The sequence below is a fragment of the Ammodytes marinus genome (assembly GCF_949987685.1).
Source record: "Ammodytes marinus genome assembly, chromosome: 6".
Lineage (NCBI taxonomy): Eukaryota > Metazoa > Chordata > Actinopteri > Uranoscopiformes > Ammodytidae > Ammodytes > Ammodytes marinus.
The window spans coordinates 6,876,640-6,947,004 of record NC_137235.1 but is presented as its reverse complement, the minus strand read 5'-3'; the positions used below and the strand labels follow the sequence as shown (position 1 = coordinate 6,947,004).

At 40.9% G+C, this 70,365-nt stretch overlaps 8 protein-coding genes across 8 annotated transcripts in view; 2 read left to right on the top strand and 6 right to left on the bottom strand.

The window, feature by feature from the left end:
* Positions 1–9,888: 9,888 nt before the first annotated feature.
* Positions 9,889–25,045, bottom strand: cpe (carboxypeptidase E). Its single transcript, XM_080030022.1, has 9 exons — positions 24,648–25,045; positions 15,590–15,786; positions 14,754–14,921; positions 14,070–14,187; positions 13,523–13,705; positions 12,996–13,135; positions 12,576–12,675; positions 12,191–12,309; positions 9,889–11,144 (listed from the first exon to the last, which is right to left on the bottom strand). Exons 1-9 carry the CDS (start codon positions 24,886–24,888, stop codon positions 11,046–11,048), a joined length of 1,365 nt encoding a protein of 454 aa, XP_079886148.1. The 5' UTR covers positions 24,889–25,045; the 3' UTR covers positions 9,889–11,045.
* Positions 25,046–26,703: 1,658 nt separating this feature from the next.
* Positions 26,704–31,289, bottom strand: msmo1 (methylsterol monooxygenase 1). The gene is made up of 6 exons (XM_080030025.1): positions 31,247–31,289; positions 29,712–30,020; positions 29,432–29,580; positions 28,878–29,004; positions 28,422–28,576; positions 26,704–27,612 (listed from the first exon to the last, which is right to left on the bottom strand). The coding sequence occupies exons 2-6, from the start codon at positions 29,964–29,966 to the stop codon at positions 27,423–27,425; spliced, it is 876 nt and encodes a 291-aa protein (XP_079886151.1). The 5' UTR covers positions 29,967–30,020; positions 31,247–31,289; the 3' UTR covers positions 26,704–27,422.
* A 2,085-nt stretch (positions 31,290–33,374) lies between these two features.
* Positions 33,375–42,835, bottom strand: klhl2 (kelch-like family member 2). The gene is made up of 15 exons (XM_080030018.1): positions 42,730–42,835; positions 40,207–40,326; positions 39,974–40,080; positions 39,347–39,468; positions 38,554–38,716; positions 38,238–38,347; positions 38,016–38,132; positions 36,974–37,123; positions 36,440–36,557; positions 35,701–35,898; positions 35,454–35,555; positions 34,743–34,871; positions 34,473–34,613; positions 34,231–34,374; positions 33,375–33,484 (listed from the first exon to the last, which is right to left on the bottom strand). The coding sequence occupies exons 1-15, from the start codon at positions 42,795–42,797 to the stop codon at positions 33,456–33,458; spliced, it is 1,818 nt and encodes a 605-aa protein (XP_079886144.1). The 5' UTR covers positions 42,798–42,835; the 3' UTR covers positions 33,375–33,455.
* Positions 42,836–44,516: 1,681 nt separating this feature from the next.
* Positions 44,517–46,339, bottom strand: med28 (mediator complex subunit 28; the record flags this gene model as incomplete). Its single annotated transcript, XM_080030033.1, has 4 exons — positions 44,517–44,914; positions 45,239–45,351; positions 45,441–45,507; positions 46,181–46,339. 4 exons carry the CDS (start codon positions 46,337–46,339, stop codon positions 44,711–44,713), a joined length of 543 nt encoding a protein of 180 aa, XP_079886159.1. The 3' UTR covers positions 44,517–44,710.
* A 649-nt stretch (positions 46,340–46,988) lies between these two features.
* lap3 (leucine aminopeptidase 3) lies at positions 46,989–51,737 on the bottom strand. The gene is made up of 13 exons (XM_080030021.1): positions 51,563–51,737; positions 51,084–51,199; positions 50,870–50,924; positions 50,677–50,782; positions 50,285–50,444; positions 50,014–50,178; positions 49,542–49,700; positions 49,313–49,437; positions 49,028–49,116; positions 48,819–48,921; positions 48,498–48,577; positions 48,274–48,386; positions 46,989–47,568 (listed from the first exon to the last, which is right to left on the bottom strand). Exons 1-13 carry the CDS (start codon positions 51,656–51,658, stop codon positions 47,382–47,384), a joined length of 1,554 nt encoding a protein of 517 aa, XP_079886147.1. The 5' UTR covers positions 51,659–51,737; the 3' UTR covers positions 46,989–47,381.
* A 1,278-nt stretch (positions 51,738–53,015) lies between these two features.
* On the bottom strand, positions 53,016–54,730 carry clrn2 (clarin 2; the record flags this gene model as incomplete). The annotated part of the gene is made up of 3 exons (XM_080030027.1): positions 53,016–53,284; positions 53,737–53,916; positions 54,478–54,730. The coding sequence occupies 3 exons, from the start codon at positions 54,728–54,730 to the stop codon at positions 53,016–53,018; spliced, it is 702 nt and encodes a 233-aa protein (XP_079886153.1).
* A 2,591-nt stretch (positions 54,731–57,321) lies between these two features.
* tapt1b (transmembrane anterior posterior transformation 1b) lies at positions 57,322–66,720 on the top strand. Its single transcript, XM_080030019.1, has 14 exons — positions 57,322–57,507; positions 59,653–59,783; positions 59,882–60,000; positions 60,470–60,632; positions 60,734–60,869; positions 61,306–61,403; positions 61,493–61,562; positions 61,749–61,829; positions 62,032–62,141; positions 62,961–63,020; positions 63,423–63,491; positions 63,605–63,681; positions 63,804–63,976; positions 64,360–66,720. Exons 1-14 carry the CDS (start codon positions 57,327–57,329, stop codon positions 64,611–64,613), a joined length of 1,722 nt encoding a protein of 573 aa, XP_079886145.1. The 5' UTR covers positions 57,322–57,326; the 3' UTR covers positions 64,614–66,720.
* Positions 66,721–68,429: 1,709 nt separating this feature from the next.
* Positions 68,430–70,365, top strand: part of prom1b (prominin 1 b) — a gene marked incomplete at both ends in the record, with an annotated part of 23,441 nt that continues 21,505 nt past the window's right edge. Inside the window, one exon of the mRNA XM_080030017.1 lies at positions 68,430–68,700. Coding sequence (XP_079886143.1) covers positions 68,430–68,700 — 271 coding nt within the window. The remainder of the gene's footprint in view (positions 68,701–70,365) is intronic.

Below are 70,365 nucleotides of genomic sequence, written 5' to 3'. Positions count from 1 at the left end.
CTCCACTATGTTCAAAACAAGGTTGATGTGAGTGGCAATAGTTTTACACTACAAGTAACCCCTTTCACATAAAATGATGTCTTTTAAGAGCCAGATATTTGTCTCAGGAGTTGATGGAGACCAAAGCTGAGCTACAAAGAGAAAACATTTCAGACTTACTGTATGTTCACCGGGTGGCACAAATCCAAATTTATGTTGCTCCCTGTCTGATTTATAAGGAAATTGAGCTGGTTTAGCCATTTTTGCTAAATGCCATGATGAAAAAAGTTTCTGGATGGTGTGTGAGCCCACGGTAACAACAGTGTTGTGTGCTAAAACACATCCAACCACACCCAGCATCACTGATGGGTGTGGTGCAACTGAAGTGGAACTTTAACGACAGTCGTCAGTGAACCTACAGGGTGACAGTGGTTGATGGTCAACATTGTATTAGGGGCTTTTTAAAAGGTCCTCAAAAAGCATTGTGGGATAGACGGTGACATAAACAAGGAGGAGTTCAACGTTTAATTTGAACTTAAACTTAAAGGGGACATATCATGAAAACTATTTCAGTGTTTTTGCAGTGTTTTTGTTGAGTGTGATGCAAATTTTGGCAGTTCATTAGCATATCACACCCCTCCCCCATAGGTATCCCCCTTTATTATACTATCTATGGTATCCCCCCCTTAAACTCCAGAGGTAACTTGCCAAGGCAGGCAGTGAACAATCCCACATGGATCTGGCCAATCAGGGCAGATTGGATTTTTTGGAGGGGGGGGGCGATTGCTAAAATGGAGCATTTCAGGGCAGTGTGATGACAATGTTTTCTCTTTTGACCATTAACCAGGAAAACTGCTTCTATTAGACACCAAAAATACACTTTTTACTAGCACAAAATGTCCCATTTGATGCACATGTGCCTGAAGTTCAACTTTTAATTCTGTTGTGAATTAACGAAAAACAGACAAAGAAAAAGCAATGCTGTTTGGGTCCAGAAAATCTTGTCTTCGACGTGTGTCGATAAATATCAGGAAGAGGACCAAGATATGTTTAGTTTTTGTGATCCCTCATTCATATACGCCTGTGAGACAATCTAAAACAAAGCCCTGCTTGGCTCAAATGTTTTTTGTGTTCAGAATAAAGCTTTTAAGAAGTCACACCTTCACTGTGATGAGCGAGAAGTGGCGTAAACAATGTCTGGTGATTGTTCACTTCCACTCTGACTTTACTGTAAGTTAACTGCTGGAACCCATCTGTACTCAGTGCACTGAAGCCCCATCTTGCAGAGGGAAAACTGAAACACGTGTTTTTGTGTTGTTGCCATGTTCCTAACGTCCGTCCTTACTTCTTATCTTGTGTTTGTTTTTAATGCCGCTGTGTTACTGCGCCAAGGAAAATTCTCCACAAGCAGCAAACTAAGACAGAAGAAGGGCAGAAGTGATAAGAGTACCAAAGGTAAGAAAATAAGAAAATATTATGTTTTCTCCCAGGCCTGCTGACTCTGATAATGTCTTAAGTGTTTTATGAAATTCCTCCTGAGGGAGCAAAGGGGTGGCCACACACATCCATCACCTTGTGGCAAAAATGTCACAGGAAGACAGTGTGCTGAAACCATAGCACAGTACAACAGAGGATCATAATGCTCAGATATTGTTTAGTAGCTCCAAAAATGTCTAAGCTTTATTCATTTTATTTCTTACATTTGATGATTGCCAAAGAAATACAAAAAAGGTATTACAGTAAGGCAAAAAAAACTTAAGGGAAGGTTTTAAAACTTCCCTTAAATGACTTGATTTTCGTGAATCAAGTAATAGATTGATACCTCAACTAAACTCATGTAGATAAACGTTTTGTTTAATCTTTAATAGTAAAGAGCGAGCGCACACACAAACACACACACACACACACACACACACACACACACACACACACACACATACACACACACACACACACACACACACAAACACACAAATACACTTATGGGCCCTTGTATGAGCTATGTGGCGTAGTGTTTCCTTATGTAAACAGAAAAAGAGCGGAGGGAAGACGAGGTACAGAGAGGAAATCCTCTGTTTAAATGCCAAGCTGTGCGTGCCATTCTCTCTCTCCTGTTCTTATTTCCTCTTTTCTGCACCTCTCATGGCTCAGACTCTCCACCTTCATCTCTCCTCCGCTGCCTCTTGTGTGTGTGTGTGTGTGTGTGTGTGTGTGTGTGTGTGTGTGTGTGTGTGTGTGTGTGTGTGTGTGTGTGTGTGTGTGTGTGTGTTTAGTGCACATGGGCGTGACTGTGAAGGTGTGCACGTGCCAGCTTGCGGCTCACACTTTTGATCCTGGTCGTGCGCTTGTAAAGATGACACGGACCGCTTTTTGTCTCTGTGCCATCAGAGTGAACCAGCAGGGGAGAAGAAATATGAACGCAGGATGCATGTCGGAGTAATAAAAAAAAAAAAAAAAATCTGCAGCTGTAAAAGCTGGGAAACAGAAATGAATCCTGGAAATGGGGGACAGTGAAGATAGAACAAAGGCTTTCCCAGATTCCATTATAAAGCAGAATGACCTCTTGATAAACACCTGTTTGTAAAATGATGAAGCACTCGTCCAGGATCATTGACTTAATTTCACATATTCAGGTTCAATTTTGGACAACACTCTTTATTTATTTATTTATTTATTTATTTTAGAATGTTTAAAGGAATAGTTCAACATTTTATGGAAATATGCTATTTACTTTCCAAGAGTAAGATACAAAACTAACTGACCCCACTTTCATATATACAGTATGTGCTGGTACCCAGACGGTGCTTGGAGGTGATAGCCTATAGCTTAGTATTGAAGACAAGGGGAAAGAGTTACATTGGATATGTCTTAAGTTCAGCAATTACCCCCTTCACCCGGATCTAAAGCTTACTTATTATTAACATGATTCAGCTTGTTGTGAGGATGGCAGTTGGATAAAAGAGCAACAATTCTGAGTTAGATTGGTGAATTGGGACCCGATAAGCCTTTGGCTTCTCCTGCTTCCCTTCGGACGATAACACAAAGTAATATGTATGAATATGCAATGAGAAAATGATGTATTATGTGTAATTGTCCGGAAGAATAATAATAAAAAAAAATTGAACAGTGAAAGAGAGGAAGGAAGTGTACTGAGTGAGCAATAACTAAATCCTCCTTTTCACATCGCCAATGCCAAAGATGCTGTGTGTGTGTGTGTGTGTGTGTGTGTGTGTGTGTGTGTGTGTGTGTGTGTGTGTGTGTGTGTGTGTGTGTGTGTGTGTGTGTGTGTGTGTGTGTGTGTGTGTGTGTGTGTGTGTGTGTGTGTGTAAATGTAAACAGTAGTCCCTTGCTGACACGGCACTTCTTCAGGAACTTGGGATCGTGTATGTGCGTGTGTAAGTGTGTGTGAGCCTTGGCCTCTGCTCCCTGCAGATATGCTTCCTTTCAGAGAGAAATAAGTAGCGGAGCATGCATGTGTGTGTGTGTGTGTGTGTGTGTGTGTGTGTGTGTGTGTGTGTGTGTTGGGCGGGGGGAGTTGAATTTCTGAAGACTTTTCTGCCCCAACAAGCAACTTCAGTACACTGTAAAAATGCCTACGTCTTCCTCCGGCTAGTACATTTTTCATGTGAAATCACCTCTTGTAAAGGATTCTTAAACTCACCAACTCACTCACTGTTTAGCAGATTCCTCCCAGGAGGGGGGATCTGTTTCACATCTCTCGACCTGAAAGAAAGGTGTCATCAGCAACAGCCTGGACCCTACAGTGCGTTCAGGTTTACAGATACAAAGAGACAAACTCTGAAGGGGCTTCTTCCACAAGGAACATTTAGTCCATTTAAATCAAACACTGGTGCGGTTCGGTTTGGCAGTTGTGAACTCAGCAATCATACTGTGGTGCAGACCCAAACAACCGGTCCAAAACCGCTGTTGCAGAGGTGGTCTCGGACCGTTTCCAAGGGAACCCAACCAATAGCAGGAAGTGAACCAAACAAAACAAGGTGGATTATGGGCCGTCTGCACGGCTATGTTGAGATGTTCACAGGTCACGACAGGTGGAACATGAGTGGGAGAGGACTGACTGTTTGCTGAATGTTTGCTTGACATCTGGCCTGAAAAGAACAAACCCAATATCCTGGATAAAGTTCACAAAAGTAATGAGCTTTAGAAAGTAATTCCAGATAATCTGAAAGAGAAGGGATTTGTAGACACAGTGAATCAAGTCAAAGTTTTAAAAAAAGTTGAAGATTTCCTGCAAGTGTCTTTTTGTGTTTTTGTATTTTCCAATGCCAACAGTCTGATCAATAAGAAAGACTTCTGCCAGTACTTGTCCTGCTTTTTCACACACGCCTCTCAGCATATTCATTTGTCCACCTAAATGTGTGCGCTTTAAAAACAGAACCAGCCTTAACTGAAAATCAACCAAAAGTAACAATTTCAGATTCAGACTATGGACTATAGTTTTGAAAGAACCCTTACACCAGGGGTGTCCAAACTACGGCCCGCGGGCCAACTGCGGCCCGCGGCCCGCTTTTTATTGGCCCGCGGCCGATTTTAAGAATATAATGTAATATGGCCCTTTAAAAAAAAAAAAAAAAATTTTTTTTTTTTTTTTTTTTTTGCATTTCTTAGTTAACCCACTAGTGCAGGGGTGTCAAACACTGATTGATTGGCCTGTGGCACATTTTAAAAATATAATGTAATATGGCGCTTTTAATTTTTAAATAATTTAAATGCACTCATTATTTTACAGAGAAATATGTCCCATAAAAGAAAAAGAGCCCATCCCAGAGGACCCTGCATAATATTTTATTTTAAATTAATATTATTATGGAAAATCTATGTCCTTCTCCAATAGCTTCTAATTCATCTGACACAGTGTCTCCATTTTTTTTTCATACAAAATTAATACTTAAAACTTAATTTCCCTCTCAAAGTGCACCAGATTCATGCATTTCACTTTAAAAACGTAAAAAAAATCTCCCGGGGGGGCATACCCCCGGACCCCCCTAGGAGGGTCGAGACCTCGGCTGGATACTATTTTCACCCTGCTGGATATTGGACGCAAAGGCAGAAAACACTGGATGTATCATTGGCATATAAGCAAGAGGGGAAATGTGTCTGTTTAATGTGCAAGGAAAGTGTTACCGTGAAGAAGGATTACAATTTACGAAGACACTATGAAACTAAACATCAGAGCAGCTACATGTCCTGATAAATGTGTTATTTTTGCAAAGTGGCCCGGCCCTTCGTAGATTTTTCTGTATGTGGCCCTCAGTGAAAAAAGTTTGGACACCCCTGCCTTACACGCTCTCTATACCTACAAGGTGCCTAACAATGCAATTGACAGTTTCCTTAGTGTCGTGTTTCCAAGCAATGTTTTCCGTTTTCAAGCCCCAGTAGCTTTACCGTAGGACTGAGCAAAATCGTCAAAAATCACTATTACGATTAATTACTAGAAAACATATGGTGTAAACACATTTTAATTTCAATACTCACCACAATAATCATCTTCATTTACAGACGCTACAAAATGCTTTATTCAAAATAAACTCAGTATTTAAAAAAATAAAATTCGAACATTATCTGAGTGTAGGGAGAGTAAAGCAAACCTAGTAAGGATCTACCAGATATCAAGATTTTAATGTTTTTTAGTTTTTGTTTTACTTTTGAACTTTTCCCCTTTGCTTTAATGACTTAATGTTTTTTTAGTGTTGCATTGTTTCGCTGTTTGTTAGTGGTTTGCTGCTCCACTGAGCCTTACTCGTAACCGAAAGTTAATTAATCAAGCAAATACTCAAGAGACGCACACACACCAAAGATGAAAGGTTGCACTGTTTTCCATTCTTGATAGTTTTCTTAATGTTCTAAAGCTCATTAATTCCACTTGAACATGTTTTTTTTTACAATACAGATGAAAAAGAGTTGAGTAAGTGAACTTTCTTGCACAAATAGGTGCAATCTTCCAGTGAACTGAGATTGTTATGAAATGATAACCCTGCCAGCAGACACTTCAAACGTTGGTGGGTTCTGAAGGGGAAACCACTTTCTAATGAGCAACATTCACCACAACTAACAACAGCCACGTACTACATGAAAAAGCTCTTTAATCCACATAAAAGTAATGATTCGTGACCAGGCGGTGGATCCTTACTACAGGGCTGCAGAGACTGATTTGGCACTTACTGAACTATACATGTACAGTCAAACTCCTCTCAGTGATTGTCAGGCCGTCAGCACACTACTGTCATCTGCAGGTTCAACACAGTAATGGCAAATGAAGATGGACTGCAAATTATAAATGATGGAACAGAACAACAAATTCTAAACTTTTTCCAATAATCAATGGCCAAAGTTACAGATGGCTTAAATGTTGTATAAGGTCTCTTTTGTGAATGCTAAAGAAAAACAATGATGTCAACTAGGGCAGATTTTTTCAATTCACGTTTTTTTCTATACATGTCTGTGAAAAAAAACATATACAGATTTCTTACTTTTTCCGAACTCATTCTTTTGAATTTCCCAATACTATAAAACAGAGAAATATTTGCAAATCAAAGCTGCCTGGAACCAACAAATCTTTGTCATTTTTGTTTGGAAGAATGACACAAATTATGATTAAAACTGTGAATCTTCTGTCAACCAACTCATCATTTCAGATTTCAGGTTGAAACGTTTTACATTTAAGAAACTGTATTTAAAAAAAGAAAGAATATTCTTGTCAGACTAGATTCCCATGATGCACTCTTCTGTAGTGTTCATAAATTGTTGTCCAACATAACATTTGAATATTGTTGACTGACTAAATATCGTACTGAATTCTCTCTCTCTGTCGGTCTCCTCTGTGTCCCTCTCTGTCCTGGAGCCACAGCAGCTTGATCAATGGTATTGATGAGGTGATGCTAATAGCAGATGCTAATAGGGCCGGTATGACTAATAGAACAAGGGGGCTATTGATCTGCAGAGTTAGCATCTAGTGCTAAAACCGCTGATTCAACTGCATAGTTGGACTAAAAGTGCCACCTTGGCTTTGTGCGTGAGTGTGTGTGTGTGTGTGTGTGTGTGTGTGTGTGTGTGTGTGTGTGTGTGTGTGTGTGTGTGTGTGTGTGTGTGTGTGTGTGTGTGTGTGTGTGTGTGTGTGTGTGCGTGTGTGTGTGTGTGTGTGTTTGTTTGTGTGTAAACTCCTGCAATGCAAACAATGCATTCCTGCTTTAAAGTGACGAATATAAATACAGTATATACGACACAGACTATGCAGAAGAACACAGTAAAACACACAGTATATAAAATCAAATATAAACTCACAGTCACTCAGATGTGTGTCTGTGTGTGTCTGTAACACACTACAATTACACTAATGAATATGTTAACACAGTCTCAGGCATATACTTTTTTTTGTGATTCACAAATCAAAAATATCTCAATACTTGTAATTCGTATTACATGCCACAATGACACTGATCAATCTGGAATTTACAGTACACCGCAAATATTTCAAAAACACCTTCTCCCTCTCATCACTTTTTCCTTATTGCTAGTTTCTATTCAAGTCTGTTGAAAGGCCTTGTGGCTTGCCTTCTAGACTCGTGCGACTACCTTCACCGGACTCTGTTTACTTATTAGTGGGATAAAGCTATAATAAGATAACAAAGCAAACAGAACAATCAAATAGTGTGTCCACACCCACACAGAGTGAAGAAAGAAGAAATCTAATCAACCAAAGTTATTTATACTGTATCATTGGTAACCACAGGTGTGCAGGGCCTTTCCTTTTCTTGTAATTGCTACTTTTTTTTTAGTGATGGGACTATTATATTCTAAAAAGTTTGTAGTTTGCTTGAATTAAACACTGTCATCAAGTCAGAAGCTTAGCCATATTGACTTAATAAAACGTGTGGTTTTGTGATAGCTGTGTACAGTGTCGCCAGTGTCAACTCTTGAATTGAGTCAGACTCACACACTCACTCCACCACACATACCTTTGCTTTTCTCATGCTAAGTTTTAGTCTTGGCTTCCTCCCATGTAAATACACCAGTGAGCGAACGGCAGGGAAGTTATTTTTTAGTCGGATATTCAACAGACATTCATTAGTGATGATTAGTGTCATCTTACTTTAAGTTACACCATGACCTACAAGCTGTAGTTTGGTCTGGCTGTGCCCAACCTGTAGCATGTGGATGGCTGGTCTAGTCCAGAAAGGAGGGAAACATTTTGAGGATCTAACAGGCTCCACCCAAAACTGAATGAGGCCTTCAGGCTATCTTCACTTGTGTGTTTTCCATTTGGTTTTATTTAATGTTCCTGCTGGCCGGGGCAATACTACTTTCCGTCCTTTTCCATATAGGCCTAGGCTACTTGTCCAACAAAAGGCCTATGGGGGAGAACAGGGTATGTCACACGGGTTGGTTGTCACAATCGGTATATCTCGGAACCAGAAGGCGCTGTCTGTGAAATTTGGGTATGTAAATATCCAGAATTGGGATCAGAGGTCACCTACATAGTCTTCCTTGGAGTTAGACTGCTGAATTTGAGGTGAGAAATTCAAGTTGGGGTTGGTCATCACATTTTATGGGGGGTTGGTTGTCACATGTTATCCAAAGGCTGCAGCCAGAAAAGGAACCCAATAACGAAATAAATTGTCAAGCTGTATCCTCACTGACACCCCAGAGAAGGAAAGAATAGAGCAGGAAAAGGCAGCTAGCATGCAAAAGAAAAAAGGGCAACAAAATCAAAACAACCCAGTGCATCCCAAACTAGACCAGCTTCCAAGGCTACAGTAAGTTATGTAGGCCTATTTGTCAACTTGACAATGCAATTCAACTTTCAGATTTAGTTCTACTTTCTTGCCTTTTTTAAAGATTATTCCAATTAAGATAACATTGTGACAAACAACCCCATAGTGTGTGACAACCGACCCCTTGATGGGGTCGGTTGTCACAATGTGTAAGGGTGTCTTTGATGATTAATTTCTTCTTTATTACAATAATATAGAAAAAGTGAGGGTTACACATATCAAGCCAACACCTTAAGCTTCAATTTAATGTAGGAATGACTATTGAAAGATGTTTAGGTGATGAGCAATTCTCACTAGAGTAAAAAGTGGGCGGCAGTGGCGAAGTGGGTAGGGAGTTTGCCTCTGGTGTGCAGGGTCGGAGGTTCGATCCCCCGTCTCCCCGCCACATGTCGAAGTGTCCCTGGGCAAGACACTGAACCCCGAATTGCTCCCGATAGTTAGCTTAGTTAGCTTAGCACCCTAGTGCACCCTAGTGCTAAGCCTACCCTGCGTGGTAGCTGCTGCTATCGGTGTATGAATGTGTGTGTGACTGGGTGAATGTGTACAAAAACAATGTAAAGCGCTTTGGGTCTGTGATAAACGGAGATATAGCGCTATACAAGTCCATTTACCAAAGTGTGCCTACTTACCCCGTTCTCCCCTACCTTCATGCTTTTTTTTTTTTTTTTTTACAGAAATCAGACCAAAAACCTTAAAACTTGCTCTAACTCTTCTGCCAGTCATAGTGACATGATCACAGGAGCAAACATTCCTATTTTAATCTGTGAGCCTCTAAGAGAGAGCAAGTCCTAGCGACTGGCCTAAAGACTCTCATATTATTGAGACCAGACATTTCTGGAAGAACACAGACAATATCACTTTTCAGCATTATTTCTGACCCTGCAGAAACAATTATACACTACAAGCTTCGTAAGGGCCTCCATGTTTGTTTGTTTTCAATGAAAGGGGAGGTCTGAGGTCTTCAGCAAATGTGTGTTTGTAACAACAGCACCTCCTCCACCCTCTCGCCATATGCAATACTGAGATTCCTGCAGGATGTTCTAAAGAAGTACATTACACCGGACACTTTCTTCTACCTTTCTTTTAATGAGCTGAAACAAAGGCGACAAGACGGCGGTTTGACAACATAACGAGGGGAGTTTTATTGATCAGTTCATTCTTAACATTTGTAACTGTTTCTATAACTGCTATACATTCAATATATTCTTTGCTGTGGTCTGAAACCAGTTGTGCTGCATCCACACAGTCCACTCACCATAATAGTGTTGATTCATCCTTTGAAAAAACAACTTCTTACGAGTACCACGCTTCCTTGTGTACCATTGTTTTCCCTGTGTAGTGCACGTACAAAGGATTGGCTTTGGGTATAGACTGAGGAGGACAGATTTATAGGTGTCATGGCCTTGTTTTCTTTTTAGTTACAAAAATTACACATTTCTTGCTACACCTAGTTCATAAATACAGTGTATATATATTATAACCATTCATCTTGTGCTAAAATCAAAGCTGTGCTGCAGTCAGTTTTAAAAAAAGAAGAAGAAAAAAAGAAATGTCAACATCAATAACATACAGAGAAATGAGCTTGCCTGCGTCTATATTGTTTACAGTACAATGTTTACAGTGTTTTGAATGTCCCTGGATATCTCAAAACTATATTGTTTTCATTTGAGAGGGAAATAGAGTGTGTGCGCTTAACAGTTTCTAGGAATTGTGTGTTTATGGTATGCACTATGGGTTGTGTGTCTGTATTTGTACTAAAGCCTGGAAAGAGATGGAGGGACATTTAAAACAGTACAAAACTTTGCAAATTCTTATGGACTGACCCATGTGGTAATGACGTAAACAGCTCTTTAACATACATAATAATTCAGTCACTCATTGGTTATATAGATGGGTGCCATGGATACCAATCACGTGTACGATAAAGAACACAATACCACAGAAATGAACACCGATCTCACTGCCCACCAAAACGACCCTCAACCCCCTCCTGTGTCAGTCAGTGTGGTATGACGGTTGTGCGTCTGCAGGATATTCTGACAATCTACAGGAGTATATGAGGCAAACCAGTACGTGTGTATTAAACAACATAGTCGATTGAAATAATGATTGAAAGAGAACAAAACATGTAAGAGACATTATATCCTTTTTTTTAAAGAGGTGACAGGGCACACAGAATGTTGAATATATTACATCGATGTGCGGAGACGGCCCGATCGACAGACAGACAGTCAGTCAGTCTGTCAGTCAGCCGGACTGACAGACTGAAACGCTTTAGAAGTTGAGAGTCTCTGACATCATCTTCCACCAGTCCATCAGCTCCTCCCTCTCCTCCTCCTTCCTCTCCATCAGGGACTCCAGCTCAAAGTCCACCTGGGCAAGAAGAATGTGACAGATTCCATTTATAGACGTCCCACCAAAGACTAGATTTCTTTGATTTTGTTGGAGTTATTAACTGACAAGCTGAGCCTCTTCCTGGAGGGCTTGAAAGGCTACTGCCGTTTTTTGATCTTTATTTTTCCTTTCATTAGAAAAAACTCCATATTAAAAAGTCCAAAACCACAAATGCCTTATTCTGTCTCTCAATACTTTCCAATGTCCTACAGTATATGTGGCTCTTAACTCCAAACCACAGTTCTTCCTAAGACATAAATCTCTTCTTTTTGGTCTTCTAAAAGCTCATTAATGTACGATAATGACTGGGCTTTGTAGTTTTTCTACAACATTACTCAAACAGGAGTTCATAGTGTATATAAGGACTGTTTAAAGCCATGGAATATTTTGATTATTTCCAGCAGCAGGATAGGAAAAACTCATTTGGATTTAATAGTTTTTTTTGGGGGGGGGGGGGGGGGGGGAACAGTGAATGAGGAATAAGCTACATAACTTTTTGTGAGGGCTATTAAATAAAGCGCTCTTAAATAGGCAATGATCTAAATTTAATTAATTACCAAAATGTTGCATTTACACATAGACTACCCTTTTTAAGGGGATCAACCCTTTCCAGATACAAACTGTTTATAACGATGAACCATTTGTTAATGAGGCATCGGATCCTAACTGGACACTTACTTGTATATCTTTAAAGGCAGACACTTTTTTATGGCATTTTTCAAGGGTTAAATCAATAAAATATGCAGCATATTCTCTGCTCAAGGTGCCTGATTAGAGTGATTACAATTGTGATTAGGTATTTTCCAAATATTGCTGAATTTGTTACACTTTATTAATCTTATAAATATGCTTTTATTTTAAAATATCTACAATACATTTGCAGACATTAGAGATGATTGCATCTATAGCGCTAAAATATCTCAACACTAGTATCAGGTCTTCTGAAAGCTTTTGTTATCATAAAGGGAGCTCAGCACACAGTGAATGTGAGGCGACTGGTTGGTTCATTTGTCAGTGAGTCTTACCCTGGTTGCAGGGCTGAAGGGAACAGCCACCTTCTTGATGACGGTCAGGTATCCCGGGGCAGTGGCTTCCACTTTGTAGTTTCCTGGAGCCAGTAGGCGCCAGTAGTCTCCATCTTTGGCTATACAAATACAGATTATCTCATTAATACATGCAAGTTAACACATATTTTGAGACATTATATCAGTGATAGTACATGTTACTATCACTGCAACATGATGAGTAAGTGCAAATTAAAATTTGCTGCTGAAAAGTGCTGCAGTATTGTGTCTGTCCACCAGATGGCACTATAACTTCATACCATTACATTTCTCACATCACACCTCAAGTTGTAATGTAATGTATTTGCTGGATTGATTGTATTTTTGCGCTGGGTGCAGAAGTTACCTGTGGTGATGTCATGGTCAATGCCCTCCACAGAGATGGAAGCATTAGAGATGGCGTTGCCCTGCAGGTCACGCACAAAGCCTTTTACGCCACGGTGAACCTAGAGACACACACAGAGGCATAGTCAAGGCTCAGTCAAGGAATTAAGGGAACTCATTTAGTGTGGTTTGATGTTAATGAATATGTGCTCTTTGGAGGAAAAAATATGGTAACAAAAGAAAGTTAATTCTCAAAAATAATGGACCACAGACATAAAAAAATATCAAATTGTATGGGATGAAAGGAACCAAACTTTTTTCTTGTTAAGGCAAGGATGTCCCATTAAAGATTTATTGAGACCAGTTTTTAAACTATATCCCATTCACTATTGAAACTACATAGGGGCTCAGGACATGCGTATTGTCCTGGTGTGCTGCCTACCTGCTCAATGTAGTTGACCAGTGAGTTGCGGTTCTGCTCCCAGTAGCCCTTGAGTGTTTCCTCATTGGGGAACTTGTCACAGCTGAGCTCCAGAGTGATCTCAAAACAGTTGCTGCTGAGGTAGTTGAAATCCTGCATTCCTGTAATGGGTCGGTTAAAAGAGAGCAACATTAATGACAATAAATAAAAACGATTATTATTACTATTAACTATATTTTTCAACTGTACAATATTCCCAAAGTATATCTAGGTCGCAGCTCTTTAATATCCAAACACACAATGGATATTTATCAAAATCTTTATGTGTTTAAGTCAAAAAAGAATAATAAAGAATGTCAATTTATATACAAGTATTTTTTGCATTTTCTGTACTTATCGAATATAAAGTACAGCAGAGAGTTAACCGGGAATTAAGAAAATATAATTGCATGAGCAGGGTGTCAAATCCATAATCTAGCCAATATAAGGCCAGGTGTTTCTTGACCTGAATCATAGAGTCAAAGCCAGACACATAGTGAGTCTCTTACCTCCTGGAACACTGTACCAGGCCCCTCCATTAGTGATGCCGTCCTTGAAGCTGGAGTCATCATCGTTCTTACGGCAGGGGGGGCGCTGGGGGTCTGACATGACTGGGTTGTACATGGAGTAGGCCTTTGCCAGAGACTTGAAGGTCACATCATCTGGACTGGCACTGTACTCATGGGTGGAGCCTGAGGGGAGGAATGAGACAAACAATTGCACCAATTGTTTAGACAGCGGCTGTGATAAAGCATGAACTGAACACCTGCATCTGCTACACATTACGTAGGCCTGCGCAAACACATTCTGTTTACTTAAGTGATAACGCACAGGAAGCCATAGAAGGAAACACTTTCCATCTGATTAAAATTAGAGTTACGAAATTCTGTAGAAAAAAAGCTAACAAAGGGTTTTGCTGCTTTCCCTTAAAAGACAAATATTTTGCTCATTAAATCTGTGGAAACATTCTCATTCTCATATAGAGCCCGGGGACAGTTTACTCAGTTTAACGACCCAATCAGAGGTGTTTTTGGGTCCAAATATGTGTTTATGTACCAGTGCGGGTCTCATCGTATGGGTAGTTGGCGACCACATCTCCTCCGTGCAGGTTAGCTGAGAGGACGAAGGGGATATCCATGATCCAGTGGATCACTGCCTTGGTCTCTGGAGCAAGCTGAAGCAAAATAAACTCATACATTACTAATGTTTAAAAATACATACTGCATCTGCACACAAGACCAATAGGCTTTTATGTACCTGACATATTGCCACCTCCAACCTACATACACACCAGATGTCCTACAAAGTATTAAAGCATACGAGTGGCTGTGTTCTTATTTATTTTATTGTCAACAAATCCTATGAAACAACCAAAACCAAAAAAAGTAAAAAAGTAAAAAAGTAAAAAAGTAAAGCCTGCTCTATTGTTGCCAAAAAAACTACTTTAACAAACAGTTGTTCTGTGTGACAAGTACACATATCTGTCATCATGATGAACATAGGCTCTGTCATTTATTGTAAACCTGCAATGACTGATTATTTTGACCACATGAGGGCAGCAGAAACAAGACAGCACATTACAGCATCACAGTAAACATGGTGAACTTTTTCCTCAGGTTTTGGTCCCCATGCTCGGCTGAGGGACAAATCTTGGTCTTTAGAAATGACAGTGACCAGATGTTTAAGTTTTTAATGGGTCTCATCCTTTAGACCACTTTAATCTTCAATCTGTTTGCTTACCTTGCTGTTTTCGTCCACGGCTTTCTTCATGTTCTGCAGCAGGTGGTTGTTGGCTCCGCCCTCTCGCTCGTTGAGGTAAATGATGCGATCCAGATCGGGGAAGTTGCGGTTCAGATCCACTCCCTGTGCGTTACTGCGGCCCACAAACCAGTCCTTGATCTCCCCAGGCTGAGCGGGGACACAGGAGATCATATTAAGAAGAAAGAATGTGTCTGGAATGGATCTTTATAAAATGCCGCCATTCCTGTACTGCATGTGGGAGTTGTATGCTTACAAAAGGTACAGTGTGTAATAAAGTGCATTTTTGCATCATCTAGTGGTGAAAGTTCTAAATTGTAACACTTTAACTCTCCCGTTCGGAGAATTTACAGAAGCTACGGTGGCCTTCAAGGACAAGAACCTAGTTACTAAAGATGGCATCATACATCACTGCCTCAAGTCTTTCAAGTGATTAGGTGAAGATGTATTTAGTTATTTATTCTATAGTGTTTATTATTTGCTAACAACAGGTGCAAAAAAAAACTATATATAGTAGAAACGCATAAGGCCATTAAGTATGTCCGTTCAGTGCTGTAGAAACATGGCGGCGCTACATGGCGGGACGCCCGCTGCTATATAAACACTCATTCTAAGGTAGTAAAATAAATGTATTAAAACTTTAATTTTCAAGTAATTATGCACTAAGAAAAACAGCCTTTTACATTTTATATTCCAGTTCTACCCCAGTCTGCCTATACCTTTAGAAACAGCATCTTTAAGTTAATGTGTGTGTTGTATTTCATTTGAATCTGTCTTTTGGTAAAAGTGGATCACTTTTTGCTGTGCTGCGTCATCACCTGTGAGGCGGCCTTCTCGAAGCCGTCTGGGTTCATGGAGGGCATGAAGTGGATGCGTGTGTTGTGGATGAGGTCGATGATAGTCTCGTTGCCCTGCTGGTACTGGTTACACAGGTACTGAGCCAGGTAGATGAGCAGCTCCCTGCCAACGGCCTCGTTACCATGCATGTTGGCGATGTACTTAAACTCAGGCTCACCTGCAAGAGGGGAACAAATAAGGTACTGCGTCAAAGACTGAGCCACATTATGTATTCAAGCTTCATCCTGGACAGTGTGTCTATGGCTTAAATAGAGACCCTGAACAACTGGCCACGTAATCACAAAGGGAAAATGACACAAACACGTCTGAATCTTTGAGACAGAAGGTCATTGATAACGCATTTTCATTTGTTAGGGAGCTTACCCTGGACAGACAGACACACACACACACACACACACACACACACACCTTTAGACCATAACACTGGATCTACACACCCAGGCAGTGACAAACACAGTGACTCATCACTTAAAAGGTTAAACAAGATTGAACGTTGCGGTCCAAGACTCCATTTGGACAGTAATGACTACGAGACAGTGAATTACTGAATGACGCTGTCACAATTTGTCCTGCCTGAATCTTGATGGAGAGCAGCCTTCAGGAACAGGTCTGGGATCAGATTACAGATTACGTCACAGAGAATTTGACTTGAGGACATGATGGTTCAAAATGAGGGATTTCTTGCAACATATAAACCTCACGCTGTTTGTATTGTAGCCTGCCAACAGTGAGTTCTTTAGTTATTTATCTTCCAATAAATATTTCTTTTTCTGTGTGAAACCATTGCAAGCAAGAGGATTTCAATTGCTAGAGTATGTTCAGATACTTGGCCAATAAAACTGATTCTGATTTTGGACCTTTGCAGTTAATCTCTCTAATTTCACAGCTAGTCTATATTTTTTGTGAATCCAGATACTGTCAAATGAGTCAAACAATTCAATTATGTTTACTGTCGATTGCCTAAAGGATTAATCAACTTTTCCTTTCAGCTCATGCAAATGATTTCTGAATGTGTTTGGTTGTTAAGATTTGTTTCTCGGTATGACTGATGTAAGCAACAACAACAAAAAAATCATTGTTGTTCACCTTTATTTGACGGATGCAGTTGTGCAGTTGTGCAGTTATGCGCGCTCACGTTTTAATAAACAATGCTCAGACCGTCTGTTTGACACACTAATTAGCCGTTTCAGTCCTGTCATGTATGCAAATCTATATTTATAAAAAAGACATTCTGTACAAACACAATACAAGTAGGAGACAGTCGATAAGGACTTTGACAAAAAAGACTAAAAGGATTTATGTGGCTGTACTGAGCACTAAGAAAACGCTTTTGTTCACATCAGTTACGAGTTATGAAATGTAGCACATGATGGCAGATGGTAATGGGGGTGTGTGCGTGTGTTTGTGTGTGTTTGAAGCCATATTGCAGCAGGGGGTCCTGCTTTAATAGGGGGCCTTTTTATGTGTGTTTTTACAGTTTTTTTAACTCTCACTCTGATTTGACCATTTTCTCAGATTTTCTTTTCTCCTGTTTACACTTCTCTTGATTTATCAAGCTGAAATACTTTATTATGTTTTCAAGATGCAAGTGTAAATTTGCATCTGTTCAATCTATTTAGAGTTGATGACTTTGAGTGTTTGATGTTTATCTGTACAAATAATACCAGTGGCAAAAGGAGTAAGTAAAACACACACACACACACACACACACACACACACACACACACACACACACACACACACACACACACACACTGAGGCACACATCTGGTAGTCAAGTTATTTTTAAACACTCGAATCTGGTTGCTCTCCGAGTTGCAACTAATGACTTCAAGACTACAATTAACTCTTTCTCTCCTGGCACTGGTGTATGACTTTTACAGGCTGTCAAACACACACACACACACACTCACATACGCACACGCACACGCACACGCACACACACACACGCACACACACACACACACACACACTTTGAAGTTGGACTGTGCCTCAGAGTTACTATGAATCGAGCTATAACACAGATGCTCAGTATCCAGAGACCTTTCCTTTGTCCCACACATGTAGTATTGACCCATATAACATGGATTTGGCTGAGTCTTGGGTTATGTACAGAAACTGGGGCCAGCTTCACTGTCATTTGTATAAATGTCAAAATAATAATTTTGCAAACTCACGCTTATGTAACAGCTCTGTTAGCTGTTTTTACACACACACACACACACACACACACACACACACACACACACACACACACACAAACTCTTTGACAAGAGAATGTTTTTTTACACAAAGGACAGCGGTTTTCATCACTGCAGGTGGAACGAATCAAAATGTCCTTTTCACTTCAAAAACCGAAGTGTCTTCTCACCTTTTTTCTCAATTTGTAAGTCTTCTCTGTCAGACTGTCTGTACCTCTCTGAGCTTTGATTCCCTTGTGTGTGTGCATGTGCCTTTCCTCCCATGTGAACCACCATTGGACATGTGTTAAACATGTTCATACATGGTACTTTTGAACTTTTGAAATGTACTACCACATGTGACACTATATTCCCATTTGTGTTTTTGGAAAACCGAAACAGGCCAGAGGTGATTTCATCATATGTTAAAAACATTTCATATGCTATAAAAACATATTCCTCTATTTAAAGCTAAAAAATAAAGGTGGACTGTGCACATCCAATCCAAAATGGGGAATGGAACAGGCAACACAAAAGGAAGGGTAGTCCAGATATTAATTATAGCAAATCTCCACATTGCTGATGCTGGAATCAGAGAAAGAGTTTTGAATGGGAAAATGATTTAAATGCCCGATCAGTCAAAACAGTCTTTATCACTCAACGAATCAACTGATTGTGTTTCTGCTGTAGTAGATGATTGACATATTTTCTTTCACTTGTATGTTTGCTTTAGCTTGCAATATTCAATGTATGGACAACATCTCCATTTCTTTGGTTCTAATCCATTTCACATGTGAAAACCTGAATCACATGTGCTCTTTGGTCTTTAGTATCCCTAAGCAGTGGAAAATCTATAAAAAACATAAAGAGTTGATTTGGCACAGCTTGTTCCTTACACTCTATTCTCCTGAAGTCAATAAAATCCATCTGATGTTCACAAAAAACCCAGTGCATCATCCTACACTTTGTCAGAAACGACCCTAACTGTCTGACAGGTGATCAATACAGTCTCCATAGCTGCCACGTCATTAGGGGAGCACCACTTGGCTGCTCTCAGTCGTCGTGGCAACCATGACAGGGGCAGGTGCTTAGGGAGACGAATCCTCTCGGACGTTGAGTAAACACACTCTCGCTCTGCATATGTCTGACTCTGTCATGCTGTGGTGTACACACTACTATACAAGCAGCTTGTTAGCTTTGAAGGACTGCCAGCTCTATCAGCTGTTAGTACAGTTACATTAGGAAAAGAGCTCTAAAACAGGCCAGGTTAAAAAATAGATGTACTGTATGCTAAAACACTGGATCATAATGCTGATATAGCAGAGTCCACAGTAACATGTTACTACTTATAGCGTATGTTTCACTAGCTTTACTAAAATACATAAAACACACAAAACACCTGCAGTGTTGTTCCCTCTAAGAAATTATGTTTTTGATGTGTCTCAAGTCAGAAAATGTGGACAAACTCCCAAGGCAGATGTCTTTCAAAGTCTTGTATATCCTGAAAACAGTCACTACACTATAATAATATTAACACATTCAAAGCACTAGAAACTACAATAACAATATATGAGATATGTACTATTCACATTTGAAGATGGATGTGTAGGCCTATCTACTGGTGTACCTCATAGCTTAGTTAAATTTGAACATGCCTTTAATTTGGCCAAGAGATAAACAATTATAATGTTATCTGTACAACAACATATCCCTTAGCTGGTCTACGTCTACGTCAAAGCCATGTGGGGGATGTACGTAGTTGCTGATTGACTGAAAGTTGGAGTATCAGAAGATGGTTTGTAACAAAATAACAGATATGATTCTTCCCGTGCAATGACAAAGCGGTAAATGCAATAGCCCATCAATATTAGAAAAGCTGCAGACAAAAACCCACCGAAAAAGCAAGTAGAACAGATGCTATGAAAGGAGCTGGCAATTTGGCTTGTCTGGCCAATGAGGTGATGCCATGAAGTATGTTGAGATGCATATTATGAAGCATTTGAACCACTGCAAATAGTGACCGAAAACGATAGAATAGGAACCGAGGAGAGAGAAAGACGCATATACGAAAAATTAAGAAACAGAGTAAGCAAAACAACAGGAAGAAGAAGAGGAAGTAGGCAGAGAGACGGCATGTGGGAGTCTGATGTATAATAAATGACCTCTGGCTGATGCCTTGGCCTCTCTCTCTCTCATCTTCTATCCCTTACTGCTTCTCCTTTATTCCCTTTACATCCTCTGGCCATCCCCCTCTTTTTCTACTCCCTTGTTACCCCTGCTCTCCTCTTACCTTTCCCGTTTTCTCAATCATCATTCCTTTCTTTTTTTATCTCCATTTTTTTTTCAAAGGGTCCTCCTTCCTCTCAGCTGTTTTCTCTATCTCTGTATACGCGGAGGCTTCTCACAGCCAAGAAGTGCACTGGGTTTAGTATATGCCGTTCTGCTCCATTCTCCTTGACTGAAACGTCTGCTAATAAATCCACGTCTACCTGTGTTTCACCTTATATTCAATAGGCCGTATGTCATTGGATATGACCGTATATCCAGCAGTGTGTGTGTGTATATGGCTGGCTGCGATAGGCTATACACTTTAACTGGGCATCTGTGTGCGTGCTCACTGGGGATTACGTACTTCCTCCAGTCCACTGATAAAACAGTCAAGAGTCTCCACCACATGAGATGGTGGTCGTATTAGATGAAGCAGTTTCTAGCACTGAAATAACTTTTTTTCTTTTCTTCTCACCTTCAGACAAAAAAGCCAAAACCCATTACAAGATAGGGTTTCTCCTCACACGAGACGCCGCCTTGTAAATAGTTCCAGACGTGAGAGTCCAAAGAGTTTAGCCGGGGCCCATGTCATTGAAGAGAAACCCCATCTTTTCATCTCTTGCACAGTCAATATATGACCCAGCTGCAAGGAGAAAACACCTCCCTCAAATGAAAAAAAACATGTCACCCGTTTTTAGTGGAAGAATTATTCAGATCCTTAGTAAGTAAGAATAACACTAGACACTCTAAAACTGCTTCATTACAAGTTAAAGTACTGCATTCAAGATCTTACTCCAATAAATGAACATTATCAATATCATTAAAATGTATAAAAACTCATTTTGTATAGAATCAATCCTGTTAAGAGTTATATTACTATTACACAGTTATATTTAATTATAGATGCGTTTGGATGTAAATTTAATGACTTTATGCTAGGTAGTTTCATCTGCAGATGCAAAGCTGTAGTCCAAGATTTTAAACGAATGTATTCGCTTTTTTTGCAGGGAGTTCAGAAGTAAGAAGATTCATACCACCCTTATGTCTGTTTGATCCTTAGAAAAAATTGAAGAATGTAGTTTTTTGGGGTGTAATATTTCAAAGAGCTAGCTGTTTCGCCCCAATGTCCAGTCTTTGCACAAAGCTATTGGCTAACCAAAATGTTGAACTTTTTCTTTAGACTTGCAATAGCTCGTGTTTCTTTTCATGGGATGAATGTAAATCCATACGTCATTGTCTTTTGGCTCTAGTAACTCCTGAGAGAAACGTCTGGCTCTTTAGCTGCTAGATGATCCACTTTCTTCACCAGCTCGTCCATTACTTTGTCAGGTGTTTGGTGCTGGCCGGGCAGTGCTAATGTCTAGAGATTTATTTTTGTACAGCTGCCACAACATGAGAGAGATGAGAGCTGTGTGAGTCAACCTAAACAGTGGGCTACTTGCAGCTGTAAAACCTAAACAATGACTTGAAAGGCCCTTTAAAAAACACAGCTGAGGGGAACTGCAGCGGTGTCTGTGATCATTCTCTACTAAAGACCCTTTTTTGCATACAAATGATAATCTTAAAATAATGATTGTAACCTATAGCTATTAGAACAGAGGAGTTAATGTTCTTCGATACTGTCCGCCATTGCCTGCGTTCCTGCACTGCACGCTCTGCATGTATAACCAATATGTAACCAGTTAGTTCTCACTCTGGGGCTGTGCTATAGGGCAGTTCCTGTACCGCAGAGAGTGACAGATGGCTGCTTGCTGACAGATGCGTGAGCTCAGGACGGTCCAGGAGCCAGACATACAGCCAGCCAACCACGTCCTGCCAGTCAGCTCAGTGCACTAAGCCGATCTGTTGCCCCGGTAACTGCTATTTCGGCTCCACCTAAGAGTTTCAAACGTACTGTCCAGGGTCAGATAAAATATTGGTGGTGTGCACCTTCAAAGGGAAGCTTGAATTTTTTTTTGTTCCAGTCTCTGTAGATTTTATCCATTTATCTTCTGTACTCCCGATACTGAAACCATTTTTTTTAGCAACCTTCTCTGTTTCATCCTCCTCCTAGTTTCTATGGATGTTTTGCTAAGTATTTGTGTGTGTGTGTGTGTGTGTGTGTGTGTGTGTGTGTGTGTGTGTGTGTGTGTGTGTGTGTGTGTGTGTGTGTGTGCGCGTGTGTGTGTGCGTGTGTGTGTGTGTGTGTGTGTGTGTGTGTGTGTGTGTGTGCGCGTGCGTGCGTGCGTGTGTGTGTGCGTGTGTGTTTGGGGGGAGGAGGGGTGCTGCCCCTGTTGGTGTAGCAGCAGCTTGGAAACTCATCTGGTAGTAATAAGTTCTCCACAATGCTACTGTGACTCATGGCGGCGCACGCCCACCGGTCTATTACTGGCATATTTATTGCGTACATTCGGTCATTAGACTCTGTGACCATGCTAAGCTGCAAAACACACAAACCCTATGGTGCACCGTTAAGACCACACAAATACACGCAGAGTAGAAGAATACACCTTTACAGCAGAATAGGCTGTATGTAACATATACTTGAAACACCACAAACTGGGCTGTTAACCATAGGCCTATACACAGGCAACATGTGTTTTTCTTTGTTTTAGGGCTCTGTTTTCAAGGATCAGGTCACAGTTTAAAGAGTTGTTTTGCAAGTAAATATGGTCAGAGGAAAATAAATGAGTTAAAGATGCACCATGGACCAATATAGCACCAACACAATACTGAATCAGCACTAATGTTGACCCAGTGTTGGTGTTCATTCCACAGTACTACTAAACAAACGTCAAATGGTGGGTGGTATTCTACATATGAGTACTGGGTGAAATCTACACCATAACACACAGACACTAGAGTAAAAACACGTCATTGTTACAGGCAACGCTGCATGGACTCAACATTGGAGGGGACCAAATCTGGTCTAGGGTCCCCCCCATGAAAAAAATATTAATTTAAAAACTCATTTTCTGTCATTGTGCATTATTAAAAATTCACTTAGACGTTTAATACATTTGTATCATCTGTTTTTAAATAATGTATTTTCATGCTGTTTTTTACCCTTTTTTTACTACTTCATGCCTCTCATGTGTAGAGTGTCCTATCAACAACTGATAGGAATATTGACTCACCACACCCAAAGCTGCAGTAAACCATATTGTATATAGTAATGGCCATTAAAGTTATTTTTATATACATGAAACCATTTGATAATTATAACGTCATTACAATCATCACGTATACGGCCTTGGATAGAGGGGGCAATTTGACCCACATTGTGGATTTTTTTTTTGTTAGCATATTTTGTTTTTTTGTGAGTATTTATAAAATGTACTCGTTATTTATAACTTATTTCGATCATTGTCAATGGGGTTTCCAACAGCATTTATGAAGATGGAGGTAGGCATTTCATTTCTGACATTAAGACCTAATTGATTCATATATAGTTTGAATTAATTCCTGTCTGTAATAAAACACAATAAGGAAGAAGGGAAGGAGCATTTCTTAGAATTCTTCTCAATTGGTGGTTGTGTTCACTACACAATCAGCTTATGACAAATGCAGGTTAATCCTATGTTTTCCAAACACACACACACACACACACACACACACACACACACAGCTTCCGCTTCAGTGTTCGAAAACATTTTCTCCATATTGTCTAATGCTTTATGATACTGCTCCAATATCTAGTGGAACTTTAAGCGATGGTGCACACAAATACACTTTATATTTATTATATGAAGGTGACCTGTATCTTAAAACAGCAGGGGTGGTTTCATACATGTCCAAATCCTGTGCATGGTGTGTAAACTACCCCTCAAACCAATACTTCTAACGTTTGATCACTTCAATAAGGCCTGCTCTATGATTTCATCCAAACTGCAGGCCATTCCTTACTGTATGAAAGAGTGGGATCAAAGAAGATGGGCATCATAACTGTTTAAACCCTGTCAGGATTAACAACTTCATGAAATATGCAGTGAAAGGCTTCATCCTTTTGAACTCATTTCTCTGACATGTCCCTACCATGCTGATGGCCTACATTACATCTGCTTTTGATTGGAACGGGGGATTGTTGGAACGCAGCTCAATGATTTTTGGGGATGTTTTTTTTTCTTTCTCTCTCACGATCTCGACTATGGATAAGCACGAAGATCCTTATCAACCACCAAAATGGCGGCTTTGAATGGCTGATCCCACAATCTATCATCTATCCTATTCCTATGAAGTGATGCAGCAGGCCCTGCGCTCACCGCTTCACGCACAAGCACGACACACCTGCGCTGCCCCAATGATGCTCCCCGGCCGTTAGACCACCAACAGAGCGCGTACACACACACACACACACACACACACACACACACACACACACACACACACACACAGGTCGTTTTTCATCACACAATCTAAAGAGCAGCCACAGGCTGCTATGCGCAATATAGTGCGTGCTGTGTTTGCGTTATTATCACAGCGTGCCTTGGTGACGGGCTTCTGCCAATGGAAAGGAAGACAGGAGAATAAAGGGCGTAAAACACATTCACCGCATTGTGAAGTAGACGTTTTGCGTATGCGTAAAACTGACCAGGCTCGTGCGTCCCGGGGTTGTCGGTCATCTCCAGCACGAGCAGCTCGCGGCCCTCGAAGCTCTCCCCGATGGTGTAGATGCGGGCGATGGTCGGGCATTGCAGCCACACCGACACCAGCGCCTTCCGCAGCTCCTCGTAGCGGTGGTACTCGAAGGAGATCTCGCCCTCAGTGCCAGCTGCCTGGACAAGGGCGACCGCCGCGGCCCCCAATAAAACTACCGAAAGGAAGAGTTTCATTCTGACGTGTCCTCTGTTTCCCTATAAGCCCTGTGTTCCTGTCTGTCTGTCTGCCTGCGGCTTGGTCTCAAGCCTTATCTCTGTGCTGCAGCCTCGCTCTAGGTTATAAATACCGCTCCCTCTCTCTCTCTTTCTCTCTTCGTCTGTCAGAGTGTGATGCTGCTGCTGTACCTGAGCGCAGAATCCTTCAGTGTGAAGCCCGACAGAGGATTCACACATCCGGTGATACATTTCAAAATAAAGTAAATCCCAACAGTTATTCTTTTTTCACGTTTTTCTATTATTAAAAAATACTAAATTAGATGCAACATTAGATTGCATATACTAAGGTTATTAGGCTATTTGATACTTGTATTTATTCGTTTACTTCAGAGTTTGCTTGACCCTGTGACCCTGTTAACCTTAAATGTATTTGTCTGCTGACTAAACTCAGTGTCGGTCCCTAATGTGAAAACGACCACTCTTCTGGTTTGATGCCTGCTGCTGCTGGCTTGCTTGACACAGCTGTACAGCGCTGCTAGGAGGCAGGAGGGGTGTGTCCACAGTGCAGCAGAGAGGAGATGGAGGGGACCGTATAGACTACTGTACATACACTCACAAAATTGCACACTCATAGAGAGATATGAACGCCTTTTTTAGTATACATTTTACGTTGTCTTATTATCTTCTTTGTTGTGTTTGTTCTCTATAACGTTGGAATATGATTTTTTTTATTTTTTTTTTTTATTATGGAGTCTTCAAATAAGCCCACTGTTTTTCTTTTGGCTTGTCTCTGCACTGTATTTGTTTGTTATCTTCGTCATTATGTACATTTTAAATTGCGCAAAAAATTATCATTTTAGAAAAAAACTCAAAGTTGTGCTGATACTGAAACCCAATACCCAACTTCACTTCCTTCCAAAAATAATTATTTGAATAGGTGGACAAGAAACATGGGCATGATCGACCAAGATTCACCACAGTCCCTCCAGCAACATATTTGGGTACCAGTTTGTTTAGACTTCTGTTTTGGACGGAGTGATAAAAAGCAGATCAAGTTTTTCCAACAGAAGTCTCTCCAGGTCGGGGAGTTGGTGGAGGAAAACTGTGTTGTTTAGGCGGTCAGCCATATGTCATCAGTTATTTCAATGTTCAGTTATTTTTCCCATCGTTGATTCACAGTCAAGCACTCACCATGTTGTGGAGAATATGGTGATGGATGACTCATCTGATCATATCACTTCTTACAACATCTCTGTAGAGCAGCGCCTGTGGTTGTTGCACCACTGGACTCTCAAACGTTCATTCATCTTTGTAATGAGGGGTCTGCACTGCAACCTTATATAATTATATAAGAATAATATTCCACTCTATTAAACTCTTGTGTCTCTTCTTACAAATCGTACTAAAGCACAATGTATCACTGTCATCAAAATGTGCTGTAGACCACAACTTCCGACCCTATGTATTGACTTTTTTCCCATAGATATACATACAGATGTCACTTTGGTGACCGTTTCTGTTGAAACATGAGCCAGTTAAGCAGACCTTGTGAAGGTCCTACTACTTTCCTGCTCCCTACAATGAAGCTGCTTTCAAGGGCACTTTTCCTCTTCCCATCTTCAAATAAAATATTTTTTACACACGCCACAGGGCATGTCTGGATATTGATCTTAGATGTATCGAGAAGTGCATCTGTGCATTATAATCGGCACTTATGTTTCTCCAATCATTTATTCAGGCCTTTTCTTCAAAGTGTCTCCCATTTGTAAATCCTGATAACGTGCATCAAGTTTCGATTTGTCAAAAATAACTCAACTGCTCAACACAACCAAACCCTGTTCAAATGTATTCATCCATTTTTATTCTAGTATGACAAAAACAGAAAAACAGAACATTTTCAAAGGTTTCTTTTTGTAAAATCAAAGCAACATTTCTTTATTTTTTCTTACACAAAATAGTCCCTTATGAGCCAAAATCCCTATCGTTCAAAACTTTACGTGGGGAAGTATCAAACATGCCCGACTTGTTTTAAAAATCGTCACTCAGTTTCGGCAGTTCCCACCGAGCTGCAGCCATAATAACACACAGTCATTCTGACTAAGTTTAACTCAAGAGGAAGCGCTAAAGTGCTCAGACATTCAGAGGTATACAGAAGCATTTCACATGAAAAGTCATATGATACAACCTTCTTCTTTTTTTCATGCAATGAACAAGTGAAGCAACAAATCATAATGAGAATGTTGAGAGGTTTTATTTAGCCAGTAGCTGATAACAACACTCATTTTCTGCAGCAAAGGCACAGAAGACAGACTGAAGTCAACGTGCAGTCTGATTCAGAATCAAACCACAGTCGTGCTGATTCACCTTCAGTACTGTTTCATTAAGTGTACAGAGAGGAAAAGCAGCTCTGTTGGTATGTTCGCTGCATGTCTGTCAAGCTCACTGCCTCTTCCTGACAGACATGTATGTGTGTGTGTGTGTGTGTGTGTGTGTGTGTGTGTGTGTTGTGTGTGAGTGTGTGAGAGAGAGAAAGAGCAGAGGTAGAGAGTGGTTTACTGCTCCTTCTTGCCTCCATCTTTGCTCAGGTGCTTGTTGAACTGGTTGTCTGTCCCGAGCAGCTTGTCCCACCAGGTGAAGGTGGACGCGTAGTTCCCCACGAAGTTCATGTGGTGGAAGTCATGGAAACGGGTGCCGGCGTAGCACGGGATCAAGTGGAGAGGGTTCATAGGGATGTCATAACCACTGAGAGAGAGAGAGAGAGAGAGAGAGAGAGAGAGAGAGAGGGAAAAAAACGTTTTATTATATTCTGTCAGATATTCATTCAAAGAAACCACAATTTTCTTTCTTGTTTCTCATATGTCAAGAGTCAATGTTTTTAATCAGAAAGATTCTTTCCCAAGAGGCGAATGCATTTCAGATGAAACATGATGTTTTCGTCATGAGTACAGGATGCATTAATTTGGGTTCTGTCCTTGTGTTGCTGTTTAGTGGTTGGGATGGGTTGTTTTAAATGGACTTGGTGACTCAGCCCTCTTACATTAAATACTGTTTAACTGTTAATAAATACATTTTTGATGTATCATTGTTTTATCTCAGAGGAATTGTAAAAAATTAAATAAAAATAAATAATTATATTGTATTTTTTTATGCGAATGGCAAAGTCTAATATAAAATAAATGTAAATATAAAAGTATGTATCAAATCAAAAAATAAGAGCAAAATATAAATGTATCAAAATAATAAGCCTGTGTCTTTATATGTCATGGTGTCACCTTACAATATGTTAGTTACATCCTGTTCTATGTGGCCCTCTAGTGGCCGACTTGAAAGTTACTGACACAGTTAACACCATGGGAAACGTGCAGTTCATCATGTTACTCTCGTCTCACTGTTTATTGTACTCAGTGCTCTGTTTCTCCGGAGCTTTCTTTAGAGTCTTACTAATAAACTGTCTGACAGAGCTCTTTCTCTTAGACCTATGAGAGAGGGGAAGGGCAGCAAAGAAAAACCAAATGACAGAGAAAAAATGTATTGTATTGTGTGTCCTATACCTGTGGACATCAATGGTCTCCAGCAGGCGGAAGGAGACCCAGGCCCAGAGGAAGAAGACGTGGTTACAGAAGAGCATGATGCCGATGAAGAAACCAGCTCCCAGGATGAGGGTCTCAGCTGGATGAGCGTACTCTGCCTGCATGCCGAACGGAGACTGAGAGACAGCAGAGATACTTGTGTTATCAAGACATGACGCATTATACGCTGTGTAATGTGATAGTATACATCAAAATTAAAAAGTGTTCATGTGCCTTTCAGTATGTCATTTTATATAAATTATTCTTTCGTCGAATTTACAGACAATATTCTACATGAATATGTATATGTATTGTTATCAGGATATGAAATTAGATTTAGATGAGATTTTGGTCATATTATCGCCCAGCCCTTGGATGATGTGTGTGTTAGTTAATAAGTAAACCCACTGGCCTATAGCTTGTGTGTTGTTTACTCACGGTGAACTCGTGGTGGACTTTGTGGATGTGTTTGTAGATCTTGCGGTGATGCAGCGCGCGATGGAGGAAGTAGTGCCAGGTGTCTTCAACGACAGCGCAGCCGAAGCACTGAGCCACGACGAACGGCCTGAAGGCAGAGCAGACAGAGGAACATTAGAAAATCACACTAATCCAGACCAACAGATTATTACTGATGGATCCCACTGACAAACGGCAGCAAACTAAACAAAAAGCCATTTGTGAAATTCTTGATAAATTAAACCTGCAGAAATGGATGATTTGTGAATGTGACCCTATAATTAAAAATTAGTGAACACAAGACGAAAACACACAATCATTATATACAAAGGACTGAACCTGCCATTATTAAAAATAAATAAATGAATGGATGAGAAAAAGAAAAAGAATTACGAATTTGTTGTCTATGCCACTGAGTCTACATTGCATTTACACACTGTGTAGCAGTTACATAACTTCTCTACACTATATCTAGGATACCTTAGTTTTGAATATGACATGTTTGTTCAGGTGTGTTTTATTGCACTACCACTGACCAGCGTGGCATGGAGTCCCAGTCGTAAGGGATGTTGAAGAACTCAGTGAAGTAGTACGTCCCGCAGATCAACGGCAGCTGGATGCAGAAATGGTTGAAAAGCAGCATCTTGAAACATCTCCACTGTTTCTCCCAGGTCTCTGGCTTGTCCTGTACACAGCACAAACACACACACACACACACACACACACACACACACACACACAGAAAGTCTGTTAAGAGCAACCTCATTTAAGATTTTCAAAATAAAGCGATCATAACAACCAAAAACCCACACAAACCTGTTGGATCTTGTATTTCTGCATGAAGGGCATGAACTGGAACATGAAACCGGGCAGGCAGAACAGGAAGTAGATGACCTCGTGGACGATGAGCGAGCCCCATGTTGCGATCTGGAACTTGGTGTAGTTGTCCAGCATGTAGCCCCATGCGTGTTTGAGGGAGGGCTGGAAGGGGTTCTCTGGCAGCACCGCGTCCATATACTCCACCGCCAGGTAGGCAGAGCTCATGATGTCTGCCGTGCCGTTCACCTCCATGATGTACTGGCTGTATGTATGTATGATGAGGTGACTGCAGGTCTAGAGACAAGACTGGGGAGAAAAAGGCAAGGAAGGCTGTGTTACATTGACACACCTCTCAGATACAGGTGGAGACAGGTATTATTCTCAATCGTGTTAATCCACTGAGGTTGCCTTCTCAATAATAACTATCGTGTTAAGAGATGAATTAGAAGGAAATAGTCCATTTTAAAGACATAGTAAATTAAAATAATAAAATCAAACATATCAAAGGCTCCAAAGGAACACAAAGGCTGTGATATCACTGAATTTAAAAGCTTTATTACACATCATATAACATTTGACTATCATAGAAATTCAACTCAAAACAAACAGTGCTTAATATAGAGACTAGATATAGACTAGAGTTCACCAAACTTTCAGAAGCTTTAGTTTGCTGCTAGAGTTCTTAGCTGGTTTATTTGAGTTTTTACGACATTTTAATGTTGCATAAATATTGTTTTAAGCAAAAACTACGGTTTACAAGCAAGTAGAAACACTGTCAAGAGAACTAAGTGCAAGGATTAGTGACAATGTTACAACTCTTTAGTGAACTTGAGCAGCATACTCAATTATTTATAATGCAAAATCGCCTATTTGACCGTGTTATGTATAACATAATATTATTGGATTATTAACATGATGAGAAGTATTTTGATGTCGCAGTTAGCTAAGGAGAAGCTGTTAACCACTTTGTATTAGCATCAGATTAGATTTTATGAATGCATTACAGATTTAGGATGTCAAATATGAAACTGCAACATTACAAGTAGGCTTAAAGCCACACAAACTTTGGTAAACACATATTTTACCAGGTTCATGAGGGTGCAGTAAAGACTATTTAAATAACTAAATCGTATACAGAGTCAAACGTAACTGGCTGTAAGGCTATTGCTACTAATTCAAATTATGTAACAATCACTCAAACAGCCACCAAACAAAGCAGACAAAGAGACTTGCGCAGCTAAGACATCTCACTACTTCCCTGTGTTTTACCCTTCAGCTCTACCTTTAAACTGTTTCAGAGTATCACTGAACACTGACACAATTCTCATGATTAATACAGAGCAAATATCGTGTTATTCAAATGAATAGACAAGCCAGAATGTCTTTGTTTACGTTACATAATTCGTAACTCGGCGCCTTTCCCTTCATTATTGGCTCAAAGACACGAACAACAGATGCACCGAATCAATCTCTGCTAAACGAAAATCAGCTAAATAAAATATTTCCAGACAATAATTACAGCAAACTCTCACCTTTCAGCGGCTCAAGCCCGTCTACCTGCAGCGAGAGGCGGCCTGCAGTGTGAAGTACAGTAATATACAACAATCTGATTGGACGAGCAGAGAGGAGACTGACGTCATGGGGACGAGTCGGTTCGCTGATTGGCCCGCGGGATGGAGCGATGATAGTGAGACTGAAGGTTTCTACAGCAACAGCCAATGAGAGGGCGAGCCCGGCTTTCATAACCTCTGCAGCGTTGAACACTTTATAATTGGTCCATGCGTTGAACAGACTGTGATGGGGTGGTCCGAAGAGCTTTGAGTCATTGTGTCTTCCGCCTTAAATGTACTTTTTTGGTTTTTGTTTATTTACCTCCCTTTTTATTGAAAACTTATTACCAATGTATTAACAGTAAACAGCATTTGAATGTTACCGAGACTTGTTATATGAGTTTATATAGCCTACCTAACAGATTTTTTTAGCACATTTGTAATGTTCTAAAATGCTGTTTGACTTGTAGCATGAAATAACAACAAGTGTGTCATAATTGTACTTTTGCACAGTACTTCAGTAATGTACTGTACAGTCCTTTTTCACCACCACAAGAACCAGTCTAAATAGTGTCAGAAGCTCTTGGTCTAAAAATAAAAAATTATAAAAGACGAGTGAAACTGAGAAAGCCAATTTAAAATGTCCCACAGTGCATTTTCCATTTCAGTGTTTTACTGATTTAGCAAAGTTTTAAAAACAGATCATATCATTTCACAGCTTTAAATACAAGAAGCATATTTATTAATGATAATACAAAACAAGTAATGAAACATTGTCAAAGTCATTAGCCTACAGGACATTCCTCAATACACTGACAAGAAACAGCGATACCAGTTACTATTTAGAGCAAGTTTCAATATAGGCGGAGAGGGCAAACGAGAAAAAGAAAGGAAGTCGAGAGCAGGGTTTGGTCACTTTCCAGAAAGAGAGAACAGATTAGTAAAAGAGAGAGAGAGAGAGACGGAAACGAATAGACATATTAAAATTGGCACATTCATAGTACGTCAGGGTGTGCAGTACTTAATAAGGGTTGCTACACCGACAGGAGAGGAGGGTGGGAGGTTAGAGTCAGGGACCATGCAGTTCAGGCTGCTGTTGTTGTTGTTGTTGTTGTTAGTGGTTACAACAACAGCAAAGATGGCTGCCAATGGTGACAGTAAAGCACTGATACATCCAACAAACAGCTTCTCCCTCTGTCTGTCAACTTGAATGAGCCTCCTCCTTTACCAGAATAGTCGTGTTCCAGGGGAAGTCTTGTTATTCTGGAAGAAATGTACATTTTCCTGCAAATGCATCTCACCTTTTCTGAAATCATGGGTACTAACGCAAACCAAAACATTGCCTTCACCGATCCAAACGCAGCCCAGTCCATCTTCATTGCGTACAGTAACAGCACTCAAGGCATTTACAAAAGGAGAAAGAGTTTTGTCATTTAACATTCAGGCACTCTTGAACAGCCACACTGCAACACTGTTTTAAAAAATAAACGAAAAGGTCAGAGGTCAGACAGAGTGCGTTCATGCGGCGTCAGACCAGGCGTCACCACACACAGACACTCAGATGCACAACAATACACATGCTCACGTGTGCAAGCTAAGGAGCACCTTTAAAATGCAAGCACACACACAGACACACACACACACACACACACACACACACACACACACACACACACACTGTTTAGGAGGATAAAAAAAGTAGGAGAAACAAGGATTGTTAGTCCCCTATGGTCCTTCTCTCCACCAGAGAATCAGTGGTCTCTCTCAAAGCTGGTTCAAATGAACATTGCTAACGTTAAAGTCTCTTTTTGCAGTTGTAGTAGCTTCATATCAGCAGCGTTTCCAATGACACTGCAGTGGTACTGTCGTGCCTCAAACTGGTTTCTGTCCAGACACAGCGGCAGTCCTGCCAGGAGGAGATTAAAACACGGGGTGGACCCCCTCCTCCACATAATCAATCCTACGTCTGTTACAGCTCCCCCGTTCAGGTAAGTGCAAAAATCTTCTTCTTCATCATCATCATCATCGTCATCATCCTCAACAACAACAATCTTGTCATTTTCTTCATCTTTCGCCTGGCTGTGCTAATGCTGCCTAGCGTCGAAGCATCGGCGTCATAGACAGATCCAAGATCAGTATTCAGCAGGAGAATATGTTCTGCTACAAATCAGTGGCAGGTGTCAAGAAGCAGTCATAAGGGCTTATCGATTACAGTCACACCTGTGGGTGAAAAGAAGAAGACAGAAAAAGGGAAAAAGGGAAGAATAAGACACTATCGCCACACATGACACATTTTTAATATAAAAGCAAACGTTGAAAATGAGTGATTAAAATACTAAAATTATTACCGTTTTCTCCTTTGCTGTGTTAGCAAAGGAAAAAACAGGCCACACACGGTAGGTACAAAAATGAAAGAGCACGTTTTAAAAAAAGAAATGGGGGTGTATAAATCAAAGTGAATCAAAATGTAAATACATCTCTATATACAAAAAGGTAAATAAGAAGAGAACAAACTGTACCAAAAAAGTAATTTAAAATGTGTTGTTGTTACATAGTTTGCCCACCAGAGGGGAACGGTGAGTTAAAATGTCCCACTGAATAAAATGTTGCTCACAATTCTTTTAAGGATCGACACAAAGGAACCTTATCAAAAATGTTTGTTTGTGTTGTTATAGTTACTATCAAATATCATATAAATAACTAAATATTAGCCTTTAACAGTCTTAGATCAGACAAAACCTTTCACATATGTAAAATACATGCAATTATAGATTTGGACAACAGAACGTAATAGAAATTAATCATAATAATAAAGAGTATGACCTGATTCTCCTAGAAGTAACTATGACCCAACCTTTTTCAAATGTAAACCTCTCTCTTTGCACCTTATTACAACATGTAAACCTAGTAGCTGCAATGTAGCTTCACAGGTTCTCACCACACATGTTTCTCTATTGCCTACACACCTGCATAACTGCGTCCCGTGCTCATGCAGTTGGGCAGTAGCGTCCACTTGTCCGAATTTGGATTGTAGAACTCCACGGAGGCCAAATTGCAGCTGCCGTCGTCTCCTCCCACCACATACAGTATGTTATTTACAGCACACACGCCTGAAAACACACACAGAGGCAGAATGTAGATTAATGGACGCCTGCCAATTGGATGTCTCACACCTGAGTAAGTCTGGTGGACAGGAGCTGTGCGTTACCTGCGTTGCGTCGACACATGTTCATGTCAGCTACCTGTCGCCAGCTGTTAGAGGCCGGGTCGTAAACTTCACAGCTCTTCCTCACCAATGGACCGTCGTGACCGCCCACGGCATAGAGTAAACCTTTTAAAATGCCTACACCTGAAGGATAGAGAGGAGATTCAGGTCATTCATTTCTTATCAATGGAGACGAGCGTAACAAACCTCAAAAGGTGCGTGTGGTTTTGGACGGATAAATGGGCGAGAATGTTTTTGACCACGCACACTCACCTGCCCCGCTGCGTCTCGTGCCCATCTCTGCGATGTAGCTCCACGTGTTGCTCTTAGAGTTGTACGCTTCTACTGTACTCAGACATTGCCGGGTCGCACCGTCGTAGCCGCCAATTGCATACAGGATCCCTGAGAGACACACAAGGAACCCGTGCAATTCATAACTTGGAAAGGGAAGGTGGCATGGTGGTGGAGAAAATAATAGAAACACAGTGGAATACAATAAGATATCATTTGGATAGGCTGACAAAAGGAGTTCATGCAATTTAGCCATTCTTTATAGTGTTTTAGGGATTTAAGGATTTGACGTTTTCTAGATTTTTCTTTTACTTCACCCTTTTCTTTTTTTTCTTTTCTATATTGCCATTTCTCTTTGCCTAATGTATTCCTCCTGTAAAGCATATTTGTTATGTTGTACAGAACATTTCTATAAATAAAGCCTGCTTGCTATATTAAGCTTTCCTTTATTCTGGCTCTCCCTGTAACCGCTTTGTAAATGCTGTTTTCTTCCTGTGTTCCACGTTTATCTCAACACTTAAAGAATGCGAGAATGCATTTTTGCATCACGAGTTTCAAGCCCTTTCTCTTAATAAAAACAAGACATGTGCTTTGCAAAAATTGTTCTGACTGCAGGACTTTTGCCTGGTTTACAAGGCGTTTCTGTCATTTTCTCTCTGATCCTTTAGAAACTGAACTGGGATTTATATTCACCATTGACAACACCCACTCCCACGCTGCTCCGCCGGGTATTCATGGGTAACACATGGAACCACTCGTCTGTCTTGGCGTTGTATGCCTCGACTGTGGACAGACCTGCAAAGGCACATACACACACAGAGCTCGCATCAGAAACACCATGAACGATCCCATATCTTCTGATTTCCTTTATCAAAAGCCTGTAACAATTCAGCATTTAGGCCTCACTGATCATTTTAACTTCACACCAACACTGCCATACCTGTGCTGCCGTCAAAGCCCCCCACAGCGTACAGTAGTCCGTTGAGCACAGCGGCCCCGAGCGTGGAGCGCCGGTCCTGCATGCTGCTCACATTAGTCCAGCGGTCCATCAAAGGGTCGTAGCAGTCCACCGTCCGCACACGCAGAGAACCGTTGAACCCGCCGACTGCGTACACACACCCACCCACGTACACCACACCTGGGGGCAACCACACAGGAAGTAAGCACACAGGTTAACACACAAGTATCTGCAAGAAGACTTAACACAAAGACAAAGAAAGCTTGGTCTGCTGAGAGTGGATGTTGAAGCAACCTCAGAGTGGAATGTAATTAACTGGGTCATATGGAACCTTTTCTGTTTTCAGTTTTGTTTTTTTAAGTGACTCCTGGTTCCGATGAAGAACACTGTGAGTTCATTACCGTTGTCGAAAGAACCGAACTTAACATAGCGTGTATTTTTCAGACGTGAAATGTAAGTACAAGAAAAGTGCCATTTTGAGGTACCTGACGAATATTTAAATGTTATGCTACTTTAAACTAGTTCTCCACTACATTTGTTTGACAACATATAATAAGTTGCTTAACAGATCCAAAATGTTATTATAAAAACGTAGTTGCATTTGAATAGGCGAAGGTTCTGTCTGACCGTCAGGTTCTATGATGGATCCACCTTTCTATGTAGAGGATCGAACATATTGAATATGTGATGCAGTTTATTGTGATTTAGGTTTTTCTCCTACCTGCTCTGCACCTCCTGGTCGGGAGCTCGGCCACCTGGTACCAGCGCTGCTCCTCAAAGTCAAAGCACTCCACACTGCGGATGGCCTTAGGCGCCTGGCCCCCAACCACAACCATCACCTGAACACAACCACAAACAGCAGCATCGCCATCACTTAAAGCTGGGGTAGCCTATATGATTTCTGATTGGTCAAAGAAAACATGAGCGGTACACTTTGACCAATCAGAGCGAGGCTCCGATTCTAAAAAATAAATAAAAATAAAAAATCAGATTCTCTGTTCTTATCGGCTGTTGGGACTGTCCATTAGCTTTGGCACTGACGTTGTTGGTGTACGTAGAGCGTGTCAGGGAGGGCCATAGGAGAGGGACCAAAGAGAACAAGTGGAGCGGTTGAGGTATTTGGATTCGAATCTCTATCCCAACTGCTATTTTCTCCCCAAATCATATACCCCAGCTTTAATGAATTGCAGATCAGACATTGTTCTTTTGAGAGTATATCCTCATAGCAGAACAGAGGCTGTGTGAGTAAGCCTACCTTAGGACAGCAGGCCGGCGTCCTCATGCGTGTGCGTGCTGTTTTCATCAGCGCTCTCTGGTCGGCCGGCAGTAGATGATACTTCATGGCCTCGATCAGGTAGTCTTTACACGCGCTGCTGTTCTTAACCAGGGACTCCTCCTCCACCCGCTAACACAACAGAGACAGAGAGAGAGAGGAAGCAATAAGTCCACTGGATTTACAAAAGATTGACAGTATTTTTATTTTATTTTAAAGCCTGCACAAATCTTTACAAAATCAAATATTATCTCGGTTGTTGCCGAAGCCCACTGGTGATAAACAAATCCAAAAACTAACTAATCAGTGAAGTAACAATGGAGACGCCTGGTGCCAGATCTCTCATCTCTTTGTTCCAACAACAACAACAGCAGCAAAAAAAAAAACAGCATCTCCTGTCAGTCAGATGCGTAGCAACATGTTGCCTGGCTATGTGCTGGCAAACACACACACATTCAGTATTTATCCTGCCTGGGTGTTGGAAAACAAGACACTTTAAGCACAAACAGTTCTTAAGGAGCCGTGATGGAACATTTCCTGTGCTGTGGTCACTGACACGAGATCTCACTGGCAACAAGCGACCTTCAGCAAACCTTAAACCACAGCTTCAACTGAGCTGTGGTTTGAGGGTGTTAACCTTTGTCTCACGATCACTTGAACTCCTACTGCTGTGTCCTCACAAGCTTTCCAGGTTTAGACCTGGAAGCACCTTATGGTTTAGTCTGAAGCCAGTTGCCGTTTCCTGCAGAAAACGTCTGAACTGCTGTCGAGGTCACTGTATCCTGTATCCGATCCAAATTGATTCTCAAATCAGATTTTTAACCCTGACTGTTCGCACTGTCAATTGCAAGTGATCAGATCCGATTTGCAGTATCCATTTCATGTGTTTTTTTGCTGTTCAAACTGAATGAAATCAATCTGGATGCAATCTGGATATGCCAAAAAATGTATTTGGGCTGAAAGGCTGAACAAGGCCTTTGTAACAGAGGAACGGAGAAAATCCTACACATGGAGACAGTCATACCTGCACCAGGTATTCTCTGGAGAGAAGCGGCAGGCGGACGTGTTCCATCAGCTGAGCCAAGTGTTCCTGCCGCACATCTTTATCATGGTTGACCCAAGCTACCACTGCCTCGAAAACCTGCAAGATAAAAGGCCACATACACACACACTGAGCACATCAGGAACTATGATTCTGTCATACGGTCCCCCCTTAGTATAGTGAGCAGGGTGAGAGTGTGTATACCTTCTCCTCTGTGGGGATGGTGAGCTTGTCACTGGCGATCAGGCTGGACACTTGCTCCATGCCCAAATTAAGGAACTCTTCACTCCCAACCACCTCAGAGAAATGTTGCTCTGTCGAGAACAAAAAAATAATACTCTGAATGCAAATCTTCTACAGCTGTTCTCATTCTGTCTCGTCTGCTGTCCCACACCCTCCAGGACACACACACACACACAAACACACACAAACAAACAATCCCCATTTTAGTAGTGATAGGAAATACAAATAAAGAGCTCTGCGGTCACGCACACACACAACCGCACACACACACACAAACCTGCGTAGCTGTTTGCCTGCGTGAGGAGCTGACAGCAGGCGTGGAGGTCTGCGAAGGCTCGTATTCCCAGACAGTTGGATGGATGAAGCTGAGAGCTCAGGAACTCACAACAAGCCTTTTTCACCTCGTTGAGCTGCAGCAGGCCAGCTGCAGGCAGCAAAGCCTGTCAAACACACACAGAATATCCTGATTATTAACCAGAGTCCCAGTACCATATAATGCAGATGGATGAAAGTTGTGACAGGTTGTCCTGCTGTGCAGTTGATCACATGTTCAATCAGCCAAAATGAGCCGCTTGTCACTGATATAGTTTCCTTGAGTGTGAAACTACACTGCTGCTGCTGTAACAGGATTTCTCTGATAAAATGTGTGGCTAAAAGCACATACAAACTGCACTGTATAATGTTTTCCAAGTAAAAATAACTCCAAGATATTTTGAGTTTAGCTGTATTCTTTCCAAAAAAGAGTGAGTTTAAAATAAGCTCAAACAGTGCTTCACGTGGTCATAATTTATCAAGGGAATATATTTAGATTTGTTATCTACCAACCTTATATGTTCTGCAGTGACCCAGTTATTCACTTCATCTTAGCAGCAACCATTGTCATCAATGTGATCATGAAAACAGATTCCCATTTTCAGGTCAATCCAATTATTTCCCTTTACCTCCTGACTCAAAGTAATATGCTTTGAGTAACTGACTAACAGATACTGTCAGACAAAAAGCCATTTAGCCCCAAGAAATGTGGAATTAAACTGTTGGATAGCAAAGGTGAAACATGTGAATGGGTTTACCTGCACGTTGTCCTCGGTGACCTGTATCTCTGCTGTGTAGATGTAGTCCACCAGCAGACCCAGAGTCCAGCCGTCCATCTCCTTTATCCTCACTCGCTTGGCCCTGCTCTCCGCCATCTCACCTGTTGATACATGTGTTAATAACATTTGTGCAGCATTAAAGCCCCTTAGTTTTAACCCAAAAACCCTCTAGCTATGTAATTTGCATGATAGCAAGCATCTGAAAAGAGTTTGGCATATTTATCAATCCAAATGAAAGATATTGTCATTGTCAGCTTGACAAACTTTACAGAAATTTGGTTTAGATGAAGCGTGCTATGCTCTCGTTCTTATTACGCAGAAAGTATTTTGAACCAATTATGTCAGATTTCTGCCCAAACAATCTATAAAAACAATGACTGTTGCCATGAAGACAGTTTGAGTCGGTCACGCCCACACAGTCCGGTCAGACGTAATCTAGACAGTGAAATGTATGAACATCTATTTTCAATCAGATTGTTGTAAAAGCTTACTGGGACACCCAACTTTGATATCATATATAGATTTTAACAATTTTAGGCCAGGTTTTAAAGAGGCTTTAAAGACACTTATAGAAACAAAGCTTGCAGTGTGTCCTTACGTCCTTACCTGTGAACATAGCGTGGAAGTAGGGGCTCCCCGCAGCCAGAACCACCCTGTGAGCTGAGATCTCTACATCCTCCGCCACTATGGTCACATCGCACAGCAAGCTCTGGCTGTACGGACAGTTTTAGAGATCAATGGAGAAGAGAGGGGTCACAATTTCAGGTTAAATGGTGAAACAGAAGAATTTGGAGCAAGATGAAGGGCAAAACAGTTGAAAAGAATGCAGCGTGCATCACCTGCGCAGCTCGTTCATGACTTTGAAGGCCTTCCTCATGTGCCGAGGGTTGAGGGTGACGGGACCTTGCCTCTCCAGTCCGTCTTCTTTGTCCAGAGCGTGTGGACAAAGTCTGGTACACCTGAGAGGGACATGACAGAGACCTTCAAAAAGTGTTCTCAAGACTAAGAGAAGGTGTGGTGTAATAACAACACTGACATAGAACAAGGATAATATGACTGGTTGAATGGTTGAATGTCACAGAAGAAGCATTGGTTTGATACAAAGAGATACATTTGCAGAGGCACAAAACAGTTCATTGTCAATTATGATTATTATTTTTTTTTTTTGGGGGGGGGGGGCGCAGAAACAAAAAGTCATTAAAATAATCACAGAGCAAAAAGAAACAGAGATCACAGGTTGAAACTAACAGACAATGATTGATTTGTATTTGACAAATGCTGCTCTGGCATGAGTCAGCACTGGAGCACCCTTTGCAACTGTGATCTAGTAACTGCACATACAACGGTTCAATTCACCCAAACTATAATATATGTAATATGTATTTCTTTTTTATGCCTAGAGGATTTAAATCATGCGGTTTTGTCTTTGACTTTAGATTTTTTCAACACTTTCAACAACAGACATGAAAACTGTTCACAGCATGTTATGTGCCCTATTCAGAGCAGTTGATGTGGGCCACTGAATGTATAAAAAAAAGTATTTAAAAGTATTTTTTTTCAATGCTATAAGCAGCGCAAATGAAGTTTCATTCACCTCCATTGTATCATCATTGTATTGAGGTGTAAAATACAATATAAAACTTCTCAACATAACAAAATTCAATTCAACAGCCCCACAAACTACAGTATATCCTCTCTTAAACATTATCAACAAAACCTGATTGTCATAATCTTCATGAAGGATTGTTGCATTAGGCTGCATTGACTTTTAGCTATAGTGTACAAAACCTAATTAACTGGCCCCTACTGGCACCCCACCACCCACCTCCCAGACTCTGAGCAGTGCACATTGGTCAAAATGAAGTTAAGACCAGACCAGTACTCTTACAGTATGCTGGAATAAAACTACTTGGACCATGATTGTACGTGTCTCAATTGGTTTGTGAACCGATTAAAACACCACCTTCATTAGGAATATGCAGCATGTGATTAAAATGCATATTTAAGGTCTTCAGATGAGCTATCCACAGAGGCACAAAACATCAAAGCAGTGCTGGGCATAGCTGATGTTGTACTTTAGCCCACGTACAAAAGAGCAATTAATCAATTGACTAAACCAATTGACACACAGTGAACTGACAACTGACCTAATAAACCGGGCACTGAGAGACGATTAGACTTTTTAAATGCTTCTCATCTTTAGAAGTTCAAACTACAAATACAAAAACATCATTAACTAATATGTAGCATTGTTCTGAATGTAGGAAGTATTATTCAGATATAATACATTAGTAAAAAGAAAAGACCAAAACAATAACGCAGAATACTCTATTACAGGCAAAAGTCCCTGTAATAGAGTCACAAATGACAGTACTGTGACTGATATTTTGACTTGATGTCATTGGAAACAAGGGTCATCCATCAATGATCTCACGACGAGTATAAATAAAGGTTGAATTAAAAAAATATTTTATTATAAAGAGTTCATACTGATGCACTAGCAAGTATTCTTTGTCATAGCTGGTCGAGGTGGAGCTAATTTCAATTACTTTAAACAGATAAATAGTTTAGTCCAGTGGTTTCCCAACCTAAAGGTCAGACACCTCCAAAGGGTCACATGATAAATCTAAGGGGTCATGAGATGATTAAGGGACAAAGTTGCACACATTTGTATACATTTGTTTCTCTTTTCAGAAGTGTCTCAAGCCAAAAAGGCTGCAAACTACTGATATTTTTGTATTTTATTAATCGTATCATATGAAGCTATAAGCTATAGCTTTATATGATATGCTTTATAAATAATGTGAACTATATAGGTTGAAAAGGTAAAATATTTGTGTCTGAGGTGTAGCCTATTCAAGTATAAGAAAACGAAATTACTCCAAAGTGAATGTACCTTATAATTTTCCTCGCTGCACAGTCAGCACACATCAAAGCAATGGCCTCTCCCTTTCACAATAAAACATCGGATCTGACACATATAATTATGCTGCCTAGGGCAGAATCACGTGGGTCCTTGTTTTCTGTCACAAACACACACCCACACACACATGGCGAGCATAGCTCTTAACACACAGGCTATATATCCCCCAACCCACCTCCCTATACTCCACCATACCATAAACAAAACACGTCAGGTTCCCGTACAAACACACCATAATAATAACCCCCACCTCCACCTCCAGACTGCAGCGGACAGGCTCGCTGTCAGTCCCCGGGTGACAGTGACCAGTCGCCCCGCATAGTGAGCCACACACACCGGCTGTCCGCTGTCTCTGTCAATGCGGCACCATCAGTCAAACTGACACTGCTAGAACGACAACACACACACACGCACTCACTCAGCATATTTCTTCACTTACATCGGATGACTGTCCATGATGTGTGTGTTTTTCAGAGGCTGCAAACTTGGCCCAGCGGCATGCACCATTCCATATCCACAATGTCGTCGTCCTATTTAGATTTGGGGTTCTAATAAATTCAAGCGTGGATCGTGGCGGTGGTCCTGTGTCCGGAGGCGGCGGTGTCACCACGGGCTGACGGCATGAGCAGCCCCGTCAAATCATCCGGTTGGTTCATATGGAAATTACATACACAGCCGGGACTGCGGTGACACTCAGTGTAAAAACCTACACGTTGCGATTCAACCCGGCTGCTGTTGGACCCTGCGGACTACTGTCTGTCGGCCCCACACAGAGAGACACACACAAAAGAAAAAAATACGAGCAAGGGAAAGAGGCAACCGCAGTGTCCAAAAAATGAAATGGGTTTATTCTAAGCTGTCCTCTCTTTCCTCGTTGGGTGTGTATGGGTGCGAGCATAGGCGGACGGACGGACAAGGCTACCTGTTATTTTCCAATCGCTGATTAAAACGCACAAACAAGGACATGTCGGTAAAGACGGTTCCTCTGAGCAGACAAGGCGTCCCGCAAGAAAGCACTGTCTCCCTCTAGCTGTGGAAGACTGACTGGGGTGGGAAAGGGTAATAGACAAAATTGAGACTTAAAATGAAGACGCTTTTTTTTTGGTCTCAATAAAGATTTAAGTGGTAACGTGGCATAAAGCCCAAATTTTAATAATAACCACACACAAAAGCTGATTTTAATCTCAAAGATCTGCCATGTAATTATCAAGAATTAGGATGGCATAATAATTTGACTAATCATAATGTTGACCTTTAATACATTTTAGTATTCGTATTTTTCTAATGCAAACTATTTAATTTGTTTATTTCCTGTCATAAATTAGCTTCAATGACAAAAATAGATTAAACTAGAGGCTGCATAACATGGTTTTTAGACATTATCACATCATCAGAAGATGTATTCAAAGAAGAAAACTGGGGAGCCTGTTTCCCTTACTTTTTCATGCCAAGACCCCTGCCTTGCAAAAGGATTTCTGTCCGCTGAGTCCATCTGTGAAGATAGATGTGTGTCTGTCTGTTCCGCCAGTGGACGGGCAATCGCAGTGGAGCCGAGGAGAACAAGTCTGTGATGGTGTGAAGACACTGAATGCATTAGAGACAACAGGCTGTCAGCAGGATCAGTCATGGCTCATCTCAACTCATTTCATCTGACGCTCTGAGAATACAAATACAATAGCATCTCTATGATAGATGAATGTTCCGGTCTTTTAAACTCCACACAACCTGTTTGGTTTGCATCACAGCCTTTTTCCAGTCAGAAAATTGTTGTCCAAATTGAGGTAACTATGAGGGCCAAATCAGGGTTTATTTTTTCAGACATTCTACCAGAGTGTATTCCCAGTGCAAAGTGCAACTTCATTAAACTTTCCTTTGTCCCTATAGTGCAAAACACATGCCAAACTTGTACACAAGGTAATCATCACCTTGCACCTATGCACTTTTTGCTCACTCTTAGCACCATAGCTTTCTTATGCAATCCTATAAAAAAAAACTTTTTACAGATTCTATTGTTGGACTTAGAGTGTTTACTGAGTGTAAATAACTGAACTGAAGACATTATACAGCTGTGTTGCCCGGCTGAGAACAACTCTGCATGTACTCATTTCCACTATTAAAACTGATGTGGAAAAAAGTGAATGATTCTTTAAATCCATCAGAAAGCGCTTAACCATGTTTTTCTTAGCGCATTTAACAAGAAAAAGATCAATAAGACTTCAGTACAGATTCAATATACAAATATTTTATTTTTACAGTAAAAAAAAGAAAAGAAACTGAAATATTTACATAAATCAAAAATACTGAAAAAAAAGTAGAAATAAAACTATTCGTATGGTGATTTCCCTGGGGATGGGCAGCGCCAGCAAACTGTTCTTTGGGCGGTCTCACAGGTTGACACTGGACCGTACCTCTGTCGTGTGTTAGTTTGGTTTTAAAGGGGCCGGGGGCAGACTGGCAGAGGCCTGCTCCAGGAAGGCCAGTGGTCCAGGGGGAGGGAGGTCTGAGGGTTTACGGTGCTGAACACTCACATCCTCCAGCACCTGCTGCCAGTGATGCAGTTTGGACAAGTGTTTCTGAACCAGCAGCTCTTTCCTCTGCAGCTCGTTGCGTAACTCTGACACATCCTGAGATGATACAGAGATATGTGAGAAGAGACAAGGCCCCATTAGCAAACAGAGAGAAATGAATAATACGGCAGACTCATCACTGCCAATATGACACAATTCAGGTCAAGAAATAAAGTCAATGCAGGCAAAAACCATGTATCATTGGTCTCTACGAAAAGAATGATACACATACTGATACACAAGATCATTTTGGCATGATCCCGAGTATTTTTATTTTTTTTACGAGAGCAAATGATAGAAAAATGTAGGGGAAGGCGAGTAGAGAGGACCACTTTAAAACTGTCAAGATAATTAAGAATGCAAATGAGTATAACAGCTTACCTCCTTCACCACCTGCTCTGGTTTCTGCACCGACAACTGAAGCCTTTTCTGCAAGAAGAAGCATTCCGTCTGTCGAGCCACGTCCAGGAACTTCTGTATGCACTGGTCCACACCTGTCATCGACACAGACATAACATTGATATTTACAGGTTACAATATAAGATTCAGTAAAACTACCGTAAAGAAATTAGCCCTCACTTACCAGTTCGAATCTCCTCCTGGTCAGTTCCATTAACGTAGTCTTGGCTTACCAGCGACGCAAAACACGCCTGAAGAGTAAACAGAGAGAGACACATCAGTTCATATGAACTTTTCCTTGATGATTCAATGCCCTGCTCCATGGTGGGTTTTTTCATCAAGATAATTTGGGCATCATGACAAACAGCAGAACCCCAAGGACAGGCTATGTCCAATGCTGTTTGACCGTGAGAATCTCGTTCCCTTTGAATGACACCGGGCGGCCTTATAGTCTTAAGTAACTGGGAAGAGAAACATACGGGGAGCGAACACAGGATGCAAACAAAATAGATTGTAAAAAACAAACAAATATTATAATAATACTACATACGCAAATCTACTGTGGTGGCTGATATGCACTGTTTAAACAGCTGTCCACTGCAGTCACCACATTGTATCATAGTTTAGTATGAGAGGGATCATTGCAACAAAGTAGCATAGCCTATATAAATAAGAGTGTTGATGTAGGTGTTAGCAGCCTGGATTGAGCTGCAGAAACGATTTTTATATGTCAGGTTAGTGATCATATTCATAGGAAGATACATTTTCCCTTTTTGTCAATAAAAGCGTAGTACAATACACTAAGCTTTTACTATCTATTTGAGCAAAATAAAGCAAATGAAACATTAGCATTAAACACAACATAGCATAGCTAATAACAGTTAGCACACACAGCTAACCGGAGCTAACACATTAGCCTCCTACCTCGAAGGAAGCCTCCAGTTCATCCACCAGCGTGTTGTTCCCCGGGGGTCGGGGAGCGGTACCGGGGAAGCCCGGCTGGCCCGGTCCACCGGGACCCCCGACGGGGAGCGCACCGGGCGGCTGCTGACCGGAGAACATCCCGCTCATGGACGAAGCCATTTTCATCTGAGGGTTTCCTGTTACCAGGTCCGCACATGCGCAGTACGCTCTGGCTAGACAAAAGTTTGTGGACAACAGCTGTTCACGAAGATTTGATCAGTTTTTTTTTCTTTTTCTCGTGGTTTTCTAATTTCGGTTGAGAGTAATCCTGATGCCGCTACTACCCACAACAATATTAAATAATATTGTAATAAAATATATATTAAATAAGATATAATAAAATATCACAATAATAATACAATAAAATAAATTATACATCATTATAAAAAAATAAAATAAAAATGGATTCTTTCACCTTTAAAGGTTTCTATAAATCCATTAATTTGAAGCAATATAAGATGGGATCCTCACAACTCATGCAGGGACCCAGCAATCCGGACTATGTTTTAAGAACAACTGTTTTAGACAGTTTGGGACAGCCCTTTCCTGTTTTGCCATATGTCAATGCCCCCTAGCATAGTAAGCCCATATATTTACAGAGTTTCTAGGGAGTGTGTGGGCTGTCTTAGCAGCAAATTAAGGCTTTTAAAATGAGGTGTTCAAAAATCATAAAAATGTGTAGTGGTTGGGTGTCCACATACTTTTAGCCATGTAGCGTACCTGTATGTTGTGTCAACAACAGAGGCATCGAAATAACACATTATTAAAGTCTTATAGAGTTTATTTATACAACATATAAATTACATAAACTATGTAGTTATTACAGAGTTTGAGTTTATTTCATCACCACAGTGTGAGGAGACACTAAACCTGTGTTACATTGTGGACAGAAAAAAAATATAAAAAACCTCTTATATTGATGCAACAGGTATGTGTCATCAACATCACAGCTGTCAAGATTGTTTTTTATAGAATACCGCCATGGTTCACTGCTAATATTTTCATATCATCTTCCATCTGAAATGACACTGTCCAATTGTGAATTTTAAACCTGGCCGTTGTTGAGTTCAACCGTTGAATCTCGCAAGCGACGAAGCTCACAGTCAGAAAGTCTAGTATCCGATTATTGGAATTATTGGTATTGGAAACTGTTGTCGATCTCTCAGTCTTTGTGGGCTAGTCCTGCAGCGAACTCTACCAGTGTACGCGTTGGTCTCCCGGACATGCCTTTCCTCAGGTAGGGCACTTCATCTTTGTTGCTCATCACACCAGCGATGTCCAGATGGGCCCAGTGAGGAGAGCTGACAAACTCTCTCAGGAATGCAGCCGCTGTGCACGCACCGCCAGAACTATAAAATACACAAACAGTTGGATTCAGGTAAATAAAGCCAGGAGTATAATTCCTTTGGCTTAACTATTTCTGGGTAACATGCCATAAGTCTAAGTAATCCTATTTATTTTCATACAGCTAATTAAGCTTTTTATTTGAAAGCATTTTGCGAATTGAATTGTTAATCCTGGATTAAATTACTTTGCATAACACTACGCTTTTATTTGAAAAAAAAAAAAAAATGTAGACAATACATTATTGATCCAAGTCTTTTGTGTGTTTCTGCATTGCTGCTGCTGTCATTTTGTTCTACACTGTGCTCCGCATTGTTTCCACTGTAATCTCAATTTCATAACCGTTACATTAGGTATATATAAACACATTAGCCATTAGCTGCAATATAAATCCATGAAAGAAAGCAGTTTTTTTTTGGGTCATACAGTTAATACAATACATTTTGCTCAAATTAAACGCCATTATCTAGCTCCACTGGTCTTTAAACCGCCAGAATAACCTGCATGTTCTAAAATCTCTTTTTTTAAACACACTTAGAAAACAAGCTAACTGCACTTGAAAGTACTTGATGCCTAGTTCACTGTGACATGTACTGGTCATTATCAAGCTGATTATTGATATGCCTTTTGCAGGTTGAGGCTGAAGGTCTTTGCCACGTATGCTGCTCGGATGTCTGAAGCTGTGGAGCTGAGTGCAGTGAGATACGTACCGGCTGTATTTGCCGATGTTGTTGAGGTCGGCCAGCTGGCTGTCAGTCACCTGTCTGGTGTAGTGCTGGAACAGAGGCATGCGCCACACTCTGTCACCTGTCACTACACTCGCCTACACACACATAGACACACACACACACACACACACACACACACACACACACGCATTAGTCACCACACAAGCTGAGAGACTAAGAGTGTGTGTATTGTGCAGAGGCAGCACCTTATGCAGCTGCTCCCACAGCCAGTCAGAGTTTGTAAATACTCCAGTTGCTGCTGAGCCGAGAGCAACATCCATCGCACCTTGGAGATGGGAGGAAATTTCTATATTTAATATTATTCGCATTTCAATGTTTAAAATCTCTTGAAACCTTGGTTATTAACTAAATTATATTTAGCGATTATAAAGATAACTTCCTTAACAGTTTCTTCTGTGAAACCCGACCAAGCAATTGTGAAGCATGTGATGTATACAAAAGCATCAGTTTTTATTTTTTTGATCGCGATGCTACTTTGTTATTAAATCGATGAGATAAATCCCCACCTGTTAGCGTAGCAACATTGACGATGGCTCTGGGGTTGAAAATATGTCCATAACACAGTGCGTCAGCGAGAACCAGTCGGCCCTCTGCATCTGTGTTATCAACCTGAATATGACGACAATAAAACCTGTTCAATCTGTACACAGACATACAGAGTGCACACACATATCACACACAGAAAGATGTTTCCCTTCATAACAGGTCCACCCACCTGGATTGTTTTTCCATTTTTTGCTGTAACGACGTCTCCTGGTTTGGTAGCTTTTCCACTGGGCATGTTCTCACATAGAGGAGCAAGACCTGGAAATAGACGGGCAGATTAAAATACATTTTCCAGATTCAAATTACTACATTGAATAAGTTCTGATGTGTTATAGGTTTTAGAGACAGTAACAAAAGTATTTTTTTTTATCGTGTTCCATGATTAAATCACATATATCCTCCCATCCATAAAGGTGAGTAAATCATGTTGGAAATATCTGGTCAAAAAGCTCACCAATAATGTTGACCGGCAGTTTCAGAGCTGCTGCTGTGACGATGGCTGCGCACACTGTGGCAGCTCCGCCCATATCAGCTCTCATTGCATCCATAGAGGGAGACGGCTTCAGAGAAATACCACCGCTACCGACACACAGAGATATGGGACAACCTGTGAGCATGTCTGAACTGTGTGTGTTCAATGGTAGATGTGATCTAGGTAATAAGTTTGTATTATTAAGGTTCACCTGTCAAAGGTGATGCCCTTGCCCACTAACAGTAGCGGGGCCTGTTTGCTGTCAGGAGAACCGTTGTAATGCAGCTCCAGGAAGACAGGGGGCTCCTCTGAACCTCTGGTCACACTGAGAAACGCTCCCATCTGCTGCTCCTCTATCCAAGACTGACCCCTACATAAACCAAAGACATGAATTATTAGGCACAAAACTATCTTCCTTCCTCTGCTATAAAAGAATACCAAAAAAACACACCAAGCAAAAACCCTAACCCTGTCAACACTATAGAAGCAGTTTGATAAATCTATGTCCAACAATGCCTTGACAAACAGTTGATTAAAGAGCACATGTCTAAAATTCCCTTCAATGATGAAACGCATTAGAATACTGTACAACACACGTCGTTGTTGCATTTGACATTGATACTAGATCAATTATAAACAGTTAACTGTAAAAACACACCGCAGTCAGGGAATAAATCACACACCTCTTATTTACTGTGACGCGGTCGCCATGATGCGCTAGTTTCTCTTCGATGGTGTTGGCAAAAGCAGTAGGAGTGATGTGATTGGCTGGCGCCTCCATGAGTAGCCTCGCCAGGTTCTGGCCTTCTCCATACATGACTCCTTTCTCCCAACCGACCGAGTCAGCACTAAGAACACATACATACAGTCAACAAATCTGTGTCAACCAAATAGTCAAACACTTGTAACATTCAGTCTGCTAGCTTTGGGGCTACAGTGTGTTTGAGTGTTTACCTTCCGTGCAGCTGTGTGGTCACTTTGGTCTTCTTCTTGGATTTGAGGTCATCGTACAGAAACAAACCCAGAGCGGCGCCTTCAGCTGCCGACTGGGCGTCACCGCATCCATCCACCTCCACGTGGTTCACCTCCAGGTCCTGAAGCAACCGGCAGCCCGCTGAATACACACAGAGACACACACACACACACACACACACATTAGTCTGGTGCAAACTCCAGGAGATCCTTCAGAGTAATTAAAGCTGAGACAGGCAGACATTTAGGTCTCAGGTGGCTATTTTAACTTTATATTGCATCGTTGAAGGGAGCCTGAGACCCAAAAATTCCTTTGCCAACGACTGCTGCTGTAATTGTTGTGAATATGACAAATGAACAATCTTGAATCTTACTTGACATTGCCTGTCTGATGCTCTCCTTGCTGGTGTCCCAGTTCTCTGCCCCACACACACCCGCATCGCTCTTCCCCAGCCCGACTACTGCGACACAAGGGAAGTCCTGAAGAACACACAGGAAGGATTTGTTTACTCTGATGTTTGGGAGAAACTTTTTTTTTTTAATCAACCTACAGTCCAGCCTTGTTACCTGCTGGAGTCCGTAAAATACTCTGCTTTTGCCTTTTTTGAGAGTTGGTCCAGAGCTGGAGGGTACAAAACAAAAAACTGTTTATTAACCAGCTATCGACAAGCAATACGGACACAGTGTTGACATGATATCCATTAGGAAAGTTAATATCTGGGACATATTGTACACATTATATGACATATTTCGACAGTTTACACAGACATTACTGACTCACATTTTCAGCAGTTCAGAGAGTTTCCCAGACAGAGTTTGGTCGAAGCCTGCGGCTGCTTCTGTCAGATGAAGGCCGCCCTCCTCTCCCTCCTTCTCAAACACTCCAAGCACCAGACCCTGCACACACACATCCACACAGTGAGGGTTTAGAGAGTAACACACACACAGATGCTCCTGCAAACATAAACACCCCCACCCAAATGTTTCCCAATTTTGTCCCCAATTGCAATATTGCATAAGCGTCACCATTCAACTGGTCTTACTTCTACTATAGTCCCTGAAAGTGACTGAAGTCAGAAACACACTTATGCACGCTAACACTGTGAGTGTGTTTCTAATTATCTCTGGGACAGACAGACAGAGGAAGAGCGAGAGGAGAGAGACTGGATGGAATACAATTTCTGAAATACTGGAAGTCCTGTGCAAGACACTGATGTAACTACCTGTCACTTAGCTCATGTGCTAATGTTAGCCACTTACTTTCCTCTCGTGCAGAGTCCGTGAAGTGGAAAATGACCTGCACTGGTTTGTCCGCGCCGCCGTCTGCGCTGTTCTCCTCAGTAGAAGCATTGTCATCTGTTCTGCATGTATAAATCCGACACAAACTACTGATTCAGAGGTTTAGAGGTCGCATACATGTGCAAAAAGAAAGCAGAGCGACCTGACAGCGTCGCGTTGTGGAAATACGTCACCAACAAGCGACAAAGATGGAGCCTTGTCGCCACCTGGCGGCAGCAGTGGAGAACTGCAGGAGGACCATCAGGACAGTAAGCTTGAACTTTACAAGTGTTTTTTTGTGCTACAACAATTCAAGACATATTGATATTACAAAATAAAGCACACAAACACACAAAAGAAGAAACGCCAACTCTAACAAATGTTTTAATTGATAAGAAGAGAAAATAGGGACCATCTTTGACATCCCGTTCAGTTTATTTGTTTATTTGTTAGGGACCAAGTACAAAAATAACATTGATCTCACAGAGAAAAGAGGCTTTGTACCAGATTATAGCAGTATGTTCATTTCCGTCTGCAGTCCGTGTGCACTTACAATAAAAAATATAAATACATATCACAATGCACATACAGTATGCTACACATGAAATTACCATTTTCACTTTTCAGGATTTGAAGTCATGCAGCTGACCCTACACAGAGAATACAACCAACAGGTTATAAAATTCCTTAATCAATTAATATTTGTATCTTCGTTACAGATTCACTTCTTAAGATCATACACATTTCCATAAAATAAATCGTGATTCATGCATGGCTGCTGACTTTCTATCAGGGATCAAGAATAAAGGAAAAAATCACTTGAAATCCTTCATAGAGAGTCAAACTCAACTAAAGACTAAATACTTTAACATGCTTACCATAAAGTGACTCAAAAACTGATCTGTTGAGAGACTTATAATGAAGAAAATAATAATGTATTTACATATTTATACAGCACATTTCTTGAACAGTGTTCAGTTCTGCAGTTTGTGTCACAGTCTTTTATGTTATCACACTCCTTACCAATGTCCGAAAAGTACAAGTGAGGTACTCAAGTTCGACTTGGGTTTGATGATTTAAGGTCCTGCTAGCAGCCACTAATAGACCATGAGTCTGTGGTCCATACAGTTGGTCTCTGTTAGGACGAATAGCCCCACACAGAAAACACTTTGAAGTGCGATGTGTTGAATGAGGTCGTCAGATGCTGAGATCTGATGCACAAATATGTTTGTACTTTATTCACTAAATGTTATCATTCACCTGCTTTACCACAGCTGCTTTTGTCCATTCTACACATCAATTTCATGTCTGTTTGTCCTTTAAGATGAATCCCTCCTCTGTTACTCTTTCTGAAATGTGCTCCTTCTTTCGAGTCAAACGTTTTTCTTGTTGAGTTTTCAAACACTAACACCAATTCTCCTCCTCGGTTGGTCTTTCAGTAGAGCAGGTCCAGAGAAGAGATGGTGGGCTCTTCAGGTTTCTTGATCTCAGGCTTGGGCAGTTTGATCCGGCTCATGGCAACCACTAAGCAGACGACAAAGTGAGTTCCAATGCTGCCCACGCCCAGCCAGAAAGACCAGTCCAGGCTGTCGTCCAGTACTACCAGCACAAACAGGTTCTCACGGTAGTTGGCGACTCGCTCGGTCAGACGGTGATGCCTCAAGGCTGCAAGGAAACACAGCACGGCCAGGGCACCGAAGAGAGCTGGACACAAAGGAGGGGGAGTAATGATCAGAAGCATGAGGAAGGCAAATAAAGAAAAAAACACTTTCAAGTACAACAAAATAAGAAATTTGTCAACACTTCGGCTGGGTATTGCTAAGGACTTCAAGATATGCATCACAATACATGATATCTCACAATACATTGCAATACAATGCATATTGCGATATATTACGATATGCTACATAGTTCACCGAAAATGTTAAAACAGTGCTGACAACTAGCTCAGAGGGTATATATCAGGATATATTGCTGGATATTTTTTTTTAGCACAGCCCTATAAGAGACAGAGAGGGTAGTTTGCAATGTGGACAGAAGCACACATGGAAGACATGAGGGTGGGAATGTGAAGCATGCAAAGAAAAAAAATCCAAATCAAATCTTGAGAGGGAGATTTTGAGGAGAAAGTATAGATACAGCTGCCTGACGTATACCAGCGATGAAGTTCCACAGGTAGAGCCCTTTGTGCCCTTTGATGCTTTGGTAGGGAACCCTGCGAGCGTTGTAAATGCAGAAGGACAGACTGACCAAGGCAAAGCCCATGGCCACGAAGAGGAAGAGGATCACCATCATGTGAAGGCCGCCGTTCAATGTCCGCACAAGCTTTGGGAAAACTGGACAGTGAGACGGAAGCAAAGGAACAAGGATGAAAACACATGATCAGATTCTTGAGCTGAACTCTTACATGGGTCAAGATGAAGATGAGATTGTGGGATTGAAAATGCGATGATGATTGCATGATGTAGGATGTACCATATATACTGTAAAGGGTTGTATTATAAGCCTACACATATTCAACTAGGGAGATGGAGTTATGCCACCTATTAAAATTATTAGAAACTAAAAAGATGTTAGAAACTCATGGAAACTAATTTCTTCTCTAAGCAATAAATGTTAGGTCTATTTGTTCTGCTATAATCAGAATCAGAATTACTCATCCCTGGGGAAAAAATTTAGGCCTATTTAGGCTACATTATTCTACAGTAGGCTCACACAATCTAAAGCACTAAAACAATAAGAACATATGAAATATACCTAATATAAACATTTGCATCAACAAGTAATATCAATCAATAAACAGTATACTTCATATTACAAGTAAATAAATAGGCTATGTTTAATAGTGAACCCTTTGGTGGAGTCAGAGAGAGTTCATAATCCGCCTTTAACCTTACTGTATATTTTGGAGCGCCTCTTTCCGAGCCCGCACTTCTTGCTCTTCCCTCCCTGGAACAAGCCGTAGTAGATGTCCCCGATGAACTGCTCCATCTCCGGGTGGGAAGCGTTGACTATCTCCGCCCCGGTCTTACACAGGATCCGCCCGGTGACCCAACGCTCCGTGGAGAGGGCCACGACCAGCAGCACCACCGAGCCGATACACAGCAGCGAGGCCACGGAGAACACGAGACGTTTCCACAGCGAAGGCATCTCTCACGAAACCATGGTTACACTCGGCGACGATCACCATGAGTGTGTGGGGTTGGGGGGATAAAAATCAATCATAATAGCCTAAAGGACAAAAGACAAAAAGCTATTTCTCTTGGCCAAAGTTGGCATGTATTGTTTGATGTGGAGAGGAGTCACACAGGGGAGGAGAAACCGAATCTATGGCGGTCAAAGGGATCTCTTACCGGGGGAAACTCTATCCCTGTCCTGACTGTGCGCCTGGCTCCTGCTCCCCCTCCAACTCTCTGTCCTCCTTATTCACGGGATGAATTAACCTTTGCAGCTTGGCATTTTGAGATGGAAATGTGTCATGCTTGGTGGCCGTTGAGGTAGCCTATACATTATAAAGCTATAAAATCATGCAAGCAAAGTTAATGGTGTCAAAATGACAGACCCCAAAGGTCATGTTAGAGCATTAACCAGAAGGTCTATAGGATTTATAATAGTCTCTCTATTATAAATCTCTATCTTTTTTTCCTCCATGCTCCTCATCAATGTCAACTACACTCACACATCATAGGCAATACAAAAAAAAAAAAAAAAAAAAACTTTAGTAGGCTATAGGGGAGAAGGGGGAATCTGAGGCATCGGGTAATGTGAGCCACCCCCTGTATCTAGGCAACGGAAAACATTTGTGGTCATGTGAAATATATGTTTTCAAGCCCCTCTCATTTCCCCATGGCCCTGAAAGAGAGGACATCATGGTGCTGTGGTAAGCATGTTTTTTTCACCAAAATAGGTAGGCCTATTTTGCATGTAAAAGTAAATTTTCTTGCTGTCAACTTAATCAACTGTTGTGCCAAAGCAAATGTATTCACGTAGAAAAACTTCTATCATACGTGTTGATGAACTACCAACATATGAAACCATGTGATGCTGATAACTGAAGATTAGCCTGAAATGCTGAGAGAGGTAGTTTTTTCTCAAATTGTGGTGGTGGGGGAAAGTGAGCCAAATGCTGTGGGGGAAAGTGAGCCACTGTCTCACTTTCCCCCACCATGAGGCACAAGTTAAGTTTAGAACCTTTTGAATTATAATATGTTTTATTTGATTTTGTTCAGAGTTACTTTCAAGTGTTTAGAAAATTTGCTTTGCTTAATTGACCAAACCCCATCATTCTTTTACTAGTCCGACATTAGTTCTGGAATGTGTGGCTAGCTTTCAGGATTCTTACTGTTACAATATGTGTTGTTATGGTAGTTTCAGAGTGGAAAAGTAAGTGGATCAGTTTACCCCACAGCTGGGGTAAAGTGAGCCACATGACAACTTTTTTTAAAACAATCATATTTTCACTGCCCTTTGTCTTGAAAAAATTGTGCTAATGCCCATTTCTAGGAAACATCCTGAATTAATGGGAAATGTGTAAATGTGAGTGATAAATCATTTTAGCTCGCTTAGAGGGGAGCACATTTAAAAAGTGGCTCAGATTACCCCGTTTTCCCCTACATGTTATTTTTCCGGTCCATTGGTATTAACGATGGAAAATAATGCAAGACACCAGCCAATAGTAAAAATATTTATGAATTGCTTTTAGAGACCTTTTTGTCAAGGGAAAATACATGTTGTGTAACCAAACAGGCTATTGGCGATACAAAGTGGTTAGGGGGCCCCTAACCACTTTGTACACACACATTTGCCCCATGGGCCTTCAAATAGGTGAAGTCGGTCACGTGCTGAGGGGAAAAATGAGCAGTGAGCCCCTGGTAAACCCTGTTCCTTCCACCGTCTGCACATTTTGTACAGCATGTACAGTGATGCATTCATGGAGCCATCAGGTTCAGTGCATATGGAAGACTATGAGATTGTTATTTTACTGCCTTAAAACATTTGAATCTAAAAACTCCACCCCTTTGAAGGTTTGCTGTTTGACATGTATTTTTGTGATGCCCATGTTGCAACATGTCAGTAAAACTAAACTAAAAAAAGTACCTATTTTGACACATTGCCCATCCACAAGACAGGCTCTCAAAGTTAGAGAAAAAATCAGGATCCATTTTAAATCATTGCATTTATATTGTGCTTTACAATACCACAAACTAATTAAGACAAAGTGAACCGGGGGCAGTTGATGGCTCACCAAGTCACCCATAGAGGCTGAATCAAACCCATGCATTTACGTCTCTATTCAACCTCAAACTAAATACATCAGCATGCAAGGAACAAAAACACAGTTGCCTACTTAAACCGTAATCTACTTACACCAAAATATATGATTACATTAAAGGATCATTTTGCATGCATAAATCTATTGTTTGTTTTAATAACGCCATTACTATCAGTATAAAACGTTTGATTCTCGTGTGTGTACTGTAAAACAAACAAGGAAAAAAATATAATATTTATCATAAAATAAGAAACAAATAATAAATAATACAACATAAAAAATATATTTTAAAAAGTTAGTCTTTATCTGAAATAAACCTAGATAATACCATTGAACTTGAAACGTATTGGTCCTCTTTTGCGCCCTCTGCCGGTAAACCATAGACATGTGGGTGACACGACGGGACGTGATGACGTCAACGCGTGTGACGCAGATGGCAGTCTCCCTGGCAGCGGATGAGACTGTTTGACGAAGATGGCGGACTCGCAGCCGTCAGGTCTTGGAGAGGAGAAGGAAAAGGAGAAGGAGGAGGACAAGGAGAGGGACAGAAAGGCCGCCAGGACAGAGAAGAGCAAGGAGAAGCTCGGACTCACGGAGACGCTGAGAGTCAACGATACGAATGGCGGCAGTAAAGGCAAGAAACGTAACCTGTCAGGTGAGAGCTCGTGCAGCAGAACGCAGGTTGACAGTGCGAGCTAGCTGCTGCTGTAGTGTTTTTGTTTACTAGCGAACCAGTTATTGCTTTAAAAAACACGTTACTGCATTGTATGTGTGTTTATCCGTGTGTGCAACGTTTATTGAACAAGCAAATGCATCATAAATCAGCAAAGTCTGTGCAGCTTTGGGCTCAGAGTTTACAGTAACTAGCTTCATCATCACAGCTGCTGTTTTGATCAAACACTGAGCTCAATTAAAGTGACGCTAGGTGGCTCATTTATGTCACGAGCATTTAAATTAGGAACGGTATTAACATTCCTGACATTTTGCAAGACAGCATTGCTGCATGAAATAAGCCTGGAGTGTCAGCAGACCAGTTTGCTTCTCTGTCCAATAAGACGTGCTGTTCTTTTCTTTTTGGCACAGGCGCATTCCTCAGAGTGGGAACGTACTGTATTCGGACAAAAGTATACGGACACGCACACCCCCTTACTATGGTTCTGGAGTTGTCTTTTGTGGTTTTATACTTGTTAGACTGTATACTTTAGCATTGCACTCAAAGTTGAGAGTGCAAAGACCGTCTTGTCATAGTAGTTGAAGCACCGGAGATACCAATAACATTAACGATCGATTAGTGAAGTGTCCACGTATGCTAAGCCTTAACACAGTATTTCAGTGAGCATAATAACAAGAGCCTGTAACCTAAAGTAGCTACATGGATCAGCCATCAATCATTTTAATATTTATGCTTGAGCTTTTCTTGCTATGATGTTTCTTCAGTATAAAAACAGCTTGTAGACCTAGTAGTGCAGCACCAAATTGTACAAACAAAACAGTAGAAATAATTTGACAAAAACAAAAGAAAACGTTAAGCCACAGTATGCAACCATGAATGCAGAAGAGAGATCGTTGCTATGGGTCAAGCTTTAGACATTGCTGGATTGATCCTCCATTGTGCACCTTGTTAGTTGACAATTATTGCCTGTAAAATATAAAAAAAATTAAACGATTTTATATTGGGCCAACCTGAGATAGCATTGTCAGGAGAACGCCCCTTCTGAGCCTTAGGTGCCTTGCGTAAGGGTCAACTCAGCAGTGTCCAGAAGGTGAACTGGCACTTCTCCAGCTTCCAGTCTATTATGCAAGTGTTCCCAAGAGTCTGATATGACATTGGTGCAATACTTGGTGCGCATTGGTAGTCGAGTGGTTATTGCACAAGCCATATAACCACCACAACATTGCTGGTTCGATTCCAGCTGGCACCCTTATTTGCATGTCACACCTTGCCCTCTCTGTCTCTGTCTCTGTCTCTGTCTCTGTCTCTGTCTCTGTCTCTGTCTCTCTCTCTCTCTCTCTCTCTCTCTCTCTCCAATTATTTTATATCTGTTTCTATCCGATAAATGCCCGGTTTTAGTTCTCCTGTGCACATAGAAAAGTTCATAAAGAAATAGTTCCCCCAGTTTGGTGTGGTAGAATTTGACTGGTCCAACATCTTTGGGATGAACTTCAACCCATACCCTGAGCCGGGCCTTGTCGTCACCCAACATCAGTTCTCAACCTCACTAATGCTCCTGTTGTGACTGAATGGGAGCAAATCCCTGCAGCCAGAATTCTTATGAAAGCCTTTCCCATGAGAACGGAGGCTGTTACAGCAACAGATTAATGGTTTTGGAATAAGATGTTCAACATTCACACGCGGGTGTAATGTTTGGCTGTGCTGATATGTTTGGCTGTATGGCGAAGGTATTTCCTATCTTAGTGCAATATTTTAAAATGCAATATTTGTTATTAGTAGAGGAGTCTCATATTTTCACTTTCAAGAATGCTAATTGTGTGTGTGTGTGTGTGTGTGTGTGTGTGTGTGTGTGTGTGTGTGTGTGTGTGTGTGTGTGTGTGTGTGTGTGTGTGTGTGTGTGTGTGTGTGTGTGTGTGTGTGTGTGTGTGTGTGTGTGTGTGTGTGTGTGTGTGTGTGTGTGTGTGTGAGAGTGTCTGGTGTCTTCATCATTTGTAGGTGACTTTACCTTAGATTTTCCAGGTGATGCTGATAAGCCCCACAGCAAGGTCATAAGAAGTTTGTTGGTTTTGGCTGTAGGGTCTCAGTGTATTTGTTCAAAGCTTTGCCTGTGTCCTTATCTGTCCCTAGACCTTTCTCTGGTCCGATTCATAACCACTGAGCTCACCAGAGGCTACTTCCTGGAGCACAATGAGGCCAAATACACAGAGCGCAGAGAGAGGGTCTACACCTGCCTCCGTATCCCCAAGGAGCTCGAGAAGGTAAACAAATTTGAAAAAAAAAATTGTTTGTTTTTCTCACAGTTATAATTTTATATAAATGGTCTCCCTCACCTGTGTGATTCTCTCATTGTGTTTAGTTGATGGTATTCGGCTTCTTCCTCTGTCTGGATGCCTTTCTCTACGTCTTCACCCTCCTTCCCCTCAGGGTGATTCTGGCTCTTCTACGGCTCCTCACGCTGCCTTGCTGTGGCCTCGGGTAAAGCAAAACAAAAACATGCAAATGTTAATTCATCTCCTTAATCCTTCATCATTGGCCATGTTAACAATCAATATTTCACAATGAGTTACAGCTTTTCTTTCATTCAAAATTTCCCATAGAAGTGCACCAACACATTAAAAAAACCTTTCATTTGTTATTAAGTGCTGTATTCACTGTACAGCCCTTGTTTTAGATTTAATAATTGTATGTTGTATGATGTACAGATGTTGCTGTTAACATGCCCATCCCCTACCAGCAAATATTATTTCCATTACCTGTTATTCGGTCTACTATAGGAATAAATCATATTTTAAAAAAATACCTTGAAACACCTTTCTAAACCTCTAGAGGGCAGCAGAGCGCTCTCTCTGAATCTTTATAAATGGATTATTGTAACCTGTCTCCTGTGACTTTATCCGGTGAACGTTTCTCCCATGTATAATGTGTGTGTGTGTGTGTGTTCCAGTGGCTCGCGCCTGCTTCAGCCGGCCCAGGTGTGTGACATGCTGAAAGGCTTCATCATGGTGCTGTGTTACTCCATGATGAGCTACGTGGATTACTCCATGATGTACCACATGATCCGGGGACAGTCTGTCATCAAACTCTACATCATATACAACATGTTAGAGGTACAGGCACATAATACTTCCTTATGTTCACAGCTTTGATTGGACTGTGACTTTTGCCACCATTACATTTTGCTGTCTTCCTCCCTCTGCTGTGTTGTCAGGTGGCGGACCGTCTGTTCTCATCCTTCGGCCAGGACATCCTGGACGCTCTGTACTGGACGGCCACAGAACCAAAGGAGAAGAAGAGAGCGCACATAGGCGTGATTCCTCACTTTCTCATGGCTGTGCTCTACGTCTGTATCCTCACTGACAATGACTGCTACTTAATTGAGTTCATACCAGACTGTGTATCTTGTTGCTGTGTGAACAGGAATTGAAAAAACTGAAAAAGTATCTTGTCGTAAATCGTCAGGAAATTAATCAGAAATCATTCGATCCAATCTAAGAACGATGGGTTGCTGTAGTTGTTTGAATATTTATTAAAGCAAATACTAAGTTCCAGCTTCTTAATGTTTTTACCGGTTTTCTTTGTCATCTCTCATGGTAAACTGTATTCATGTTTTCAACTTTAAGATGACAACTTTTAACCAGTTATTTGAAAGTACTAACACACTAATCAATGAATGACTGTTTTGTTTCAGACCAGTAGAAACATGCATTAGTAGATGTACATCATAATTGACACACAGCACAGTCCCCAGTTTAATGTTTTCCTCAGCGTGTTTGCATCTAGTTCTCCATGCCATCCTCATCATGGTTCAGGCCACCACTCTTAATGTAGCCTTCAACTCCCACAACAAGTCCCTGCTCACCATCATGATGTCAAACAACGTGAGTATAAAGCACACTGACACTTTTAACTCAATAAAAACAACATTCAGCACCAGTTCAGCCATGATATTTTGGTTTTCTTTTTATAGTTTGTGGAGATCAAAGGGAGTGTGTTCAAGAAATTTGAGAAGAACAACCTTTTCCAGATGTCGAACAGTGGTAAGTGGTGAATGATGTCTAAAACCCCCATATATATATATATATATATCAATGCGCTCTGTAGATTTTTTTTTAACTTGCCCTATGAACTTGGTGATTTGGTACAAGGTTAATTTGTGGAACCGAGCTCATGTCCAGGGAGTACAAAGTAGGTTAATCCAGGATTGATTTGTTTGTTTCCCACAGACATAAAAGAAAGGTTCACCCACTACATCCTGCTGCTCATCGTCTGTCTGAGGAACATGGAGCAGTTCTCATGGAACGCTGGTAACTAACGCTGCCCAAACATAACGTCACTGAGGTTAACACAGCTAGTTTAACAGTTAAAAATGACATCACTTCGCTTCTCACAACTTCTCCCTGGGGTCTTCTAACTGAAGCTCCTATGTGAACAGTTACTGACTTGTATAACTAATATGGTGCTGAATATTGACGCTGATATTTAATTTTTTTCTGTGTCTGCTTTTAGACCACATGTGGGTGCTGTTTCCTGATGTGATAATGGTGATAGGCTCAGAGATCACCGTGGACAGCGTCAAGCACGCCTTCATCACCAAATTCAACGACATCAGTGCTGATGTGAGTCCTTCTTGCGTACAGTACTTTCAAATGTTTCAGATATGATATGACACAGCAGTCAGACATTTGATATAAACTGCAGGAATCAGTGGTAGAGGCTTAATAGTTAGTAGTGATAATCAATCTCTCTATTCTGTCCTAGTCCACTGACCACCACTAGGTGTCTTGAGTGTTTTTCAGACCAGTGGTTCTCACTGTTTCTCATTGTCTCACACACACACACACACACACACACTCTCTCACTCACTCACTCACACCAGATACACTGTATTATCAAAGGGAAACTGTCTGTCAGCAGCGAGCAATTTTCTCTTGTATCATCATGACTTTTTCGGCTTCCGTCCTCCTCCTCCGGTCCTTGTGTTCTCTTCCTGTTTAATTTCCTTCAGGGAATTTTTACTTTGGATTTTTAACAGCAACCAACTCCACAGGGAAGGGATTAACCCCTTTATACCCACACTGTCAAACTTAATCACACACACTTCTCTCTCGTGTAGTTAGCGTTCAGGCACTTGTGTGTCCATGCTCATCCAGACTTAATCCATATGGACACATTTTCACTGTTGTCTTTTTTTACAATGGCTGTATCTTAATTCAGTTTGGCTCATCTCCTGCCACTAACCATACCATATCTTCACTTTACATTAACACACAACAGCAAAAAGTAAACGGATTAGCTAATTATGAGGCTCCAAAAGCAAACGTTAGCTATGAAAAATAAATGTTTATCACAATTATAACTCATTCTATTAATGTGACTTACTGAATATTTGTCTGATATTTTGATACTTTGACTGACTAATGTTTTTCATTTTCCAGGTATACGGGGAGTACAGAGCCAGTCTTGCATTTGACCTTGTCAGCAGTCGACAGAAAAATGTGAGTGAAAGATGTTCAAATATCTGTGTGGCAACTCAACTGCAAATTCTAGGCTAGCAGGTTTTTCTATGCACGAAGACACAGTAAACTGATATATTCTTACACTGTATTTATTCATAATATATATGTATTTTTTTTTAAACCCATCATTCTCCTTATTGTCATTATTTTATATAATCTTTATTCTTGTGTCATATTTAAATTGGCATAATAACGTGCAAATTAAGTCAGTCTTTATGTTGCATTAGTAGTATATAATGTGATTTTGGCTACAAATGCGCTCCACATTCGAATTTGAGGGAATCACGTATAATATTTTCTGATCTGATCTGTCATGATTTGATTAAATATTGTTATGTAATGTGATGTGATGTATTAAAAATGTCTTAATTGTGTCTCCAGGCGTACACGGACTACAGTGACTCCGTCTCACGAAGAATGGGCTTCATCCCTCTTCCTTTGGCTCTGCTGGTCAGTGACTTTTGAATGAAAACATCTATAGCTTTTGATCTTGTATAGGTTGAAATGCTGCCTGTATGTTTAACCTTTACATCTGATGATGGGTTTTGTGTTTCATTCTTCAGTTGATCAGAGTCGTGACGAGCTCGGTGAAGATCCAGGGTTCACTCTCCTGTATGTGTGTCCTGCTCTTCTACCTGGGGTACATTTCAAGTCTCTTCTACAAGTTTTGAAGTTGTATTTTTTTTAGTGTTTCTTATTGTCTGTTTTTAATGTGTTTTATAATACTCTGTGTTGTGTGTGTGTGTGTGTGTGTGTGAGCAGGATGATCACTCTCAAGGTGCTCAACAGTATTATTCTGCTCGGGACGTCCTGTACGTTTGTCAAAAACGCCAAAATGGAGGAAAAGCTCTTCGACCCTCCACCCTCAGCTAGCTCCAGCCGCGCAAACTCTAAAGCTAACCGCGTTAAACACACCAACACTTCAACACAGCAAGGTAGGAATCAGTTCTTCAATCTCTCTATTTAGTTCAATACAATTTCTTCTCTGGGATGAATTAAGTATCTAGCATTACTTAATTGCTAATTAGAGCATTCGGAAAGGCCCGCCATCCTTAGTTACTCTTGATATGCCTCAAATTTTCTTTTCATGCACGTTGCAGTCGGTTAGCTAATTAGCTACATGAGTTTGTTAAAACAGAGTATCACTCTAACTACAGACACACTATGCACACTGCTTCAGCTTTAAATGTAAAGCTTGTTAAAGAAATAGGTGAAAAGCTATGATTGCATTTGCTCTTTGGTGGACGAGTACTGTGAAATCAATGTTTGTATTTTAATCTGCTGCTTATAACAAACTCTATCATTCTTTCCCCAATAGAACCTACAATTGACAAAGGAGGAATATCACAGGCATCAGATATCCTTTTGCCCCCCAACCCGGCAGAGAGCTCCACCCCCACACTCCCCAAGAGCGACTCGGACACGTTCCTGACCACGCCAGACGAGGAGGACGAAAACAAAATCATCAACGTTGACACGGGACTGAAAGGGGACGTAGTGGGACACAGAACCCCCAAGAAAGATTTACTGGAAATAGACCGCTTCACCATCTGTGGCAACCGGATAGACTGAAGGCCATTTACAACAACCAATCAGAGTCCGGCAGGTCCAGGGATCATGGAGCATGCTCAGACCAGACATTGATTTGTGCGCCTGGCCCCTGGAGTATTTATTTATTTATGACTGACGAAACCAGCCAAGGCAAGAAGCTGTTACTACAGAGCATCAAAGACCATTTCAGATGTTTCCATCTGGTCCACCAACCAGGTAGACTCTTGAGAATGTCGAGGCAACCCGCAACTATGCTAGCTGATGACGACGATGGGTGGGGGGACTGGTACGCGCTGCTAGAGCAGAGCACCAAGAGAGAAATGTGTTCACTGCGGATCGCTGTGTGATCGTAGGAACATTACAGCTGGACTGTGCGACTACATGTTCAAAAGCACAATCGAATCTACGGCGCACAGTTGTTTTTAGAGAGATCAGAACTTGTCAATTTTTGTACTTTTTTTATTTCAAAACCCTCAAAAATTCTAATATTTGAAATTATGTTTTTATGAAGAAACTCAGATCTTTTTTTTTCTAAAATCCACCATGTTAAACTGCAGGAATTAGACTCTCAATCACATTCACACATCTCTGAAATCTCATAATCGTTCCGCAAACACACACAAACACACACACTCGCACACCAACACACATTTTAAAGTTCCTATGATGGGCCCAGATGTCCATAGCTGTTAGACAAGGCAGCAGTGACACTAGATCAGTCTTGCATGGGTGAAATGTCTTCAGTCGACATCCTCAAGATAAAAAAATGTTGAGGTTTTTAGTATGGTGCAGTTTGTGTTGATATTGTTACTTTGAAGCACTGAAATAAGATGGTGCCTGTTTTCAAAGGTGCAAATATTTATTTTGAACTGGACTCCAAGCCGGGCTCCAAGTTGGGAAAACATTTCATTCTTTTTTTTTCAATATGCTTTGTGTGTACCATCGTCATGCAAGTGTGTAGCCTACAGATAATCATGCTTTCAACCACTGTTTTCTTGGTCTCATTTTAAATCTATGCTGTGTGAGACTGGCATCAACATATTTTCCAATGCTTTGACAGTGATATAAAAAAATAATTAAGATAACGTGTGTGAGGGCGAATCACCTCTAAATAACAACATAAAGGAGTATCATATCTTCACTGTGATCATGTGAAAGCAGTGAACCATTTGCCATAGATTTGTACAATAAATCAATTATGAGTTTGATCCCGGTTGGATGCTTGCATTGATTATTGGAAGAAGATCCTTCCAAATGCTTGTGCTGCCGATGCTGTGAAAGCTGAATACACCATTTGACAAACTAGACCCAAGTGTTCGCCTCTCAATACACTACTTCATTACATTCGAGCCACAGTGCTAAACATTGGTTTATGGAGAAAAAATCAATACCTGGAGATCTTTGAAAAATGTTGCAGAAGTAAAAATTATAATAATCTGTTTCCCTGTTGCAACTTTATTTCTCTAGTTTCTATCCAAAAAAGCAGTTTAGGCTCCATTGTTAAAAAAAAAAAAAAAAAAAGGTTTATATTTCTCTTTTGTCTTACAAAACCATCAAGAACATTATTCATTTCTGGCTTCCTGAGAAAGATTTAAGGCTGAAAAATTGAAACTAGGTTAAAAAGGACAAATTAAAGTCTATGGTCTAGTGACAGAAGCCTAAGATAGGAAATAAACTTGACTTGGAAGCAAACAAATAATTCCTCACACAGTGCATTTCTTTATTAACAATGTTTTGGTCCTCACATTTTGGTTAATGGACCTTTTTCAAGGATGGCCAGGTATTGTTCAGAACAAGAGTTTCTTTGCTCAACTGTGTGACTCAAATGTAATGGTAGTATAATGGGGGCACAGTCCAACTGTACTAAGGGAGGACTGTCAATACAGTAAAATACATAGACTGCAGTGTGGATGCATTATGACACTGTGTGTGTGTGTGTGTGTGTGTGTGTGTGTGTGTGTGTGTGTGTGTGTGTGTGTGTGTGTGTGTGTGTGTGTGTGTGTGTGTGTGTGTGTGTGTGTGTGTGTGTTAGAGAGAGAGGGGGCTAAATTTTGCAGTGCATGGATGGATCTCATAACTTAAAGACTGTCTGTATGAATCGGATATTTCATTGTTTTTATTTTTCATGTACAACCCATCCATCTATCTATGTAAGAGTAATACATGGTAGTAGGAGAATAAAACATTTTTTGTTTTTTAACCCTTTCTGGTGTGATGTGTTTCTCTTACGCAGCTTTGTGTGTGTGTGTGTGTGTGTGTGTGTGTCTGTGTGTGTGTGTGTGTGAGAGTGTGAGTGTGCGCGCACAGGAACAGTGGTGAGTGTTTCACTGAAAGGAGTCACTGCAGCCTCTGTTCACAGGGCAAACACTGCAGTCCACTGTTCCCCTTGAATGGACATTTGGAAGGGGGTGTCTGTCATCACACACACATACACACACACACACACAGGGGAACTCCTCTTGTTTTCAGGGTTCAGTTAAATGATCTGCTTCTGGATTACATGGCTTCTGTTTTCCTGATGATGACGTCAACATATTTCACCTTTTACATTGAACCAACTGTGGTGTTGTGTCTCATGTAAAGTGAGTGACCCATGTGAGGAGGTGGGAGAGGATGAAAGAGAGCGCTGACATATCGCACTCTTCAAAGCTCTTTTCTGAGCCTTGCACAACGTACCCATGGCTGTAACTGAACTTTGGGTTTTCCCTTTTCTGAACTGGAACCTCCTGTGCGTTTTCACTGGCCTTGACCGCCTACCTGAGCTGAAGGTCGGGTGCTCAGTGACCCCAATGCAGAGTCAACGACCTGCCTTCCATTCATACCACTGAGGTTGTCCAGTTCAACTCTCATGTAATCCGATACCATAACACAATCTGACCTCGCCTGCTCAGGTGAGGAGGGAGTAAAAATACAGACGTACAGGTGGAGGAGCATGTGTTTAGTCTGCTCACATGGGAAAGCAGCTTCTCTGATACATTTTTATCTTTTTAATTATGCATTTTGAATGACCTACCAAATTGCAAACCATATATAAAACAGTTTTAGAACAGTTGAACTCATGTTTTATGCAAAAAATAGCCAAAGTAATATATTAGTTATATATATTATGTAATAATATTTGTGTTTTAATGATGAAATATTTGGATGTGTTATTACTTAATTGGGTGACTCTGTAGCCTATAGAATTGTTTATAACATTTAGGTCACAATGATATAAAAATAATAAAAATAAAATAATAATAATGATAATTTAAAAATATTCGGGAATATAAATTTGCACTGAAAAAACAAAAACCCAATACCCTCAAATTTGAAATTAGTCTAGAGTAAATGTATAGGCTAGTAAAAGGAAAGATGACCTGAACAGGTGACTGGACCCCACCGTGTCGCGCGCCACAGAAGCTCCCGTATGGCACGAGCGCTCCGCGGTCACGAGCGGTCTTTGGGTTTTACGTGCACGCGAGATTAGGCACCGGCTCGGTGAGCGTGAGGACACCGGGATAACCAGCGACATCCTCGGCTTTTTGGTTCCTCTGAGCCGTCGAAGAAACACCCGGTAAAGATGCCAGTCATGAGTCCGGACCGACAAACAATAAGGAATTAACTGGTAACGGAAACTCAACCACTGGATATTAAGTTTTAAAGTTTTTCCTTTGGACGTATTTATCCCTGAGCTGTGGGGATTAAACCACCGAGCAGAGGGACAGGTGTCCTCTCCATCTCCATCCCCCGTTAGACCGTAGCACCAACGGGGCTGGGAGTTTTTCTATTCTCTGGTTGTCCCCTTTCCCCTTTTCTTTTCTTATTGTTTGTTAAATAGTTGGACTTTTCTGAGCCATGTTGTGGACGAGTTGGGTCGTCCTGCTGCTCTGCTGGGGGGCGACCAGCGGCGAGCGGTGGGCGGATGAGAGAGACGGGGATTCGGGTGAGCTGCAGGCGGACTCCCGCAGACAGCGGTCCCCTCCACCGGTGGAGCCGTTGGACTTTGGGTTCGTGCCGGCGGCGGTGTATGACACACACGCTTACTATGAGCCAGGGGCAGTGGGTATCCTCTTCCACATTGTCCACGCTTTCCTCTACGTTATTCAACCAAACAACTTTCCCAAAGGTGAGATTATAGTGACCCCCCCTCCTCCACCCTGACCCATGCCCCATGCCCCTCTTCATCCACCTGTCTTATTCAAATGTAGAAATGGACATTGACAGGGATTTTCTATTCTTCTGAATAAAAGTCATTCTAAATTAACACAGATTAAAAAATGAAATGACCATAACATGTGTTACACTAGGTTCTGTGATCAATCAGATTCAGTGGTTTGATTAGAAAGTTACATTTTGTCACTTTTAAGATATTTCCTAATGGTTTCTTATATGTGTCCCTAAAGAATAAAGATAGGGGCATACTTAAGATATTGATAAGATAAGATGAGATAGAATTGTTTTGTGCCACAAATGCTAAGCCTTCAAAGAAAAGTAAATATACAGCTACAGTAGGCTACAGATCATGCTACATAGTAAAAGTAATTGAAAGTAGACAAAGTGGGGGTGCCCTTAGCTCAGTTGGTAGGGCGTCCCCCCCATGGGCCTCGGCCAGCAGCGGACCCGGGTTCGATTCCAGCCCGCAGTCGTTCTCTGCATGTCACTCCCCTCTCTGCCCCATTTCAACTCCGTCTCTACACTATCAATAAAGCATAAAAATGCCAAAAAAAATATCTTAAAAAAAAGTAGACAAAGTGCAACGTGTGAACAAAAGTGCATGTATATATACGTATTTACTGTACATGTTATAAACGACAAACTGAACAAAAATACTGACAGGTGCATCTGTAATAATATGACTTGTTTTGTTACTATCATAAATGCACAGCAACGGCATCTGTGCAGATGTTTTACAGATGATACAAATTAAGAATATACATTATAAATATTAATTAAAAAAATTTATGTATGATCTCTAAGGGGTCCATAGAAAGTAGGGGATGTGATAACAAACTAACAAAAATAAGAATTAAAGTTACCATCAGTGGATTAATTTTATATGCATCATAATAATACTTAATGAGTTAAGAGTGGTAGAAGCAGAAGCTGTGGACAGTAGTGTTTAAGTCGGTCCGTAAAACACCTTACACAATCAGTCTTTGACCTAAAGCTATAGCTAAATGGATACCATCTAGGGCTTGAGACCCACTCCAAGGGGTCCTAAAATAAAAGTGAGGAGGTTAGGATGGCGTGATATGAATGTTTCATGTCACCATTATCATAATCACAATAATTGCGATTCACCATAATCAATAAAATATTCTTCGAGCCCTTAAAAGCTCTTTAAAACCTCCTGTCATTACTTTACCTTATATTTTTGTTATTTTTTAAATCAAGATATTTTGAGAGATTTTTTCTCACAATTTACGAATAACGACAATGTTTTTTTGGAACAGGCCAGATATTTTTTACATCTTAACTAACTCTTTGGACATATACTGTTCACACCTGGTGTCCACACTGAGCGCCATCCCCAGTGTTGAGGGTTCAGGAGAGCACTGAGCTTTGTTTCCAGGCATCACAGGTGAAAATGGTTATAAGGGTTTGAAACCATTGGAGTAGCAGAATTTGAGTGACAGTTTTATGTCATAAACTAAACAAAAAAATCCACACTAACAATGACCACCTCAAAGAGTCCACTGTGGCAGGTCTATGACCTATTTTAAACACAGATCCTATAATCTGACTCTAAATGTGAAATATCATGGCTGACTTCATCCATGACTTCCCCAAA

Bases quoted from the DNA above. Each gene is read 5' to 3' on its own strand.
- msmo1 (XM_080030025.1), bottom strand. From the start codon at position 29,966: ATGGAGGTGAACGGCACGGCAGACATCATGAGCTCTGCCTACCTGGCG. The intron at 28,577-28,877 runs GTGAGTAAACAA...GCTGTCTCTCAG, and splicing joins AAGTCCACCACGAGTTCACC to TCTCCGTTCGGCATGCAGGC. The intron at 27,613-28,421 runs GTATAGGACACA...TCTCTCTCTCAG, and splicing joins GAGACCATTGATGTCCACAG to TGGTTATGACATCCCTATGA.
- tapt1b (XM_080030019.1), top strand. From the start codon at position 57,327: ATGGCGGACTCGCAGCCGTCAGGTCTTGGAGAGGAGAAGGAAAAGGAG. The intron at 61,404-61,492 runs GTGAGTATAAAG...TTCTTTTTATAG, and splicing joins CCATCATGATGTCAAACAAC to TTTGTGGAGATCAAAGGGAG. The intron at 63,682-63,803 runs GTACATTTCAAG...GTGTGTGAGCAG, and splicing joins GTCCTGCTCTTCTACCTGGG to GATGATCACTCTCAAGGTGC.
- klhl2 (XM_080030018.1), bottom strand. From the start codon at position 42,797: ATGGTGCATGCCGCTGGGCCAAGTTTGCAGCCTCTGAAAAACACACAC. The intron at 40,327-42,729 runs GTAAGTGAAGAA...TGTCCCTCTCAG, and splicing joins ATCATGGACAGTCATCCGAT to GTGTACCAGACTTTGTCCAC. The intron at 33,485-34,230 runs GTGTGTAGGCAA...TTTCACCCACAG, and splicing joins CACGGGACGCAGTTATGCAG to GTGTGACTGTAATCGATAAG.
- cpe (XM_080030022.1), bottom strand. From the start codon at position 24,888: ATGAAACTCTTCCTTTCGGTAGTTTTATTGGGGGCCGCGGCGGTCGCC. The intron at 13,136-13,522 runs GTAAGAGACTCA...GACCCATTACAG, and splicing joins CTGGTACAGTGTTCCAGGAG to GAATGCAGGATTTCAACTAC. The intron at 11,145-12,190 runs GTAAGACTCACT...CTTCTTGCCCAG, and splicing joins CCTTCAGCCCTGCAACCAGG to GTGGACTTTGAGCTGGAGTC.
- lap3 (XM_080030021.1), bottom strand. From the start codon at position 51,658: ATGACAATGCTTCTACTGAGGAGAACAGCGCAGACGGCGGCGCGGACA. The intron at 50,925-51,083 runs GTGAGTCAGTAA...TGTACCCTCCAG, and splicing joins CTCTCTGAACTGCTGAAAAT to CTCTGGACCAACTCTCAAAA. The intron at 47,569-48,273 runs GTACGTATCTCA...TGTATTTTATAG, and splicing joins AACATCGGCAAATACAGCCG to TTCTGGCGGTGCGTGCACAG.